Source organism: Rhea pennata, chromosome 14 (genome assembly GCF_028389875.1).
Source record: "Rhea pennata isolate bPtePen1 chromosome 14, bPtePen1.pri, whole genome shotgun sequence".
Taxonomy (NCBI): domain Eukaryota; kingdom Metazoa; phylum Chordata; class Aves; order Rheiformes; family Rheidae; genus Rhea; species Rhea pennata.
Window position 1 is genome coordinate 6823748 of NC_084676.1, and position 72089 is coordinate 6895836.

The window sequence follows — 72089 nt, forward strand, 5'->3', positions numbered from 1 at the left end:
GTGGATCTGCGGTAAAGTTAAGGCCTTAATCTCGTTAGATTGAATACTGATTACCACTCCCTAGCTATGGCAGTAGTAAGCTGGACCTGTAAAGCTCAGTTAAGTACTTGGAAGTATTTCCCCCCAGACTTTGTAATATGCACTGACATCTAGCCTATCACGATGACCTTAGGTATGACCACAGAAGTGTTGATTTTATTTCTTCTAATGGACTGGCTATTCTGCTCAATTCATGTCAGATTAGATCAGCAGCACATTATAGTTGATATCTGCCAGTTTACACAAGTCAGAAATCAGCCCATTTTACTTTTCCTCTTTCACATGTTCTCATCAAATGAGAAGCACCCTCTTGAAGATGGCCTTCAAGTCAAGTCAAGTCTACTATAAAAACTATGTTGTATAGTTGTTTAAACCTACTACAGTAGCAAAGGCATGGAAGATGATAAATAGATACAATTTTTAAAACGGATTCCAGGAGGAATTCAGAAAGTTATGTCAGACAGATTGGCAGAAACACTTAAAAACAGTAGAATTAGCAGATTCACAGAGATATAATATAATGGGAACAAATAAGCACTCTTGTAGGGTTAGTGATATTCTGCAGTACTAATAGGAATTTTACAAGAAGTTACTCATACAGAAAGGAGTGAACCAATTTATGATTGGATTGCATATTCAAAGAGTTTTCAGTACGATCTGTTATCAAGCACTCCTGAAGAAACTGAGCTGCCACAATATACAAAGAAGAGTCCTTGCATAGATCTATAAGTAATTAAAAAATCAGAAGTGACATTTAGGAAACAAATGGCCAGTTTTTACGGTCAAAATGCTGCGGAGACCTATACTAGGGACTGTGCTGCTCAACACGTTTATAAACTTGGGAAAGGGATGAAGTGGTAAAGCTTTCTAATGATACAAAGTTATTCATTGTAGTAAAAATGAAAGTTGCAAAGACTTACAAAATACGTAGTGAAATTTAGTGATAGATATTTATCAGTGATAAAATAGCAGATGAAGATCAGTGTTGATAAATGCAAAATAATGATTACAGGGAAAAGCAACTCTGACTTTACATATAAAATAATGGGATCTAAACTAGCTATTATGACTCCGGAAAGAAATCGTGGAGTTATAATGGATAGTTCTAGGAAAATATTTGTTTACTCTTTGGTAGTGATCAGAACAGTACCTAGAAAGCTACACTCTTTTCCTGGAAGTGGATAGCTGTAGGTATAAAAGAGAAGTAAGACAGTCAGGAGAACTGCATACAAGAATATCAGCCCATCTCTGATTATCCTTATCAAAATTAAAGATGGATTTGTGAATCTGAAATTCAGAGGAATCTGCACCTAGAGTTTTGTTACAGACCTGTGTCTAGGAGCCCAGAAAAACGAGAAAGGAAGGGGTCCAGCACTCCGCAGTTTTAGCTAGCCATGGAAAGCTGGATAGTTCACGATGGGCCACAGACTCTCATCCCACAGACCACACAGACTTTCTTAATAAGCTTACGACCTTAGGACAGAAAAGCAATAATCTAAAAATTATGCATGCGAAGGATGAAGAAAGTTATATTAAGGACATTATTCCTTCTCCCCATGATAAAAGGGAATTTCTTAAGGGAAAAAAAATGCAGGTCCCCAGCTGCACAAGAAGGAAAATTTTTCTTTCCTACCCAACCCAAATCCAGTGGACTACAAAGTGATATAGGGAAATAAATCCCGTGACCAAGGTCACTGAGAGGATACTGATCAGTCACTTATGAGATTTCTTAACATCTCTAGGCCTATTAGTTCATTCCTTCAGCACCTTTTTCTAGCCACATTTAGTGTTCAAGCAGAAACCTCCAAGCACAGATTTAAAAATATCAGTATAAATTCAGTACAGGCAACAATCGACAAATGACAACTAAGAGTCTTACAAGCTCCCTCTTAAGAATGCCAGTAAACTGAACACCCAAACACAGGGTCACAGGCTTTAGTTTTTAATTTATTAATTTCTCAATTCTATCACATCACACTATCTCTTTCATATGCTACCTTGTCTGGAAATCTGTTCCAGTACTTCCCACTTGGATACAGCTTAGAAAACTTTCTTTATTTTCCAATCTCTGTTTATTATTGACCAATCTGCATACATATCATCTTGTACCACTATTATCATACTAACAAAATTCTTTATCTCATCTTATCATCATGAGGCATAGATTTGATCAAGATCCAATCTCACTCATACGATGTTTTCATTTTAAAATTTACTCTAACGATGCCCCTTCAACAAAAAGCACTGTCTACAAAGAAACTCTGTATGTCTTCTGAAAACTAAGTACAGCTTGAGAGTATCACACACCTCATTAAGATGACATAAGTTGGCTCTGGTTCTTTAATCAACTTTCAAAGCCACTTGTTGATACCCTTGTGTCCAGAGTCTGCAGAATCTCATTCCCAAATAACTGGTTGCATCGAGAATTGTAATCAGAAGAAATTTGTGTAAGGCTGCATTTTTCAGTCTATCAGACATGTAGGTCAATCTGCCTTATGATTAAGATTTTTGCCTAATCATGTTAAAGAGCATTAAATTTTAATTACTTGCAAATTGGATGAAAGTTCAGAGAGGAAAAATCTCTACTGACAAGAGAGAGCTGTTTCCAATCTGCTACTGCCATTTCTGCCCATGTGTCTAACTTTAACAATATTATATACGCTTACTTTGTGCCCTTATCATTTGACAGATCTAAAAACTGACAGTTGAGGCAGATTCTTTCTTTAGCTGTGGTAAGTATAACATGACATGGAACAATTACATGCCTAAATCAAAGGACTTTCTTTTGACAAGCCTGGAACATAATATCTTTATTTAAACCAAATAGAAAAATAATTAAAAAAATCATATATATTAATATGAATCTATCTAACAGAATTTGGCTACACAAAAATATTGCTTACATTTCAAGCAAAAAGGAGTACTTACATCTCATGAAGATGCATCTGAGCCAGCTATAGGTGAGCTTAGCAAGGGCTGTTACAGATGCATAGCTACAGAAAGCTCAGGGAAGGCTTGCTGCCCGATCATTTATCTGGGGTTCTGGACGGTTTTTGAAATCTGGGTCAAGCCACAGACTGCTGAAGCTTCTCTTGCTATTTGCATCTCAGGTGCCTAAATTAATGCCTGTTTATGTAATTCAGGAGTTTTAGTGTTTGCATACTCAGTGAGATACCACCTGAAACTTGATCACATTTCGAAGTACAGTCTTCACAACATTGCTTGGGCACCTTACATTTTTTCTACTTATGACAATTTTTCATATAGAATATGCAACCTGCATCAAAAATAAGCATGCAGTTGATCTCTGCCTGAAAAAGAGATTCAGTGAATTCACGGGTATGCATGAATACTCATGTGGCAGACTGAAGGTATAAATACGTGTAGGTATATATAATTTAAGCAAAGTAACTTTGGTAGAAGAGAATCTGATATCATAGATGGAGACAGCTGAAGATGAAAGAGCTTAGAGATGCAGACCCCATTGATTTAGCAAAAAAAAAAAAAAAAAAAAGAGGAGTAAAAAAATTGTTCTTAACATAATTCACAGTCTAAGATTAAATGCAACAGCTGTACACAATCAAATCGTGGAGGACTGTATATGACAGAAAGTTGGACAGGTTAGCTGGCGTTTAGCAATTATACTGAGGGCAACTGTTGTCATGACTTTTCTAATTCCTGAGTCTCCACCATTGCATAAGCAATTAGAGTTTTTTGTAACATAAAACTATTAAGGTATGATGCTTGCAATCTATTTCTGTGCTCCTTTCTGAAGTTCACTAACCGTTTACTCTTTCTAAAAGTAGAACTGGACTAATACAGCATGTACTCTGCTCCGTTTGCTTTCCATGGTGTCCACAATTTGAATTAGCCTTGAAACTCTTCACTAGATTTTGTATTATTACAGTTCCTTTTTTCAGCAAATCAACCAAACAAACCACCAAAAATCAAAATAAAGGAAAGCAAAAACTAGTCAAAGGAGGAACATTACAGACATATCAGAAAATTTTATATCAATACAAGAGGAGATTTCTTCTTCTCCAATTGCATTTTTTATTATTTGAATATATACTCTGCCAATCCATCATTTTTGGAAAACAAATATTCTACAATTTACATAGCATTGGAAACATAATTATAATGGGTATGTCAGGTAATTAATGTCACTTTCACAGTTAAGGTTAAGTTAGCTTAGTTAACAAGCTAATGCATTTCTTCACCTTGAAGATTATGATTCACTTCTAACATAATTAGAAGTGAAATTATTCTCAAATAAGAAGTTTATGTAAGTTAGCATCAGCTCAGTTCTTTCTCCACGTAGTTCGCATTGTCAAAAAGTGTTCCCTTGGGTCCTTTTGCTTGGGAAGCCACTGAAATTATTCTCACTTTATTTCTCCCTCAGCCAGCATGGCCAGAAATAGGTAAAAACAATAAAGAAATCATGATGAAATTAAAGATTTCAGGATTACACTACCAAATAAAGGCCTAAGAAGTTGATACTTGAGACACCGAATGCTATAATAAACATATATGAACATTTTACATCTGGATTCAACTAAGGGAAGCTAATTATAACAGGTGCTTACTTCCTATGAACATCAGTAAATTGCATTTGAAAAATCTACACTGTTTATAATCTCTTGAACAGTTTTAATCTATGATTAATTAGACTGTACCCAAGCGCACAGAGGAAAACAGAGGTTGAAAAGGCCTCTGTCAGGAATGCTTCTAGGAGGACTATTTACACTGCCTGTCTTGTTCCATCTCAATATTTAAAAGAAGAAAAATGTTTAAAATCAGCTTTCTAAGTACCGTCATTAGTCCAGACCTCAGGTCTTCAGGTGCCAGATTCAAAATGATGAATGGTTTCCAGCGCTAGTAAAGAGTCCTAGAAAATAGCCATTCGGCCTTTCCAAAAGATGTAAAGATTTTCCATCTGACTGCTCTGTAATTTGCACGCATGGGCCACTGAGCATAATCACTAAACATGAGTAATCCCCGATAATGGAAAAACTAGAAATAGCAGTGGGACTCTATTAGCTCAAGTTTTACGCTGAAGAACTGTAATACCAGAAGACTTCATACAGGTCATGACAGGCTTTTGAACCTCGCCTAACTTTATCATAATCAGGGGCTGAAACAGGTTACGTTTTACTCATCGTGTAATTATATTTCGTGCAAGACACAAGCGAGTGAGCAGCCAGCCACTTGCTACCTCTGCCGCGCTGCACGGCAGGGAGCGCGCTCCTCCCCTTCCTGCCGCCTGGAAGGGCGGCGCGGAGGCGCGGAAACCAAAGCCACCCTCCGGATGGCCGGCCAGCACCGGGGCGGAGGCGCGCTCCCACGCGCCTTGCGGAGCCGTGGCACTCTGGGAAGCTCGTAATGAGGAGACGGCCGACGTTTCCTGGAGTGGGAATCAGTTTGTCACCTGCTCGCCGGAAGGTCATTGCCATCCGGCGGTACGGAGGTAACGGGGGGCGGTGCAGACACCTGCAGCGCGATGCGGGCTACCCGCGCTGCAGGAACAGGAGCGGGTGGGCAAAGGAGGCGCGAGGTGTAAGAGCCCGAAACCTTTCGCAGGTGCAGCAATTACAGAGCAGAGCCACCGAGCGGGTGAGTTAGCTCAGCAGGCTCCTGTCGTGACTTTTAGTAAGACTGCTTGTTACTGAAGAGTATCTCATTTCATATGTTTACAGTCAGTGATAGACTTGCTGTTTGCATTTCAGCTCATCAATGAAACTAAATCTTATTTATATGATTTAATAATTATATGCATTTAATTATTAATGCAAATATAATACCAGGAAAACCTAAATAATTAATGATACACTTATAAATAATTTCTATTAGTGAAACAGATTGAGAAAATGATTTGTTCTTAACAGTAGACTTATAAATATTTAAAAACAAGTACCAACAATGTAGTTTATAGACACTAAAAACCCTAATGCTCCTAAGCCATTTATACAGTGTAGAACACAGCTATTAAATCAGAAGATAAAAACAACTAACGATTTGTCAGGCCAGGAGCTTTGATTTATAGCCAGGAAGTTGGAAATTATTTTAAAACTGACTTTCCACATTGCTCAGTATTTTCTAAATAAGAGATAATTGATTTCTAAAAAATCCTTCTAAAAAATCTGAGCACTTTAACACAGACGAACTAGGCAATGCTTTAAGTCATAGCAACTGATTTTGAGTTTTGCTTGGTAGCAGATATGACATGCAACTGAACCTGAAGCTGGATCTTTACATTTAGCTAAGCTATGATTAATGTAATGTAAAGTGGGGAGAAACATGACTTTCTGGTATATTATAATCCCTGACCACCTGGAGTAAATGTCACCAGCATAAATTATTACAGCCTTGGGACTGCTCTGATTTACTCTTACTTGTAATGGCTACAGAGCCCATTCTGACAGCCTCCATCATTCATAGCCAGTGATGCATTTGGGTTTCTGACTTTGTATTGACTTAAATGGAAAAATAAATTGGAACCTGTGTAGGAGTAAAAAGCTTAAATAACTGTTGGAGCCGGTTGGACCTAGATCTACCAGTGTGTTCTAGCAACTACAAAGCAATGCAAAGGAGTTCAACCGCAACCAGTTAGTGGTCTTCCTGCACCTTTTGGGTTTCATAAGCAAAAAACATTACTTTAGAGAAGATCTTTATAATTTAATAGAAAAAGAAATCCTTTCAAAAGAATTTTCAAACAGCCTATAGTTCTATTTATTGTCACTCCTGCACTTGACAGCTTACTTGAAAGCTCTGTAGGAGACTAGTATTCTCCATTCAATTCTGTACTCTTTTAGAATGATTTTTACGCAATGCCGTTAAAATTCTGTAAAATTCTATTGGTTAAATCTCTCTCTTATTTCTATAGATCACATTCATTACAGATGGGTTTGTTTTAAGATCATTATATAATAAGCCAAAATATCACACTGATTACCTTGAGTTATTAACAATCATGAAAAGCATGGTTGGTCAACTAAGCAATTAGAAAAATCATTTCACTATTATGATTCCCATAAAGTTACATCCACATAGTTATCCTTGACGGCACCCGGCACAAACTTCAGCCTAAGGAAATTTTCTATGACTCCATATGAATCCATTCACTTACTTGTCGAAACCACTTCAGACCACTTTCACATGAGCAGTTCAAAGGAACTGCTGTTCAGAGTTTTCCAGCTGTTCAAAGCGATGTCCATCAGCATGGTTTGCAGACAGAAGAGATCCAAATTATATTTCTTGTCTCCAAGATTAAATGGCTTTGTTTATATAACACTCAGGTATTATTTCACTGAAGGGAGGGTGTTAAAATTTTTATTTCCTCCTATTCCCTGTTCCTTTGTCACAGTATCAAGGGTTGACCTGACACAACTACTCACTTGATGCTGGCACTGTACCACTTTTGGGGAACAGGTACCACTCCAGTCCCACCACTTTTCTTCCTTATGTGACTTTGTAAAGGACCCTTGTATGGGAGAGGCTGGAAGGAGGAACATCTACCCTGTCACACATGATAAATATCCTTGTGCTACGGCCTTGCAGAAGGGAAGGCCCCTTCCTTCTACATGTGGTGTGGCCCATTTACTCACACCGGGAGTGTATTCCTAGGTTACTGTTACTTTTTATGCAGAAGTGATTCAGCCACTGGTCACAGGATTACCACTGCTGTACGCAAAGCAAGGAAAAACCCAAGATATAACAGCTTAAATATTAGATGAAACACCAAGTATTTACTACTTAGTAGAAGACCTAAGAGATCTGGGAATAATACCAAGTGACACTGAATGAACAGCTCTGTACGAAGAGTTTGTGATTTTCCACTGCATGGTGAGTTGCTTCACTGGTTGTTTATCAGAATTATTGGGAGACTGGTACTTTTCATTTTGCATAATAGAAACTATACAAGAGATACAAATACACACTCACTTTCTGGCCCAACCCAGCTAATAAGCAGAAGATGAGTAATATCGGCCTTAGCTGCTCCTTTCTAACCCTAAATGTCAGGAACCTGGCCACGTATTCAGTTAGAAGTCACAAGGCAAACAGCCCCACAAAAAGGGCAGCGCTGGGGATTACCATGGGTGAAGCAGCAGATTCTCACTGCAGTTGTCAACAAATCATTTGTCAATGCTCTGCAGCACTGAAAGTCTTGCATCCTGCACAGATTTCCGGCACCTGAAGTGTGGAAGGACTGAATGTACTACCCAAGCAGAAATGTCTAAGTACTTTGCCTATGAACCTAACAAAAATTGAGTCCTTATCCCTATCAGACCATTTACCTGTTTCCATAGTTCATTCATGATGGGTTATTTTCTATTCGTGTGTTTAAATCTCAACATTTTTCATCTCCATAGAGAGGAAGGGTTCTGCCTGTATATTACTGAATGCAAGAATAGGTATTTCTGTATTTCAAGGTGTGACATAAACTGACACGAGGCAAGAAAATCAACTGGAACCTGACATTTTGCCCTGAACTCATGCTGTGCTTCACAAATAAGCCTGAGATATAGTAGGGATGGTATGTTGGCCCTACCTTTCACTTCCCTGACTTTCTGCCTTTTAATTATATATTACAGACAAACTAAAAACACCCCTTAGGAGGAATGTGAGATTGTGAGATGGACCTTTCAAAGACGGTCATTCCTCACTCTTACGTTTATTTTGCAGGATCTAGCCTGTGCAGCTACTGGTTCTGCCCATAACAAGCTTCTCAGCTCCAGCTGCCTCAGATATCACTTGCTGGCACTTGCAGGGACTGTGAATGAGTGTGGCCCTTGCTCTGCACTCTAGTTGGCAAAAATGTGCCCTTAGGAGAGCAATTACTATTGTGCAAAGTATCTTTCCAGTCCCAGTGACAATTCATGCCCATGCAGGTACTGAGCTGTCATCGGAAGTATTCTTCTGCAAAGACTGAGGAAGTTTCAGTCTAAAATCTTCCATCCCATTCCTTTCACCCTATGGCGCCTCCGCCACTACCCTCCCCAAGACTCTCACTATTCCTCCAAACAAGCTCTGTTCAAACAGATGGCCACACTGTTTGGACATTACTGCTTATTCCAGCAAAAGATTGTTCTCCGTTTCCATAGCTCACACTCTGTCAGTACTCAAAGAGCCCAAAGATATGAACAAAACCCTCTCATTAACAAGCAGAAAGAGAAAAAAATATATATATTGCATTCTAGCCCTTCATCATTTGTTCATTTATGGACAATATGACATTATTATCACAAGGTCTCCAAGTGATATGAAAGCTTACTGTTCTTGGTAAGCATATATGTCTAATAGGACACATTTGTGGTCCAGAAAAAGATTATTATCTCTAATTAACAATGGGAAATTAAGGCTTTTTAAAGATAGTTGACAAGATTTTTAAGAGTACTAGGCAAATAAGAGCTCCAATTAATGGTAAGATTTATAAGAAAATCCAGCAACTAAGAATTGCTTACATAATACATGTGTATGAGTGTCTGACTTGAGACAACTACCTCTGAACTTGTCACATAAGGATCCCTCTATAGACAACAAAGATCTAGTCACTATGGCCAGATGCATTAGGGATTCGCATCATCCTAAAGTCTAAAACAGGTTGAATATCTGAATATCTGGTATCTGAAAAGTTATCATTTCTTTACACTATAAAGGAAGCTCAGATAATCACATCAGTTGTAAATATACTGGATTTTTAAAGCTGTGGGAGGTAAGTCCCACCTTAACTCACTGGTCCATAATAATGCAAAAAAAAAAAAAATGTGGCAGGGCCTTCAATAGCTGGGTTTGATGCATTCTAGACAGATGACCTTGACAGATGTACTAATACCATCATTTCTGAAAGTGGTACGATGAGGAGCAGACTGCCAGAAATGCTTGTGCCTAAGCTGCTCTCTGTGCAAGAGAACTGAAATGTCTCCTAGCACGATTCTTTGGACCTCCGCACCAGTCAGGGTAGGCAGACAGGGACTGAGGCACTTATGATTAAAAACAAGGTTCATTACATTTCTTAAGGATTTTAAATGCATATAATTTATCCAGCAATGCACGCACAACACTTTGGTACAGTCAGTGCCATTAAGACCATTGGGCAAATTTAGGCACTTTTTGACCATTACAAAACTTAACTGATCTTAAAAACCTACGATACTTTTTCTTCTTCTTTCTTACTCCTTTAATTCTTTTTTCTCTCCTCAGACACTGACCAGATACAAATATGAACTTCACTGAAGCCATTATAATCTATCATGCTATGAACCAGAACTGCAATGACAGATTATCAACATATATGAAAAGGAACATAAAACAAAAGCAATAGGATCTTGAAACAACACTATTCACTGTCCCACTTCTCTCTGTCCTGAAAACGTCCATTAATCTATTCTGATTTATAAGAACACACAGAAAAAGTCATTCACTGATTTCTCATTTTTCCTCTCCTTTCTTATGTTTTCAGTACCATTTTCTTACTAAGGAGCTGAATATTCAGAATTGCACCTTAGTTAGAAATCTGTTACATATTCTTTGTCCTAGAGAAGTGCTTTCTGCCCAGTTTTGAAGCAGTACTTTACAATCTACCATGCTGCTGGGAAGTATCCTATATTTATAACAAATAGGTCCCTCTATTCAGAGACATACATCAGAGCAGTAGAAACATTTGATCCCATTTCTCTTTTCTTACACAGTCCATCTCTGTCACTGAGTGTCAGCATGGTAGGGCTCCCTCATGCCCAGACCTTCCTCATGCCTGACCTTCACTCCCCTTCCATCTCCCTGACTCAACGACTCTGTCAGGGGCTTGAGAACAACAGCCACCAGTCAAGCTACACAAGGCACAGGCAAACCACACAGCCCCCAGGTATCCGAATGACAGGAAAGCAAATGCTTCAGGATATAGCCAGTAATCTTGGACAACAGTGGTGGGACTCTGTGATGCTAGTTAACATTATTCTCTGACCCTTAAAGTGACTCCTCCTCACCATTGCGTAAGCATTACACAGCTCACGTATTTTTGTGACATTTCTTTTGGACCGAGGCAACAACTTGCAATGGTAACCTGTGACTGCTGAATGAGGTGCCCAGAACACACTGTGCCACTGCCCTGGTGGGGCAAAACAGTGGCTTTTAATTTCCAAACTGGATTTTTACACTCACAGATACGTGTGCACAGTGCAGTGGCATGGCACGTGGGCCTACGAAGCCACGTCTCTGAACAGAGGCTTTGAGTGCTAGAAGCAATATCCCACCTTACTTCTGCACTTTGCTTGGCGTAATCAGCCCCGGTGAGGAGGTGGTGGACCGCACGGCTCCAGCATGGCCTCACTGACACCAGCGCTGCATCACTCCGCATAGGTCTCCTTTCAACTACCTGAGAGGTCCAAAAGGCACCCAGCAAGCACAGGAGCTGTTCTTTTAACAACATTAGCTCAAACGATGAGTGCTGGGTTTGATCTTCAAAGCTTTGCAGGAGACTAAAATCACTCAGGTTATCTAACTCTTTCCCAAGAGTGTCAGTACTCTTGGGCCACAACATCTACCCATCTGCTCTAACCTCTTACAAATTCGACGTTGAGTTTTTATTTCACAGTATAACCTAACATACGCGTTTAAACAATATATTTGCAGCACAAAGGCTCTGCATTTGTCTTTAGGTTTTTCTTGGTTTGGGGGTACTTCTTTTTGAATACTTGGAAAAGCTTTGAGGTAAACCAAAGAAAAACACCATTATACCACAGTGAGTGTCCAAATGGGTGTTATTCTGCTAGAAACACATCAATATAGCTAGTAAAATTCTTCTGAGTAAACAAAATACCTGAATATTGTCAAAACCTTCCCATGACTTCTACTTTATGACTTCAGTGAAAGCAGAAAATTAAATGCCCCTGCATCCTTTCCTTTGCACATAAAATACTCTCTTTAAGCCTCAAGTAGGTACATGAACTCTTGAATCGTGGCAATCTCTTCTAGTTTTCAAATTCCTAGTGATTTGTTATGTAATCCAGGACACAACTTATAACTGAGAATTGTTCCTTTCAAATTGATCCCCCTTCCTGCAGCAGTCTGTGCTGTTGCTGTTTTACTGACCCTTTTTTCTCTCCCATATATTCACATCTTCAGGCTACGCTAAATCCTGTGAAGTTTTCAAATTTTTGAAAGCTGTAGGATTACATTTTGTCACACTGAATAAAGTGTTACTTTGTATTAATTGTACCAACTGCTGATCAGCTCTGATTACCGTGTTGTAAGAGACTCAAGCACAGTTCAGAAGGATTTTTTTTAAAATACCTTCTACTGATGAAATTATGTAAAAATAAAAAGCTTTGAAGTTAAAAGATGGTTAATAAAAATATTCCATTTTGTGAGTGCTTCTTTTACATAAATATTTAGGAATATATTTCAGAAAAGTCTTCTAATTGCTGGGAAAAACATCAGAACTATTTTATTAGCGTTGAGTCAAGCAGCGTAAGCAGTAAGGTTCAGGTTCTACTTGCTAATTCAGTCTTGATTTTCAGTCATTTAAATACCTGAGTTCCTGCATGTTTTTATTCACATTAAATAGCTATTTTCTGTGGTTAGCTTTAGAGCTGAGATAAAAAGGGAAGGATAGCGAACATGATGAACAACAATGGTAAGACCTTGTGTTCCCGTTCCCATGGTAGGAAGGGCCAGTTCTCTGAATCAAACATCGCTCTCAGTCCACAAGCACAGCTCTGAGTGCTCGGGACCAACGTCCGCTTCCTCGCATTATGAAACAATGCAAAAGCTTCATATCTATTCTGACTTTCAGATGCAACCAGTGTCATTGTAATATTTGAAATGAAGCAGAAGTGCTAGTATTTTCAGAGTAGCTCACGTGTTAAGTCTTTTGTGAGACTACCGTGCAAACAGAACATATAGCAAGGACCGCTGGTCAGCGGTGATCAAAGGCACACAACACAAAGGGCATTTGGTAAGTAACAGCTGCAAACCACGACTACTTATTTAAAGAATGAAAGAACTAAACCTCTCATTTTAATTTGTGGCAATGATAAAAAGAGTGAGAGAAAAATCCTGTTTATATGAACTAACTAAAAAGATAAACTGAACGAGAAAAGCGCTTAAGTTAAATCATATATTAAAATACTTTGTGAAACAGGTCTGAATTCATTAAGTACTTACTTTGAATAGACTTAGTGCTGCATTGTCACTATTGTCTATCTACCTTTCTATGAATTGGAATTTTATGAAGGTCAACTTTCCTTTCTCCCATCAGATGAACGGTGGAGGAGGAGACAAAAATATGAATGCAGAAGACTCTAAAACCATGTCATATGTAAGAGAAATGCTAAAACTATCACAGGATTTGTATTTTGGTAATTTAGGAATATGACTTCATTGATTTTGGAGCTCCTATAACAGGATGCCCGGAAACATTGAAAATTAGACACCTACTGAAAACTATAGTCTTGGGGTAAGGATTTTTGAATTTATAATCTAGATGTGCCTAAAAAGGTTTATTTTTAAGAAGTCTTACTTCTGGAGAAGAAGTCTGTAGCTGATGTAGATGAAATGGAAGACGCCTGCATTTTCTGAATCTCAGTTTTCAGTCTGTAGACAGAGCAAAAGGGAGTCTTCGGAGTTTAAAAAAAGGGTGTTAGAGCTTCCCCACTAATGTTCGGTTACAGAAATTAAACACAAGCTCATTAGCTCAACTAGTCATTTGTTTTTAATTCTAGCCAAATTACAGCTTAGTTGAGAAAGTTATTTTAAAAGGTATGAATTTAGACTACAGATGATTCACCTCCTTAGAAGTTTGTTTTGCACTAAAAGCTGAATACAACTATTTTTTAATTCAAAAGCATATTTAGTATTGTTTAATGTTCAGTGTACAAAGGGAATAAAAAATAGCATACATCAGTTTTAGAATGACATAAATGTCATTATGACCTTCGTGGATTTTCATACAGTAATCCCTGTAAACCAAACTGATTCAAATGCACATCTTCAATCATTTCACTGCTGTTTTGCCCTCTGCTGCAGTTTTATAAATCTCCTTCTAATACATCTGTTCCAAAAAAAAAAAAAAAAAAAAAAAAAAAGGTTGATGCTGTTAAAGCTATAATGCTAAAAAATCAGAGAACTTGTCAAGGAGACCTGCTTAGATACCGATATTCTGGACTTCTGTTGTTTTAATTATATTGTATCCTTGCCTTTTGTGCCACCTTAGTTAAGGTCGTGTCAGCATTTCCATTATAAAACCCTGTTCATTTGGGCTTTACAGCTCTCTGTTAAAAACTCCCTAAAGGCTACATCTTGGCATACAAGACTTCATCCAAGAAGTGGAAAGTTATCTATGCATCTATAGATATAATAGATATATAAGTAGAGCTTTGGGGAGATACAGACAAGGTTTTGACATGAGGGTTAAATTATACCATTTCAAAAACCAAAGGAACACATGAGAAGTTTTGTGCCTTTATATATTTTTCTCTTTTATGGACAGAATGCCAAAATAATTTCATTTAATTAAAGTTTTGCATTGGCAGATTGCTTTTGTTTATCTGACGAAAAAAAGGAATTAGAAGTAAACAGGTAAGTTGATTTAGAATGCAATTTTCTACACACATGGCCTCTTTAGCTATGAAAATGTCAAACACATGTTATATATCTATTCTGTGCACCATGCTAATAAAAGGAGGTTTTGATTACATTTATAGTGCCAAATTTTGGAGCTGGATAAGATACATGTCTGAGAGAAATTATGATTCTCAAAGTCTTAAGAAATACTCTGTACAAAACTATATCTAAACCGAAAAATGAGAAGATGAAGAAGAGATTGCTAGCAAATCTGAAAGCCAAACTGAAGGATGCAAAAAAAGACAAGACTGCACATACCAGCTTTTGGCTGGTTAACCACAGAGTAGAAAGTGCAGTGGGACTAGATTCTGCAAGTACTATCACTCAGAATGTATCCTGCAGTCATTGTCCAGATCCTTTCACCATGCATTTTCAGCTGCTGATTCTCCTGCTGGCAGGGAAGGGTGATTTAAAAATACGCTATCAACTGTGCTGCAAACCTACCCTTACGCTGCTGTTTAGGCCTACAAATAAATGTTACAAAATACGCTAAGTCAGCGATAGATTATAATCTAATAAATAGTTGTGGCAACACATGCTTAAAAATGTGTATCCAAACTTCATTTTAGTAATTGCCAAAGCTGTCAGAATTTTATTAGCTCATGAGCAGACGCATGAGAGCCCATGCTCATATGATATACAGGGAAGGGATACGCTGTCTCCAATGAAGTTCATGGTAGTCTTAAAATCTGTCACTTATCTCTGTTGTATTCTGCAGTATAATCCGAGAACATTCATGTTTTCCAGGTGAAATTAATACTTTTGGTAACAAAACTGAATCACTGGAAAAGAGTGATTTCACTCTTAACTAGGATAAACCATTACAGGGAGAGAACTCACTTCTCCAGTAGAGTGCTTGGGAACCCCTTCACCATGCTCCACTGAACAGATCAGACGTACCCTGCTTTGTATGCACCAAAATACTCATGTAACAAAACTGAGTTGAAAAAGTTTATCTGTTTGATTTCAATACCAGCTGGCAAGCTTGCTTTCTTGTCCCACCCCCCAGCCCCTTCTTTAAGTGATTCAGTTTGATCTAAATTAATTTCAAAGCTATACTTAGTCATAGCACTCAAACTCTATGTTCAGAACTCTCTGTTACGACTAAAGAAGGATTAAAATAAAAGCTCTACTCTCGTAGTCATAGTTCATGTTCTCTAGTTGTTACTTGACTGCATTTTACTGATCATGTCACAAGCTTACCTTTACTGAAGGAGAATTCAATTCAATTTTTGCACTTAAGAATACAACATTAATATATTGATCTTGGGTATTTTTTTCTGTCTTTGTGTTCTGAAGTCGGACAAGAGACTAGCACAAAATATTATTTTATCAGAGGAAAAAACTAATTCAAATAAAAAGCTGATGATAAGAATTATAACCACTATTCACTGCAGATGCAATTATAAGGAGATAACTTCCAATTACAGCAGCAGTGGTGAAATAGAAGAAGAACAACAATTAGTCCTTCTCTTTGCTGCCTGAAGACTGCTATTATTTAATATCCTATGGGGCAAGACACCATGGGTAGCCATAAAATCTGAAACAAGTATGAAAAAGGACAAATATACTAATTTTCTAGGAGTTTGAGACAAGTTTTTTCCTGGTGGCTGACTGTAGATCAGCCAGCATCACTCCAAATAACATCTGAAACTCACTTCCCAGATACACCTTTCAAATGCTCTTTCCAATTGCTGTTGACCTTACTTAAGTCTCGGTATTTTTAAGTATAAAATGGCAGAATGCTCACCTGGTTTTATGGAGCTTTTAAAATATGAAAGTCAGCCTGAATCTATAACAAAAGCATGGAAAAAGAAGAATGTCATCTTGAATACTACTTTGCAGAAACTCTTGAGGTCCTTCCAGAGCTTCAGAAATACACACGAAGATATGCTTTCCACTGTTAAACCTAACTAAGGATATTTTGGCATTAAGCAAAATTTTTGTAAGAGTAATATATTCCTGGAAAAGATATCACATATAGACTGCAATTTTTGACAAATGCTAAATTTACACTTTAAATGTCAACTCTGAGTGGTGTATTCCAGGCAACATTCAGCCTTCAAAGATCAATGAAATGGCCAACGGAGAGACAGCTCTCCTCCTTCAGCTTCAGGACATATAAGAGAGATGCTATTTTTTGCTGGTGAGCACTGAATTTTTAGCACATTTTCATATCCCTGTTTCTGGTGAAATAGGAAACGGATGGCATCATTTTTGCCTGGAGGATGTATGTACCTCCTGGTGGTGCATAAGCTAGTGAAGAAATAGATGTTTCTGGAGTTTGGCAAGTCTCAGAACCAAAACATACGGTGTGTGGACATGAATGTCTGAAAGGTTTTTAATGTCATCTGCCAGTGGAGAGGGTAAACTGCTGGCCTACCTCCACCTAACCTTTACTGTCCCTTTTCAGTCTGCAGGCAGAGGGTCCTGGTATCTTCTTTCATTCTATACTACAACTATGTGAGTACCATTCTCACACCACAGCCCTGCTGGAGATAATCCTCAACCTGCAGCTGGAAGTTTATGTTCAGAATCGATGTTTTTAAAACATGTTGAGCTGTTACATGCCAAAACATACGTGGAAATACAAAATATCAACAGCTTGTTATGGTATTCATATTTAATAAATAGGTTCATCAAGGAGGCTCAGAATATAGTAAGTATGGAAGATGCTCTGCAAATACACTGTACTGCTTATTGTTGAGCTATGCTTAAGTATTGCAACGGGTAGCTATACACCGACCAATGAGAGTGCCTGGTAATGTCATTATGTTTTTTTATTCATTGTCTGCATTTGTTTCCACTGTACTCATTCCAAGGATATGGACCAGCAAAGACAATATTTAAAGAGTTACAGTTTCAGATAAAGGAAAAACAACCATGAAACAATCTGGATCTCTCTGAATAGGAAAAAGACCCACAAAAACACGTTTTCAGGACACATGCTGATCTGTACCAAAATTCTAGTGTAGTAAGTATGGTTGCCTCCACAACCATAATTGTTCATGTAAACATGGAACTGTTTCAGTAAAGTAAACCTCAGAATGTACTTAGTTTTCTATATTTATAACATTCTGTCACTATATATCTTTTAAAAATGTCTATATTAGATAAGATTCCACTTAGTGTTCAGGGCTGTATATGCTAAAGGTGGTGCTGGAGATGTGTATACTCCCTGGGCCACACAAAGGCGAAATGCCAGCATAAGAATAAGAAACTTCAACATTTGTCCACAGGATACCTGAAGAATCACCAGAATTGCAATATTTGTTTTGCAGAAAGCTGTAGAGATGTTACTCACGGTGCTTTAGCACAACCCAGAGAAAGGGCAGCAAAATCACTGTTCCATCGTCCTCCTCTGTTCCTGATCTAAACTATTGGGAGGTATACCACGCTGATGAAGCTGTTATACATGTTGCCTTGCACTGAGGACACTGGTAAGGATCATGCTCCTTTAAACTTGAACACCGCCGATTCTCATTGCAGAGCATTGTGGTTTTGCACTAATCCCAGTACAGCATTACTGTAACATAATCAAGCCATAAATTAAACGAAATACATGATGTACCTACAATGGCTCTGTGTGTCTAGACACGACCTTACTCACTGAAAGTGAGCTGTGAAATCAAATTCCACAAATGGTCGAATCCTTACATCTCACCATGTGTTAAGTGTGTCCAGGTGGCAGATGAAACACTAGTATTAAAATCCTCTTTCCTTTTCCCACAGTATCTTTACAGCTATTGCTGATGTAACTGTACAGTTAGAAGAGATCCAAGATACAAAATATTACACAACAATCTTCATGAAAAAATGTATAAAACGGATTTATGTGTTTTACATACATATACACAGTGTCTTGCAGTGCTGCCCAGATAGTCATTGTACAGCTACAGGGGAAAAAAAAAGGAGATAAGCAGATACAAAATAGGAGCACGCTGGTTTAATTGGTTTGTACTGGCACTTCAACTTGCTCAAAGCCATTCATTTACCAGCCTGCAGAAACAGCACCTAGTCTTTCTGGCTAGCATTTGAGATGCTCTTCTCAGAAAAGTGGCGTACGTTGGAAGCAATTTGTCACACTAAATATCTGTTCAACATGAAGGCAGGTAGAAGTTACAGCCCTCATTGCATTTACACTGGGTAGCTCAGGTCAGGTCAGGACAGGTCAGTCTTTAAGGACCCTGTGATGGCTTTCGAACACTAAATCATCAGCACAAATATATTTAGAATAGGTGTTTCTACAACTGTGAAAGGCTGGGAAAAATCTGTAGAGTTCAGTGGCCTTTAAACTCACACTTCTACATGATGTGCTGTAGTGGTCTAATGTTAACATGCTGGGCTGTAATATAAAAGATTACAGGGTCATGGTGTCTTTGGAGTTCTTTTCTTACTCTCTGTCTTCATCCACGTGTATTTCTTCATTTCTTCTTTTATAAAAGAAATGTATTTAGAAGAACAACAAGATAATAGTATTTTTAAAGGATGTAACCAAGGTGCTTAGTCTCAGTACTGTTAAAACAAACTAACAAAATAAATAGGAAAATAATTGGCAGATGAGTAGTAGATTTCAGTACAGAACAAAAATACAGGTAGGATGGCAGCCTTCATCCCCAAGTGACAACAGTGGGCAGAGATTGCTAGGGAAGAGCCATGGGTTCATGAGTGCCACAGCGATCTTTTGTGTGTCTGCGTGTGTGTGACTCTCTGAAAAGCACATTAAAATATATTTTTTGTGGTATTGGGAAGGAAAAGAGAAAATCCAAGGATGTCCCGTGAGCTGGCCACTGAGAAACATCTGTGGGCCACAGAGAAAGGGATTGGAGGTCCTTCTGCCAAAAGTTGAAGCAATGCAGAAGATCAGCATTTCTTTCCTTAAAAATATGGAAAACAGCTTCACAGAAAGAAAAGCAGTAAAGAAGTGCATACAATTGTTGCCTTCCAAGAAGACAGCCTATCTGTTAAACTGATTCAGTCAGAGAAGAAAAAAGCCATGGCCTGATAAGAAGAAACCCGGCAGCTGAGACCCAGAAAATATGGCAAGAAAGGATCCTAGTTTTTTAATCTGAGCTCAGGTACTGACACTTCTGTTTTTGTAATCTTCAGTAAATGACATATTGCAAGAGGTGCTTTTTTTTTTTAAAAAAAAAAATCAAGCAGTAGTTGACAATATGAGACAAGGGTTACTATCTATTTATTAGCACATATTTATCATTTGCTTAACACAAGCAATGAGATGTTTCCATTATGTTTTAAAATCTCCCATAAACAAATGTGTTAAACCTAAACAAAATTCTCTCCTTTTTTTTTTTTTTTTTTTTTTGGGGTGGGGGGAGGAATTTCCCTGGCTGTGATTAATGAAAGAAATGCCTGAGAAGAGTTATTTTTTGAGGTTTGTTCATGAACAAAGGTCGTGTGTCTGAGCATCACTGGTGTATACAAGCTGAAATATTTCACTGAAATATTTGCACTGGATTTGTCATGCAGGAAATGATGAATGCAGCGATGATTCAAAGAGGGGCAGTAGACTCTTCTCCATGTAGCAAATCTGTAACAGAACTGTTTTTACTGGGCAACTCTTGAACAGAAATTACAAGTTTTTTTAAGGGATGAAGGAATTTTGAAATATAACAAATGTGGGACCAGTATGAAAACACAGTATCAGAGTGATAATTTCTATGGAATGAACACGTTAAGTACTGTTAAAAGTGATGGCTTCCCTGCCTCCCATGTTGTGGTTAACCTGCTTTTAGATAGTAATGCTCTAAAACAACATCGTATTTTGCATTTCATTTTGCTTTCCTTTTCAGACCTTCTATGCCCTTCTATACACATATTAACCTATTATGCCTCACAACATCTCTTTGGGGTTTCTAGGTATTATTATAACCACAGTACTGGTATTTTTATAATGTATACGTAGCAGTTAATTATATGAATTAGAACTACATACCAGAACTGTCCTACATGTAGAACTTCAGTTGCTTCTCCAGAGACCAGGAGTAAACAGAGCTCTTTTGCAAGTCACTTCCTGCAAATGCAGGTAAGTCGATTCGTCTTTCCTGCCGCTCAGCTGTCACCTCCCATCGAGCCGCGCTCCCTGCGCATCACAGCACAAACGTCTGAAGAAGGTGAATCGGGAAGCATGTTCTACTGTTTTGTCTGATACAGGAGCAAGGGGGGCTGCCCCGGGGGCCTAGGCAGAAGCTGCCTTCCCCTTGCACGCTTAAGCCATGGAGCTCCTTGTCGGAGGCAGGAGCTTGCGAGGGCATCCAGCTCCCAGACAGGTGAGGTACCTAATTAAAGAGTATGCCCATTATGGGCAACTTCAAACCTCAACTAATGACTGATCAAAACTGAGTAAATATACCTGTGAAAAAATCGTTCTATGTCCACCCTGTTTCCAATAGTCTTTCCCTAGCCACCTGCTATTGACTTCTGCTAAATAACTAAAATTCTGTTGAAAATCTATGTTGCAAATTCTTCTAACTTTTTTCAAAGAAGCAACTACAGCTATCCAATCCTCCCTCTCCATTTGCTACTTATCCCAAGTTCATGCTATGTGTTTATTATTCTTTCTCTTCTTGCCACCATCCATCCTCCCCAAACCCCAACCCTCTTCCCTGTCCCAACACCAACAGAGCCTCTCTTCCCAGTTCAGTCTGGCAGCTTTTATTGGAACTTTCAGTGTGGCACAAAGGAGAACAACACAGGAAAATAAATAGTTTCTAAAACGAGCATAAAAAAAGAAACCTCCTGAGGCTTATTGTGCAGTATCTTTTCTACTCGCAAAACTCTAGTAAAGAACTTTATGCAATCACTTGTACTACAGAAGAGCAATTAAATAGCACTGAACCTACCAAATCAATGCCATTTCACAATTACCTATTTTGAACATCATATACATCTGATTCATGGAACAAGGTTTAAAATTAGGCTTGAATGGTCTTGTTTTGATACGAACTAGGGATTTTTTTTCTTACTAGAATAAAAAGATTCAGAACCATGCTTGTATCAAAAACAAAAATTCAAATAAAACCCTCTCTCCCTCCCCCCTATCCTAGCAGAGAATCACACTTCTCTAAGGGTGCAATTTCCTCCATATGTCAGCAGAAGACACAGAGTTTATCAATGAAAGAAGTAGGAAAAACTTGAACTGTAAAAATAGAACTAAATATGTCTCTAAATCATTCCTTCACTCCCCAGTGTGGAAGTGTGGCTGTTTAGAAGTGCTTTTCATGCCCAGTTACTGTAAATCAAATCATGTTGCAATGCATAAAACATAGCACACTAGCTGAGGACATACAAGTGACTGACAAGGCTTTTTAATGGCGCACCTTATTTTTCCAGATCAGCTGCATATGGCTTCTAATGCCAATTGAGACAATTTGAACCAGTCTTCTTGGAAGAAAATTCAGTCTTAGTTATCATGAATTGAAGACCACCTAACAATATAAAAAGGCCAGTGACCTTAAGCAAAGATATTTTTGTTACTTTTTCCTTTCCAGAGCATGAATATCATTCCCTAGGTAAACTACATTACGTACATGCAGTTTTAGAGCAGAAAGTATTTTTAAAATTAGATTACAGTGTCACAATGACAAAACATAATATTCCTAAAGTAAGAAAACCTACTTCTTCTACGTGCTATTATTTATTTTATTTGAAACTGGATAATATTCAACAATACAGATGACCAGGGAGGGATATATCCTTTTCCTAATGGAAAGGTTGAGTGAAACAGGTTCTCTCTAGCCTTGCCAATATCTAGCAATACAAATAAGCTGCATATTACGCTGATTGTCATCTGATTAATCGCTCTGCTGGTAGATGGACTGATACAACTTGCAGCAATATCAGCTTCCCTTAGTGAAGAGCATAAATTATTGCTGCACTTTCTTCTTACCCACCAAAATCCAAGGCAGGGAACAGGAAGACAGGATCCATAAAGCCGTACATTTACCTATCATTTGTTTACTTTAAACATTTACAAGCCAGCAATTTCTCCTCTCTGCTGAAGAGTAACTTTCTCCTTCCTTCCCAGGTCTTGCTAAGGAGCACTGACAAAAGCTCATTAGCTGCCTTGGGGAGGACAACACACCAGGTTAATTTCTGCATCTCACCCACATCTTGGCTTTCTAACATCTAGCAGTTTGACTTTCCAGGAAAAAGGAAAAAACAGCCAGGTGCTAGAGGCTGGTGGAAAGAATAGATGAAAAATGTGGCTTTTCTTTTTTCTTTCTTTTCTTTTTTTTTATAACTTTGTGTATCAGTATATGACAGGAAACCTCACAAAACTGTATATAATACATTAAAAATTAAGCAAAACCTACGGTATTATTTTGCTGGTTAAAGGAATTTCTATCCTCGAACTGCTGACAGTGCAGCTCCTCCGGCCTGAAGAGCGATGCGTGTGCGCACCGCGCCGGGCGGCCCCGAGGCGGCAGACGAGAGGAGCCTAACCCCAGGGCCGAGCGTAACCCCGGGGATCCCCGCAAGCCGCCCCAGGGCCGAGCGTAACCCCGGGGATCCCCGCAAGCCGCCGCCGCCGCCGCCGCCTTGGGCCGAGGCGCGCCACTCGCGAGATTAATGCACCCTTCGGTTTGTTCTATGCGACAGCAACACATTAGCAAAACGCTTCCTCTATGAGGAAAAGAGGACTCATAGCAAAATACTTGCAGAAGCTTCCCAAGAATATAGGTCAGAAGTATCATAGCAGCAAGAACAGTATCCTGAACAGCAAAAATGAAGGGTAGCATCAACACAGTCTTTTCAATGACCATTTTAATCTTTCCTGTAACACCTCTATAATGCATCAGTATTCCTTAGTAATCGTTAAGGAAGAAAGAAGAGGAAGGAAAAAGAAAATTGGGGTTGCACACTTTAACTGAAAACTGCATCTGTACGTACAAAAAACAAAAAAAAAAAAGCACTTTTCAGAAAAAAAAGGTAAACATTCCTTTACGTATCGCTTCCAAATTAAAATATGCTTGAGAATATTATTCAAAGATAGATATGGAAGCTAACACAGTAAAGCTGATTTAAAAAATAACTACTAATAGGTATTTCACTAAAAAGGCAGTTAATTAGAATTATAGCAATATGAAATTTGCATGGAGAAAAAAAAGAAATAGTAAGCCAGTATGAGAACTCTACACAGAGCATGAAAATTAACTATGAGCAACAAAGAATAAATTTTCTATACAATCTTTCCTGTGATGACAAGTGTACTTCCCTTGCTTTGCTATTTGCTTTCTTCTACTTCGTTGTATGCTTGCGAAGCAGAAAGGACCTTTGAAGTCAACTAGATTCTCTGTCTGGTCAAGCAAGTGAAATATGTGAGAGAGGACTGCGTGACAGAATCATCACCAAAATGATATTTCCACAAAAAAGCTATAAAAAGGTTTCTTCTATAATTTTAAATTAGTTTCCCTTTGTAAGCACACAGATAATTGAGGTATATAAATATTCTTGCATTATTGCCAAACATGTACATTTTAATGCATTTTCCTCTCTATTTTATTGCCTTTAATAGCAAAAGAAAAGCAATTTCTTTGCTCCTATTCCCTCAGCCTGCTGAAACCTGTGCTGGGAAACCTTCCTTAGTGTCCAGAATAAGCTGAGCTGGAAGGCACTGTTTCTATGCCCAGATCCACACTTAACAAGAGTCTTCCTGCTCCTTTTGAGGTCAAAACATTTGAGGTCCAAGATAGACAGGGAACAGTGCACTTCCTCTTCAAAACTTAATTTGCAGTGGATGTCGATGATATTGAGCCAGCAGCTGATAGGCATTTGCCTGCTGGTGCCTCCTAAAATATTTTCACAGCCTTTGCAGCTTATATATTCTACAGATCTTTTTCTTCTCCCCTGAGAAGTAAGAGTCCTACATTTAAAGTCTGGCTGTTGGCAGAGAAAGGGGAACGGCATACCACTATAATTATGGTCACCTTCTCCAGGATGGTATTTCTGCTTGTTTGTTCTTGTGCACAGTGCTGTGAGCCTACATGACAAACAACACTCTGTTCCAGGAGTAAGATGGCTACCCTGTAGCAAAGTCTATTTAAAGAAGATTTTTGTCATTGAACTGCAAGAGAAAGATTGGCTTGTCATTTTTCCTCATTTTGGTAGAGAGGAGGAATATGTTAAAAAGAAAGGTTTCAAATAGTGATGTGCTTAGACAACTTCAGTTTCACATGAAAGCACGTTTCTGCCTCCTCTGCATCTCCTACAGTGATAGGGCTTCAGTTGTGCCTACTATGATGGTGAAAATTAGCTTCTTTTCATTTGGTTCCACTTTGAAACACTGCCTGGCAGGACCACCTTCTGTCTTTCCTAAATATATTTAAATTAGAGAGCACCATAGAGAAAAAGCCTGGTAAAGGTATGAATAAAGTGCAAGGTTTCAGGGGAGAAGAAAACTAAATATACTTTGCACATGGATATTTATGCACATATATGTACCTATATCACACATATATATGTGTAAGTATACATATGTGTGGAGTGTATATAGATATATACATATACACACAGATACACATAATTAAATTTGTAACTAAACATACATATCTCAATGCAACACAGAGATATCTAATCGAGCTTTCAGGTAACTTGGTTGACTACCACATGTATGTTTACACACACACATGCGCACACTTACTTTTCGGCCTAAAATCAGAATGATTTTAGGTGTTGTGTTCATAGGAAAGTCTGTAAGAGTAAGAAAATCAAAAATTAAACAGTTAATAGTATCATCATCAAATGTAAAGCTGGAAAGATCAGTATGCTGCATGTGCACTGAAAACTTGCTCTCCTTTGCCACCAAGGGCAGCTCAGCTCTTTAACCAAACGTCAGTGGTCTGAGCCAGCGTAAGAAACTGCACAAGATGCTTCTTCGTGTTGAACTAAGTATTTCCTGCACGGCAAGTCCCAATGGTCAAAACCACAGTGATTCCATGATTTATTAGCATTCAAATAAACTCTGCACAGATTCTCATATTCCTAGTACTGTCCTTAATATTCTGTACCGACTCCTGCACGCTTTTCTATCTGCACTCAGATTCATGTGCAAAGCTTGCAGAATGTGTAGTCTGCTAAAATGTACATCTGGTATGTATATCTACATGCCCAACTCTTAATTTCATTAAATAAAGCTGACAGAAGACTAGCCAAACAAATGTAGAAATATGAAAGAAAATAGAAAATTTCATGGAATTCTATTTCTGGAAATGACTTTCTACTCATCACTTAGGTATACAAAATCTCTAGAAAAGGAGAACTTTCACATGTGGAAAAGTAAAACATGAATTAATGTAATTAATAATTTTTTTCTAATATAATATTTGTGGGGCAGTAACATTTGAAAGCTTGAATCTGCCTAAGGCACCATCATATTACATAACACAAATGAACACAGATGAAAGATTTTTTCTGAACATCAGCAACAATTAATCTATCACACTCAAACTTTCAGATGGCGAAATTAGACTTCAGTTTTAGCTAAGATTTGTAGCTTGCTTTCCAATGCAGCGTTCTGCCCTGCAAGGCACCACACACAGTCCTTAGAATTTAACTCTCCGACTACATTTTCAGCAAGCTAGTTCAACTCTGGATTGAATCAAAACACTCAAAAATTCTGACAATGAAATCCCTATAATGAATTTTGCTTCTGAATAGTCCCTTTCAAGCAATGAAACCACATAATTGTTAGAGCTTTGTCTACTAAATTTCACAGTTTGCCACTCTTTCACTGTTAATGTCAGCACTGAAAAGAATCCCAGTACAGGTAGACTTGTAGGTCGCTTCTGGATTTCCAGTGATTAACTCACTAATCTCTGTTTCAATAATCCAAGTGTGTTAAATTGTCCCTAATTGCTATGTACCGTTGTAAAGCATATGGATGAATAAGCAGTAAGGTACACTAGACAAGCTTCTGAAAGCATTCTGAATTGCCGTGAGAAAAATTTTTCATGGCTGGATTTAGCTGTTTGACTAACAGAATCTGGCAGTACTGCTATTATTTGGGAATAATTTGGATAATTCTACTGAAAATACCTTGGACTCGTATGGGGAAAAAGTAATTTTTAGAAGAAGAGAGAGAAAAAAAAAAGAATGTATCTGAGACAAGAAGATAACCCACTAACAGTTTCTTCCACTGCTTTCCATGGAAAACCAGTCACAGAGTATATTAATTTGACCACAATGGTTCCAAAGTTACCCAGAACTCCATAGGAAAATGAAATAGCTGAAGGATCTTGCCTGATTCTTTCTCCCTGAACTCATATGACAGTTCTTTTTATCTTGTTCATAAGAACAAGAATTGCTATAGTACCACAACTAGATCCACTTATGCTACCTCTCTGCATTCTTTTCTTTAAAAGTCTTTTTTATGCTGTTACTGCCTTAGGAACACTACAATTATTTAGTTAGTAGTACCTGCTTCTTCATGTGGCCCTGCCAGATACTTAGCTGGTTCAGGACTGGGTGGGACTGAATCTGCTGTAGGCAGCATGCATGCTGCCTACAGAAAGCTGGGATGGAATTTATATCACATTATCCAATTGCTCTGTGTGCCAAAGCGGGGTTTCTTCCAGCTTCCATTACGCAAATTCTGTAATAAATAATTGCATACATACAGTGGCTCTCATCCCAACACACTCACAAAGCGATAGTGACTGAAAAGCAACTTGGGTCCAACACAGGCTGACACCAACTAATGGACACTAGAGGTTTTGCAAGGGATACAAAAGAGAGAAGACAAGATTTTACTAAGTACAGAAAGACAAACCTCTATTCTAATGAAATTAGGTAACCTAAAAATGTGGAGAGGTTGGCTCAGCATATTCTTTTATCTACTTTCACTTTTTTTTTTTTTTTTTTTTTGGTCGTCTCTCAGGCATCTGATTTACTTTGTGTCTCACAGTCAGTTAAGTTGCACTAATCTTATCTTCTATCCCACTTTAAAACAGCATTGTTCACTTTCCTTCTATTATTTTACTTGTAAATCATTCCATAAGGTCCTTAAAATTTTAGGAAGCACAGAGACTTTGTAGGTAGCCTGGAGTCAGGCTGAGGCAACCAAGAAGCAAGGTACTCACGCAGGACACCCTTGCGTCTGCCCTGGCAGGTATAGTACAGACATACTCCAGAAGAGGTGCTATATGGTAACTAACACACTATCACAGGGGAATGGAAGTTTTAATTTCATCACTGTATATACTATAGACTAGATTTTCATGAATAAAAATACATTAGTACCTGTAAATTGGCAAATGGAGTTCCAGTGGTCAAATACAAGTACCAAAGTTTGTGCACATAAAGTGTTATGGATGTGCCTCAAAAGGTGTCTGACAACCCAGATGAATAAATATTGTAGATGATTACTACATATTTTTCACTCAGCAAAGTGAAAAATGACACATGTAACTACAAATCCAGATTTTCTTGGTATAGAAGTTCAACCAGGGCAATGCAAGTACAAAAGTAAGTGGAGAAGTTAAACAACTTTGAAAAGAATTAAAGGAAAATGTGTCCTGAGGACTGGATTTCACTACTGTAGCAGAACACTGCAACAACAGAACGTGGCCAGAAGCCCCTGCCTTTGAGATCACCTCATTTCTATTCATTTTTGGCTGTCATAAAGGCCACTTTTCCAAGTTGCATGAATAGGTTCTTTAGGTATCTATAGACTTGGTTGGAGACATAGTTACTAGAAAACAGCAGGCCAACAAGAGGAACAGTACCTGCTGAGAAGACAGTGGGGAGACTGGGGGCCCTGCTCCATCAGGCAACTAAGAGCCTACTGAGCCCAGGCCAGGCTCCTGGCACGGCACGGCACGGCACGGCACGGCACGGCACGGCCCCGCCAGTGGGCTGGGGGCCTCGGGCCGCATCCGAGACGGCAGCAGCTGCTGTGTGCAGATGCAGACTACGGCAATATGTATTTACACCTGACAAAGCACAGAGTGCTCTGAGGGGCTTCCAACCTCCTACCTGGAAGCCACGGAGATATCCGTGCAGCCCTCTGCCAGGGCCACACCAAGGGGACAGCTGGGGCCAAGCAAGCAATGTGCACAGACAAAGGCATGTGTTGTGCAAATGGTTATCTGCTATTAATTACAGCAGCTTGATTGTATTAGTAATAACAGCTGTGTCTCCTCCCAGCTTGCCTCCCTGCTAGGGAACAGTTATTCACAACATGCCTACCTCTGACCAGTTCAGGACCTGACTTACAAATTTCAGAAGGCTGTTCATAAATAAGGAAAAATAACTGGTTACAATAAAAATAATGAAGCAGTAAAGAATACTCCATCCCTCCTCCCCGGCCTTTGGGTAAGGGCAGACAAAAGGTATGAGGGAAGTTGCTTTTGCTTTTGCTTTTGCAGCGACTTCTGAACTTCCTGAAATTTAAACCAATTTGAAGTGAAAATTATTTAATTTAGATTTTGACAAAATGGAAGCTACCTATTTAAGAACTTCAGGGTTAGTAATGGAAGTTTGTGTGCTGGAAACCTTCTTTGAAATAAACCTGAAACAAGTTAGCTGGCAGGTAGGTTTGCACGGCAAGAGATGCTGACAGCCTGTCAAAGTTCCACTTTTCTCACATTCAATCAATCTCTCTCTTCTAAAGAAAGCATAAAATATGTCAAAATGACAGCTGCCGAAGCATAGCAGGAGCAGCAGCCAGCTAGCTGCTAGGCCTATTACCCAAGGAAAGAAATCATGGAAAAGTTGTGTAAATGGCACACATTGAGTGGGGATATAATCTGCCTGGTCAAGTAGTGACTCAATTAAGGTCTTATTAACCCTTCAGCTTCTGTTACCAATGCCTCCACAATTACTTTTGTTATTTTGAGGCTTTGGCTGGTATAGCAGGAAGGAATTGTTTTAAATTGCAAGTACCTTGATGATTCTAATGGCCTTCCAAAATTAATTTGCCACAACATTGAGTGCAATTAATTTGAAAACAAATCCAGCAGAGACAATACTATAATTACATGGGATTTTAAACTAGTTAGTTGGGTCAATATAATCACAACGATCTTAAAAACTAGAAGAAGAAATAACAGTGTTCGTTTGTCTAAGTCTCAGTCACCGCTTCTGCTCTGGCTGAACTGCACAAGCTGAAGGAGTTACGCTGCAACTGAACGTACTATTAGAGTGGGCGATCCAGTTCAGGTCTCTGCCACGTTTCTTCCTGTTCACTCCTGGCTGTCCCATCACTATGGTCCTTTAGTAATGAGAGGAACCTGGTCTCAGACTGGAAAGCTTAAATGCACTTGCTGTGGGGGCTGACTGCAAACACTTCTCGCACAATGCCGTCTTTGTGGCTCACCTAAACCTGCATGGGGTCTGAGGACAAAGAAAAGCAGTTCTCCCACTCCACGGCTCAATTTCAAAAGTCTTCTGCAAACAGCAGAGTTCCTACAGCTCCTCATCAAAAGGTCATAAAAATCTTTCATTTAGGAAAGTCTTAAGCAACATAAATATACAAGTGGCTACTGACTGCAAGGGTGTGTGCGCAGCTGAAAATTGTGAGACGGAGACCCAGCATCTGAACTGATAGCTCTCAAAGATATAATTGCAGAGCAGATTTGTCCTTAAATCTTTTAAGTTTATCCTTGACATCTTGTATTTATAAGTTTAAAAATGAAATGGTATTAGGCTTTTGTTAGGGACACTGGAAGCTTCAGACAAGCTAGATATAAACACTGTATAATAATACATCTGAAAAGCAGTAAAATGGTAATGAGAATGAAAGGATTATTTTTCAGGGCTGGAAACAATACCCCCTATCCTTCTACTATGTGCAGATATGAATATTACCTCTCCAGAGCTGCTGCAACTGAATTTGGAAGCCTACATTAGCTGCTTTGAAAAGTTTTCTAAAAATTGAGTCTCAGACCGGTATCATTTTCAATCCCCCATCTACTAGCTTTTAGTGCTTCTAATTGCATATTATTATGCATAGTAAAGTGGGCTAAGTCAAAATACAAAAATTGGCTCACACAAAATCCAGCCACTTCAATTTATATGGCTTAATCTTTACTCAGCAGATCTTGGCTTAAGTTTCCCAGTTTAAACTGAAGCAAATCTCCTTTTAAAGACTGTTGTCATTCAGTCACTCACAATGTCTGGGAAACAGTAATAACCTTCCGTGTGGGATGGGGAATCTCTCTGTTGCAATGAGCTCTTTAAAAAGGCTCTGCAAAGTAAATTCCCTCCAACTAATTTCTAAAGGAGAGATTTCCAGCTGTGAGGCAAGTTTGCTTGTGCTACATGAGCCCCCAATTACTTCACAAAGAACATTATGTTCTTACACTCAATCTTTCAGAAAAATTACAACATACTGCGGTAACAAAAATGGGAGTGAGCAACAGAATCAAGAAAATCAACCTCATGAAGCTAATCTTGCAATAACTACTCTACATAGGCTCACTCATATTCTTTATTTTCATATGCCTCATTTACAGACAACAAAAGCTAGTTTCCCTATATATTCTTGGAAAATGTCCCCACGCAAGACTTAAACTTGCTTTTCCTTACAACTTCCAATCTGCCTTCTAATTTGCCTTCACTTGGTGAAGCAGCAAAAAGTTTGAACCAGCATGACACATCTTTCTGTCTCACTTGTGTTATTAAGGATGCTTGACAAGCTTAAATTCTGACATCAAAATAATAGTTAGCAAAGAAATGGCAAGGTAAAGCACAACTATTCTGTTATTTGGGTTTAGAAAGCTTACTTTCCAAAGAACTTGAAGTTACTTGGCGGCATTGCAAAAAAAAAAGTTCTCACTCAAGGTCTCTGCAGAATAGTCATAGCAGACCTGGAGGATTTACCTGCAAGTGTTCAGTGTTGCTCATTATTTCCAATTCTCTAGCTATTATGTTCAGCTAAACTCAGTGCAGGATTACAAACTTAGGCAGGAAGAGAAAGACAGCTCCCTATTTTTCACAAGTGCCCATATTTTTATTTATTTTTAACACATTTCACTGTATAGACAATAATTCATGAGCTGTTTCAATTTCTATGAATCAATCACTCTATCAGTCTCTAGCTAAGTATTTCACATACAAAATTCTTCACAGGAGATTAATTCCTAATGTGGTGAAAAGACACCAAAGACATTTTGTAAATACTTACCTACCACAGTTTGCAATTAACACATCTCTTATTAAAACAAGATAATTCTCATTCTTTTCAAAATGGATACTCCAGATGGAGCACGACCAGCCTGCCTAGAGACTGACGACTTCTATATACGGAAAAGATACAGCAGGACAGCAACAAAACCAGGTTTACCCCCTGTGTAGCCCCTCTCCGAAACAGCACCCTTCAATAGCCCGCCCTACAGCCACACACCGGGGCAGAGGAGCAGGGGCAGAAAGGAGAGAATTTTTAGGCAATCAAAAAGCATCCAGAGATCGAAAGCTATCTGCTTACAACATACAATGCACCAGGAACAGAAACTGAACTGAAATTTGTATATGACAAAATCAGCTTCTAAGTTATGTTATAGGACATTATTTCCTTATCATCTGAAAGGAAATTGGAAATATTGCTTCTGTGCTAGGCTCTTGATGACAGCTGGTGCCCTCAGGTGAGAAAATGAAAATCAGAGGTGTGATTCTTTCATTTATCTTAAGAATATATCAATATGCAGTTTTCAGTCTCCTAAAACATAGGAGTGCTCTCTGTCACCCTCACTTTTAATTCAGTCACTACGGCTGCAGAGACCTAGCTTGATGCACAGAGCTTGATTATAAAGCAGTTTGTCTCAGCAGATGCTGGAAGCGGCACGCTTTTCGCCTAAGGGATTAACCAAAAAGGGAAGTTGATCTAAATAAAATGGGGTCGCGCATGCACGACTGACTCTCTAGCAGCTATTTCCTATTCACCAAAGGCAGTGGTAGACATAAGCAGCACTGCAAGGCTCTTTAGGGCTTGCCTCTGTTCAACATTTGTCTTCATTGAAAAATGATATTGTACTTTAGGGTACCTGTATACAGTCTAGACAACTGAAAAAAAAAGCTGAACATTGCTATGCTGCCAGGGCAGGGAAAAGCCACAGGCAGCCCCTGGGTGGTTCGAGGGTAGGCCAGCCCAGCTGGGCTGAACTGACAGCGCAGCCACCAGAACGGGCGCTGGCCTGGCCTGCTGGCAGCTTCACACAGCCCCACTCGCATTCAGGCCTGCACCCGCATTCGGGTAACGTCCTGAGGCACTTCCAGCTAATGAGAGGGCTAGGTCACGGGTAAATGTTGAGAGACTGTGATGCTGAGGACTGCCTGGATAACGTGGAGTGATGGGTGCACCGCTCAAGGTAGGCAGTTCAAGACACCAAGGTATCCAAAAGTATTTTGCAGATACCTGAAATGCACAGTTTATACGGATCAGCTATGCCGGTGCTAAGCCACCTTTAGTTTTGATTAAGAGTCAGATCATCATTTCATATGGATCACTGACAGCCAGAGTGGAGGTTAAAAGGAGGTGATACGACGCGGAATGGAACATACTAATCACTCGCTAAACTCACAGTCTCATCAGTCGTGCTTTTTTTAAATCTCAATTCAAGTGCATATTTTCTACGCCTTTCTAAATTAACAACATGTGATCCTCACCAAACACATATTTAGGCTTAATTGTGCTCCTTATGATTTGTCTAATAAGTAAGAGACATATAATATGCAGCCAAAATCAAATTTAGTTAAGAAAAACTCTGAAATTATGATTGAAATCAGCTACATCAGCACCCTACTACCGGACCTTCACATACCGCTTGTATTGATGTTTGGATAGTCAGGGAATGTGAAGCAAGAGTCAATACTTCAATCTAACAAACCCTCTAAGGATCTGCATTTCTAACACTGCCGTAATGAGAACTGGTATTGTTTAACACACAGCCTGCAACACCTAGAAGTGACTTCATGTGAACAAGGCAGTGGCAACAGTTATCTTCAATGAGTGGTTTGAAACCAGCATTGGGGAATTCAGCATAAAAAATGAAGTGGAAATGACTAAAACTTTTTAGAACTGAACTTGCTGAACGTAAGTCTGGTACAAATTCTCTTTAGCTGAAAACTGAAGTATCATTCTCTCTCATTAGGTATCAATGGGGCTCTGACAGTTTGCACTTTCAGATGGAAAAGGACCCACATATCTGAATGTTTATTCTTAGTGGAACTTCTCAGACTCACGAAGACACCCAGCTGTGACCTACATTCTTGCAGCAAATCCAAGAGGACTTCAGTAGGATCACCCCGTGGCAAACCCCATCGGAAATGGGGCGCATGTTTGTCGCAGAGAGGTCAGCAGGAATTGTGCACGCAACGATGGGTCCGCTCCACCTGCGCCTCACTTTCCATCCAGTGAACCTAAGAATTACTCATACAGCAGAACAGGCGTTTCAGAAAGCAGTAAAACGAGATCAGGATTTCCCAAGGGACGCTGGAAGCTCCTGCCCCTCATCTGAGCATAAAGCCACGATAAGCAACACGTTCTAAGTTTCTGTGCCTTGACTAAAACCAGAAAAATGCAAAAATATGTAATTATAGTTATATAAATCTATACATGTTTATGAAATGAGACATTCTGATCAGAGCTAAGTGAAAAAAAGAAAAGAAAAAAGCCAAAGCCAACCTTAAAATCAGTGGCTGAAACATATCATTTTATTCTCTGACTTTTTTTTTTTTCCCCCAGGATTAACCAGCTAAAATTTAGGTCATTTTTAGAACAAGCTAGCAAAAGAAAACATTTTTTTTTGAATAGAAACTATCAGAACAATATGTTTCATTTGAAATTAATGAAACAATATATATGTTTACGTATTTCATTACTCTCTTCCCAAATGTGATCCAAAGTAACCCAAACTTTTAGCCTCACATGCTATGTCACTTTTCAAGGAGTTAAATATACTGTTAAATATCTTTCTCCAAACCTTTATTTGCCTTTATGGCATTTAATTTAGTGGTTATCTAAAAATGCTGGTTATTTTTTCAGAAAGGAAGATGCAAAGATGCGATTTTTACTTTATCTGTTCCACCCTTTCTTTCAAAAGACATATACTTCTGAGATTCCTGGTGGAAAGGAAAAAATATTTTATGGCTAAAAGAAAATAAATTTAAATGAACTAACTTATATTTGTGAGGTGTTTTCAACAATGATCAGAAGTGCAGTCTAATCTGTTACGTATCTCGTTCATTGTAACTACAGATATGCTGTCAGTATGAACCTTAGAAAGCTCACACCAAGAAACTTTCCAAGTGCTCAGCCACCATAGAATTTAATTTGCACCTCAATTATGCAAACAATATACATAAACATACATACATAAATATGTATATTATATATATTTATACATACACACACACACACACACATATATACATAAAAACTGTGTTCTATAAGGAGCAGCAGACTGAATGACCCTTACGATTTGTTAAGAAAAAAATGTCTTCTCTTGCCTCTCTTTCTGGCACACACTGGGAATTCAATGGTATGCTGCCAAGATTTCCTCTTGTATGTGATTGCTAGTTTGCTAGCTACAGCTTAAGAAAATGTGTTGTGGTTCATAAGATGATTGGATCTGGGTTTTAATTCTAAAATCCCTCATCTTCATATACTGCTGTATTTATTTTCCTTTTGGTGAATTAGTTAGGCTTTCATTTTATCAGTATGATAGCTGGTGATTCATGAGGAGGTTCTTCTTACACCAAGAGAAAACCAATCCCATTTGAGAAGGGGAAAAAAATCTGTTAACAGACCTCTAGTGCTTTCAGGGGATTGATTCTTTTATAGAGAGCTGGCATTTTTGGATGACCTGGCAGCAACAAAATCAAGGTGGTCTGTGGTGTTTGACAGCTAGACAATCATTTATTCACACCCGTCTGGTAAACTCTCTTTGAAATCCTGCAGAAAGGGGAACTTCCATTAAGAGTGAAGTTCAGATGTCCCTGATGTTATTAACGTCAGAATAAAAGCCGCTTGCACATCTTTCCCGTAATCTCCTCATGTTTGAAAAATATACCTCCCAGCCCTCTTTTCTCCTGCCCTGCCAGGAGCCACCTACCACGTGCTTCCACAAAACTCCGCTTCCTTCCTCCACGCTGCCGAGTAACTGCCCCCAAACCTTCCCGGTGAGTGCTTAAGCCCTCTCTGCAAGCACAAGTCTTTGCAATAGGAAAAAAAAAGTCTTTGTTTTTCACAATGATTCGAGTTCAATGAAGAGGGAAAAAAAATCTCACTAACTAGCTACTTTGTTTAAAGAAACAGGAACCATAGAAGACATACGTCTTACTGCAGTGCTCGCAGCCCTCTGTTGCGGTGCAATGAGCCGACCATCCCGAGAAGGCGGACAAGACAGCGAACCCTCATCGGTGCACATGGGCGACATTTGAAAATCCCACTCTCGTTAGCTAGGACTGATGTCAGATGTTTTTTAGCATTAGAAATGCTGTGAGAAGTGCATAGACGGCATGCTCCACAGGGACTTTCAATGCCCCAAACACTTGCTATTTTAGTAGGCCGCGTGACACTGTTGCAGCTACAATGTTAGCACATGAAAATGGCTTTTTGGCAAACGAGGAAATCAGAGACAAAGCATGCTATGCACAGACTGTAATTATGGCAGTATACTTTTTTTCATCACTGAGTGAAAAAAATTTAGAACAGTTTTTACTGTTGTAATTAAACTGATTCCCCCAAGAACTACAGTGAACTTTGGGAGGTGATAAATAAAAGCTGCAGCAAGCTGTTCATTTGAGATTTACACTCTGACGATAAGATCTTCTGAGTTCCTAGAGGGAGAAGAAGAAGGTAGGTTCATAATTTATCTTTTTCGGGCCTGGTCCAAAACCCATTAGAAACAATGGAAGTCTCTCAACTGATCTAATCCGAAGTTCATTCTTAAGTCATCTAATTTTTAAAGAACAAGTTTAATTTTCTGACAGTAAAATTGAAACAGAAATTGCTTATCATTCTCCTTTCAAAGAAAGGTTTTATATTTATTTTAGATAAAAATGGTTGTTCTATTTTGCACACACACTTTCTACAGGGAGAAAAAGATTTCCTGACCAGTAACACAGACAATTTTATAGATCTGTGCAGTTAGCTTCAAAAAATATTTAAGAATATTTTAAGTGCATGCAACTACACACAAATAACAGTATTTCTCTCCTTTGTTAAAGTTGACATATAAGCACGAGGGCAACAGCTCTCCCCTCTGCATGCTTGCCTAAAAGGTCTCTTCGTCCACACAGGCACGGGGCTCTGGAGCAGGAGAGGACAGGGCATCAGAGTGTCCCACGGGTGTAAGCTAACCCTTCGGCTCCTCTGCCCAAAATGACAGGGTTTATCCCACTTTCTGCCCATATGGGGAACCCTTCTACAAGAGGAAAAATTACCTGTCAACTTTAAGATTGAAGTGGAACCAAATGTGCTGTATGCATCATCCTGGCTGGAAAGTGGGGAAGAATTTCTATCATATTATAAAACTGATTTTGATTGCCAGGGTTCCAATTTCTCTTCCTACCATTTTAAAAGTTCTGTCCTCAGTGGCTATGTTTTTGACATCAATTTTCTTTGCAGCTTTCTCCAACATAATTAATCAAATTGAATAATTCTTTTCCAATAATCTGCAGTTGGAAGTAATACTTCCTCATTAAAAAGACAAAGAACATGACAGGGGACTCCAGAAGCAAACTGCTTCTTCATCATTGCTCCAGCATCTCGGGGGCATCTTACTTTTACAGCATGGCAGTAGGATGAGCAGCACTGCACAGCTCTTTAACATATGGAAGAGGTTACAAGAAGATGCAGGAGTTGCACAGTATGACTTATGGCCTCGTGTTTCCTAGATGTGTTTGTACAGTTGCAGTTTATTTCTTTTTATTACTTTCCCCGTGTTTTTCTTCCGTTAGTACTTGTAGTTACTTGCATCTGTTTATAGAGAGAAGATAGAAGACAAGCTATAAAGAAACTGATTTATGTGTATAGCTCCCTATGGAACGCTTATTACAGAAAAAAAAATGTTTGTCTTAGGGGAGGAAAAGAAGGACACCAGAGTGAGTGCAGGAATGCTGGATTTTCAGCTGTTTTTTGTCCCAACCTCTTCCATAGCAATACGCACTGAAAAAGCTGTCCCTCACACACAGGCTTTACTGCTATACATTCCCCACATGGGCATGCCAAAATAGATCCTGTTCTGTACGTCAAGTAACTTCTCAATCCAGAAAATTAGGTCCGAGTATCTATTTTTTTCCTTTCGCCAACAAAGGTATGTCAATATACGACTTACATTATATGTATCAATTATATGATCAATGACATCATTCCTTAACTTAATAGAATGTTAACTGACAACACTATTAAGCAATAGCCATTTAAGAAAATAAAACATCGATGAAGTAATACACTTCAATAAAGAAATGCTGAGACAAACTAGTCTTTGTGACTGATGGAGTTAGGGCATACCAGAAATGGACTTGGCCCTTTCTCTTTAAGAAATTTTTCCACCTCTTTTCTCTTGGGTTCTCTCCTGCCTTTTCACTCTGAAATGTTAATAGTCTTACTGACTCACAGGCCATTTTTATTGATTTATGATTGTATTTGTTGAACCACAATGTACTTTTTATTTAAAAAACTAGTTAGTCATTAAAAGCTAGCCAGTGACCTTGACTCACACTGACAAGCAGCTGCTCCCCCATACAAGCCTGCTAGCCGGAATGGACTCGATGGACGAGGCTGTGGCTAACACGGCACTGACGCTGCTTGTTTTCTAAGGCTACAGTGTGGAGAGAATCCCCCCTGACAGACTTACGGACTAAATGTTTTAGATAAACGGACAGAGTTCTTGTGATCAAAGTCTGAATCTCTAGTGAACAGACTGCTGCAGTTTTTACAATAGTAACAATAACACGGGATTAATTAACAGAATGTTAGCTTTTTCAGTTCTATAGAAATCATATTTTCTTCCTAATCGCAATGTGGCAATTTCAATAGAGCAGAAATAAGAATTTGCAGGATTTGGTCTTAAGTATATTGGTTTTGCTCATTCTGAAGCAACTCACACCTCCCCCAGGGATGTACACTGCTGTTTTATTTAGTTATCCTACCTATTTTTACTTTAAAAGAAAAAAGAACATCTTTGACAAAGAACTCTGGCAACAAACCCAAGGCATCTCACTGTTAGATGCAGTCTGATCACAAAGTTTCCTTCTATCTTGGTGGTGAGTAAAATAAATAAGATATCCCCCTTGTGGTGTAAATTACAGCTACTGGAACAAAACCAGAAAACTGAGATGACAAAAAACATGTTGAAAGCTGCTGTCTGCTGTACATGACATAAAATCTTAAAATGAAGAAAAAAATTCAAAAACTGTGTGGACACTGCTTGCTGTGTCTTGTAAAGATTCTTGCTTACTGATTCAAGCTGTTTTTGTGTAGAAAGGATATATTTTTGTGGAAACTCAGGAATCTTAGGAACAGTGTAGTGAAAAATATTCAACAGTTTGCATTTTCCTTCTTCTTCCAACTAGCCCTTCTTCTTCTCAGAGTATTTGGTTCTACTTCTGAGAACATGTAGCAATATTAACTTAGGATCTTTTCCAAACAGTAGAGACGTTCTAAACATGATCTTACCGTTACCTCCAGAAGAGAATTTGCACCCATTCTGACATCAAATCATGGAAAAAATTTAGAATCCCCTCTCAGGCTCATTTTTTTGCTGCTTTGTAAGGTATGATAATAAAAAAAAATGGATCACACCAGAAAAGTGTGAGGCCACAAGCAATATTATTCTTTCCTCCCTGTATCCTTTCCACCCCTTTTAATAGCAAGAAATGAAGAGAAGAAAATTTAAGATAGGGTGAGCAGTTAGGTGGGAAGTATGATAGCCTCACCCAGTCATCAGCTAGGAGATGTCAGAAGAGGGAAATACTGATCAGCGTAGGTCAAAAGAACCTGAAGAGTTTGCAAATCTCTTGCAATTCAGTTGCATGGACCGTTTAACAACAAGAGACAGTCTTTTGTTAAAACTCAGGGGAAAGAGGCAAACCTGGGAGAAGGGAAACCGGAGGGTTGGAGTCTACAGAAGCATCTCGGGGACCTTTCCCAGCAGCAGACATTGACCAAGTGATCATTCAGGATGTATTCCAGGTACAGCTTAGAATTACCAAGCCACTTAGAAGGATATAACATATTCCACTAGTCATTTTACATTCAGTGATGACTGAGGATAAAAACTCTCTAAAATAAACAAGCACGTTTAAAAACAATAGCATTCTTTAGAGCTTTAGGAAGGTAGGTAAAGTGTATTGGGCTGGTTTTAAAGCAGAACAGCAAAGGATAATCATTAGAGACATTGAACTTCTGCTCATGATGGACAGAAGGCAGGTCTCCTGACCACATAAGAACTACGCTACTTTCCAACAAAGATAAACTGTTTGATAAAGTCCTACTATTTTTAACATGTTTACTTTGACAGCTTCTCAAAACAACATCTTTAAGATACTTTTCTGCAATCACTACTGAATATTTTAACTTTAAGCATTCCCATTTTTTGTACACAAGAGACAACACCTCCCTCTCTTTTTGCACTGTGCTATGAACAAAGGATCTTCGACCTTTCTCACCACAGTCCCTCTGGCCCAAGGCGGTTATGTGTTGTGTAACAAAATTCAGAAAAAGTTTGTAAAAGGCTGTGTCTGACAGATGAGGTTTATTTTCTTTTTGTTTTTATCCTGTCAATCTTATATTCTTCTCATAGCTCTTTCCTGATAATGCAGTTCATGTTACATTCATCAATATGCCATATACACTATTATAAAGTGCTCACACTGTCATTAATAATATACGTACTCATAATGCTTTCCATTCCAAAGTGCCCTAAAACACTTTACCGAGAACAGTTCCAATCTGGAATTGAACCCAGCTCCTATTATGCAGCCAGTGATGACAACACTGAAAGATTTGCAAGGTCACTTAACATATAAAGTATATAAAAAATGCAGCTACCTGTGGGATGTGCCACAGTTCCTAAGCAGCACGTAGCTGTGCTGCTTTCACAGGCTGAAGGCTGCAGGGCGGCATGAGCCACCCAACCTGAGCGACCCGCGCGGAGGCAGCCTGGGCCGTCCCAGGGCTCTGCACGCCTCCTGCCCCGGGGAGCACTGCCCTCAGACTGCAGCTGGAACAGACGCTGAAGAGCTAACCACTTGGAAAGAGAAAAAGTACATCCACATATCACCGAATTGTCAAAATTCCCAACTTTTGGCTGATCACTCTCTAAATCTCACTCTAAACCCCACTCTCTAAACCTTGGTCTGTCTCCTAACCATGCAAACTGGACAAAAGCTATCGAGCTGATAATTCATTACTATCAATCAGGTGCACTGCAAACCAGGCACTGCAGTTAGGAAGGCTGGTGACCGTATTACAGGACTACATCCATATATGTGTGGGCTCCCAGTCAAGTACATATTCACCTATCAGCCAAAAGCAGTAAGAACTGCTTTGCCTTAATATATGGTGTCCTATGCACACAGCAGTGTATCAAGGCAAATGTTACCTCTCTGGGATGCTCTTCTTACCTAATTCAGCTTTGGATTTTTATTCCTGGAACGTCTGTGAAAATATCTGCAAGTATACTTTCATTATCTTTTTTATCTATGCTCATATGTCATGGAACACGTAAAGTTAAGTCCATTAGGATGAAATAAGATTGAAAACTGCAAAATGTTAGCAAAATGTTTCATTTCAGTTTATGTTTTCTTTTAATTTACATACACCTTTTCACTTATATACACTATGCCCAGAAATAATAAAACCACAACAAAGATACAAGTTGTATCTGAAGCAACCAACAATCTTTTGGATCTTACAAATAACTGTTTTCGTTTGTAAGATTTCTATCTTAGTATCTAAAATGTAAGTGCAAAAGAAGATTTTATACCAAAACAGAACTGTAACTGTAGGCAGCACTCCATGAAGAATGGCTGTCCTTACAGGAAGGCACCATAAAATAGAAAGCTTTTAAATAGTGTCATCAGTTTTTATTTAAGCATTTAATTGACTTAATTTAATAGTATGATGACTGAGACAAATTCCCACCGTGTAACTGGGAAAAGGAGTCAAAGGCAATGGCAAAAATGCTAGGCGGCGTACAGGGGTTAATGACAACAGCAAAGTTTCTGTCACATTCTAATTTGGGGCCCAAGTTTGCAAACGAGTATAATGAGCGCAGTCTGATTCAGTTTCGTCTTTATTCCAAACAAAGAAGGGTCTTTCGGAAGTAACTTCACATTTCCACGGATAGGTCATTCAAATGGACAGAATAGGCACAAATCAATTATTTATGGTAGCAGCTTAGTGTTCTAAAGGGAAGACTGTATCACTCTGTCTCTGTTTTGTTTAAACGGGGGAGTGGAAAACATTCACCATATTTTTTGAGAGTTTGTGGGAAGACAGAAAAATGACAAACTGTGAAAAGGGCATATTTTTCATTAATAATGAAGCTAGAGTCCATAATCCAGAGTTTTGAGCCTTTAATTTACAATTTAACTGGCAGCTCAAACATCCGGATAAGACAGCAACTGAAATAACATTTTATCTAAAGGCTTATCTCCTCCATCAGAAAGGGTATGAGGAATTAATTCTAAGTTTATCCTGTGAGATCACAGAGGGCAAAGCTAGAGAGATATGCTGGATTAATCCTCCAGCATCTTAAAAGCAAAACTCATTGGAGAGGCCAATAGAAAAGAGGAAAAAAACAGCAAATGCTAAATCTGAGCAAGGTTGCTTACATTGTGAATATCTTCTAATTTTATTTTTATTCTAGCAAACTGTCTTTATAAAAGTTCTCAATTACAAAAGGATGCATAAAGTAATAAAGGGCTCAAATAAAACCATTTTTTGCTGATTTGCAATAAAAAAATTACCATACATTCTGAACATCTCTCAACGTGTATATGAGAAAATCTGAATCAGCTCCCCGTCATACAGTATCTACACAAGGCCCTGAGCAACCTATCTGAGGCCGAAATTAGCCTGAAGTTAGCCCTCCTTTGAGCAGCACTGGGCCCGGATAGCCTCCTGAGGTCATCTCCAACCTAAATTAGTCTGGGAGTCTAATTGTTTACCTTATTTCTTAGTTTGAGCAATAATGTTTTTCCTGCTGGTTCCTTTCTTACTAAAATTAAATGAAGCCTACAGTTCCTTCCCTCAGACATGGAACCACACGCACCCAGCCCAGGTCAGGATCTTCTCTTTATGGATCTATTCACACGGAGTCTACAGGACGAAGCACAACCAAGTGCGGTCTAGTAGACCAGTTCCAAAATCTGTCTAGGAAGGCTGTTATTGTGGAGACAAGACTAGTGCATTGCATTTGGACAACATTTTCCACATATGTGCTTTAACTGAAAGAAATTAATTCAATATGGATTTATCCAAAATAATTTAAACAATAAGCCGTTATTATTGTGTCTCCTATGACTCCCTTAACTTCTTATGCCCACCTCACTTTCCAGAATCTGACAATACTTGGACTCTTTGCCATTAGCAAAAAATTTCACATACTATTCAAAAGACTACACCATCACAGGTTTTTCTTTTTTTAAAAAGCAACAGTTTTTCTGTATTAAATCATAGGAAATTCAAAGACTGAGCACTTTGGCCATTTTCACACCAGAACTGTTCAACACTGATTAACACAGGTGTTTCTGAAACTGATACACTGAGAAGACTCACAGCAGCATTCCCTGGCTCTCACACTTCTGCTTTTTCCCCTGGAAGTGTCTGTGAGCACATAGCTAGTTTGTGAAATACAAGATACAAGAAAATTGGCTACTGAAGAGCAGCCAAAAGGTGAATTCTGACTCTTAACTTTATGGGAATATTTCTCTGCTACGTGAAAGAAACTCAACAAAATACACGTAAATATTGCTAAATACTGATTTATCAATTTCAGGCAGATTCTCTTGGACTGCGCACATATGTTCGCAACACCTCAGAATTACTCAGGCAGACGAAGCGAAACCTCGGCGCAGCCTGAAACGCCTCCGTTTGTCCGCACCGCAGTTTGCCCCAGCCTGTCGTCCCGCCTGTTGCCCCCGTCGTTTTGTGGCAGTTAAAAACTTAAAGGGTAGATAAAGATATGGGGATTTTTGGTACATACGTTGTTGTAGAATACAGGGAATAACAAGTACTTACTCTAAATTTATGACAACTCCTTAATTACTTAATGCCCTGATTTTCTATTAAATCAGCGTGCTCTTTAAGTGCTCAGCACGTCCGTAAATCAGGCCATAAGTGCGTATAGAGCATTTACTTAATCCAAATTACAGAACAATTTACAACGCAGAAGTAGGACAGAGACCGTTTCCGCAGCCTGCCGAGGCCGGAGGGCTGCGCCGCGGTCGCGGGGCTCCTTGCAGCGCGGCGCGGGGGCCGCAGCGCTGCCCGCAGCCCCGCAGAGAGGCACCACGGGGCCGCTGCGGCGGCGGCCCGGCAACGCGTCCCCGCTGCGGCGGTCGGCCCCACCTCCCCCGCCGTTTCCAGTCCCACCACGGGACGGACGGCGAGGTGGGGAGGAACACGTGGCAGCGCTGGCCGCTGACAGCAGAGGAATGTCCGTGCAGGCGCCTGGATCTTTACACCATTGGATCTCCTTCCCCACAACTGCCACTAACAGGAAAAAAGGGAAACCTTCAGTAACCCAAACGTGTAACAGCTCCATGAACCAGTAACTTGTTCTGTCAACAATGAAAATTCAACCTGTACCGTACCAAAACCTTTATATATGAGCGTAAGCTTATTTCTTCCGTCTACCTAAACTTTACATCTTGTCTTCCTTAATGCGAAAGGAAAGGAAAGGAAAGGAAAGGAAAGGAAAGGAAAGGAAAGGAAAGGAAAGGAAAGGAAAGGAAAGGAAAGGAAAGGAAAGGAAAGGAAAGGAAAAAGGAGCTACTGGTACTAGTTTTCCTTTCTTCCAAAAATGAAACATATATGAAGTATGATATTACTCCCCTCTGAAAACAAAGCAAAATGAAGTATAAACGCAACGCATCCGGTCGGCCTGGCTGTCGCCGTCTCCCTCGCCACCTTTGGAGCCTGTCTGGTAGTTTCACCCAGACTTCCCGGAGAAGAAGAGTCTCCAGTGACCTGCAGTTCTAAAAGCTGCAAACGGGGCTGAAGCGGGGCCCGGCGAAGGGCAAGGCCCGCGCGGGCGCACGACGCGCCGCTGCCGCCGCCGCTGCCGGGCAGGCCGGGGCCGCGCAGCGCCCGTGCCCGGGCGCGCCGAGGTGGAGCAGGAGAGCAGAAGGTGCTCCCTGGGGGAAGGACTCCGGCGGACGAGGAAGCTGTCGTAAAGGACATGCCACAGTGCTGCGTGTACGTGGTACAACACACGTGCGCAACGCCGGCAATGTCAAAACTCTGCGGACAAAAACACTGCGTTGGAGCAGTGCCTCTGGTACGAGCCTTGTGCCCCTCTCGTGTGCCCGTGCACAGCATCCACCGCGCCGAGGGTCCCCTCCGCCCCCTCCCCGCGGGCTGCCCAGTGCTCAGCCGAGCCGCCAGCCAGCGCCGGGCAGCAGCCGGCGAGCAGGCGGGCGGCTCGCGCTGTGTCTGGCCTCTCCTCCCCTTCTCGGCGTGCTCCTCCCTCGTCCCTCGTCCTCGTCCCCTCAGAGTCCCCTCTCCTGGACAGGGACTAGGGGATGGAGGAAAGTTGTGTTCTGCAGCAGGGGAGGAGGTGAGAAAGCTCCTTGACGCCACGCGGAGCTGCAGCTTCTGCTACAACGTCCACTTGTCTGGATCCATGGCAAGAATCGAGTGAGAGGACAGAAGAAGACTGCCCACTCTCAAAACCTACTGAGCCCTTCTCCAGGAAGCTTCATCCTACCCCACCACTTGGTGGGTAACTGCATTTTTCACCCAGTACCAGACTGTGGAGTTAAATGATACTGCTCATTACTAACTAGTAATAGAGAAGGGCAAGCTATAAAAGACGTGAAGAGCGCTGAACACAACACAAATCTCGGGGAAAAACAAGGAGATTCATCAGTTCCACTGACCAAGGGATAATTTCTTTTCCTCTTTTAAAAGAAGTGCTGGCACAAACTCTGAAGACCTCTGTGCTGAGATGTGACTACCGTCAACAAATGAGCCCAACCTTGCCTCTGGGGAAGCTGACAGCAAAATTCCTGTTCGTCTTCACTGAACCAAATTCATTACTGATATCAGCCCATGAACATGCTGGCTGAACAAAAGAATGGCCATGGGGACTGTCAGGAGAAAGTAAGGCACCGGGCAGACAGCTGCTCTGCAACGAGAGGTAAAACAGAGTCAGCTGAAAGATGCCCATTTGGAGCACACCTACCCTCATCACTGTAAAAAATATTCAAATCTATGTAAAAGCAGGAAAAGCAGGAGTGCTCTGTGTGACGTGGAACTAATATTATCTTTTAGAGCTTTTCCCTTAAAAAATTAAGTTGACAGCTCCAGTGTCCCTTTTGCCAAAATTTATGATACAATTTACTGAATTGTATAAAGTCCCTGCAAAAAATGACACATATGGCATGACTTTTTATTTGAAATTGTGTTTCTTATACCAAGGTTCATCAAGCTGTTTCATATTTATTCCTCTGATTAATGGAATGTCAGAATTCTAATTCTAGCACCAATTTATGGCTTATTGGCAATTGGAGAATGAAACAGCTATGTAGGCAACATGCAATATTGATTTTTATCCATCTTCTTTGAGCTCCAGTAAATGTTTTTCAAACGTGCTTTGTTGTTGCAACGAAACTAAATATTACAGTCTTATTCCTATCATCCATTAATTATGTTACTTTTGAGGGTAGCGTATTTCTTAAAGAGCAACAGTTCGGTATGATTTGATGTCAGTCAGACTGAATTATAGGTTGCACATTTAAGAATTCTTACTATTCAGCTTGTTCAATCACAAAGACAGATCATATCTTCTAAAGGCTATTGCACGTTAGTACATTTTTTTAAGTCTGCAGACTAAAATAATAATAATTATGAAACATAAGGATGCTTTCAACGGTTATAATAGGAAATTCAGTGTGTCTGACAGTACTCCACATGGAAGAGCAGGAGGTGGAGATAATGCAAAATTTAGAAACATATTTCATGTATTTTAGAGCTGGATCCATCATTACACCTGTCTGACAAGAGGTATCTAATCAAGGCAGTGATACAGGAATAAAACAATTTCTTCAAAGGCAGCCTCAGAACGAAGTATTACACTCTTGTGTTTTCTGTGTTCTTTTCTGTAGATTCTGGGCATCAACTTTTCTGTGAGGAAATGGCTATTTGTATTTGAGATAAAATGATAAGAAAGAAGGCTTTACATCCTTATCAATATGAGGAAAGTTAGCTGATTATAAGCTTAATGCAGGAAGTGATGAAAATTTTAATTGGGAAAGATACAAAAGGTACAGACATATTTGCAGGAGACAAAGCACAAGCAACTAAAGGTAAAAGGTACGGTGTGCACATCTAAAATGCACATATGGTATACACTGAACAACACAAAGGTGCTGCTTCAGCAGGACTTGCTAGAAAACGTGTGCTTGCACAAAGATAAATGTTGGTCACAAAAGAGAAACTTTTTGACTCTATTCCCAGTGAGTGCTAACATTCAAAGGGTAGTTCAAACTAATATGAGTTCAGCCTTATGTATAAGATTGTAGCAGTTGCGCACTTCAGCCACAGACATTTCTGAAACACAGAATTATTATTTTTTTAAGTCCCTCTCTGGCCATTAGTGCCTCTTCCTTGGGTATTACTAGGAGCCCAATAGCTAATACCAGTCTCAGCATCCCATTTGGCGTTAATACTGAAAGAGATCTCGATGGAGCAAGAAACATCAAATCTAAATTTGACAAACTTGGAAACCATAAAGGTTGATAAAGGAAGTTATGTTGTTCTCAGTTATTTAAACTGAAACTTCCCAGGAAATTCACGGAAACTTCTTTCTTTCCATAAAGACATACAGTTTAGTTTGTAAATCTTTGTTACAAGTATAATTTAAATAGAAACTGAAGACAGAGACAAATTCCCATGTACTATATGTTGCCTTGAATCCCATTTTATTAAATTTTATCATTTCCTTTACACTTTTAATCTATTTCTAAAAACACACTGCTCCTGAAACTTTCTAACCGTAGCTTTGTAACTGAAGAAAAAATACATTCAATAAGGTGAGACCAGTACTGTTTTATTAACAGTTTCTGAAATATCAGCTTAAGCTGAGCTCCTCTGGCCATTAAATTGCACTTAGGATGCTTAAAGTGCATCCTTAAACAGCAAAAGAATCAAACCCTTCACCATTAGGCTAGCATGCCATCTTAAATTATATCATCGATCCATTATTTTTCAAACTGCAGCAAAAGCGGTTTACTGATTTTTTCCACATAAAGATCTAAGCTCCTTGTGTAACTCTAGAGCTACTAAGATATGGAAGAAGTAATTGGGAAGGAAAAGAGACAGATAAAGAATATATTCAGGACCCGTATGTTCTAAAGCTAGACTTTCAATGACCTTTAAGCAGGTAAAGAGTGCCTAAGGGGATTTTTTTAAAGCCCCTGTTACTGAGTTTATATGCTTGTAAGACTTTCAAAATCCTACTGCCTACCAATCTACCTTTGAAAATCTGGCTCTTAGCCTCAAGAAACTGCGAGATGTACCAATCTGAACCTTCAAAATCTTCATCATCTGGATGCTCTGAGGCTTTGTCATCTGGATGCTGTACATTTTCCAAAAAAACATTTTACTATTAAATTAAATATGGAGTGGAGAATATGGAGATATATTTCTGACTACAGAATATTAGCTATGACACACTATGGAACTGTTCATGTAACATGATCTCAACTTGTGGAGAAAGTAAGCTTAGCTTCTTCCGGGTTGACAGCTTAAAAATGCTGGAATATAAACTTGAAAGAAAATTTAGAAATTTGATAATTAAAAGTGATCATCTTTCAATTCTGTCATGGTCAATGTAAAATTTTTAGATAAAGCTAATCTTATCCTTGGGAAAGTGGTCCCAACATTGCTATCAGCCCTGCTTCTTGGGGTTCTGTGGAACGAAATGGTGGGAGAGGAGATATTCACAGTATTTAGCCGTCCATGTTACCAAAAATATTGTTACATATATTACTAGTCTTCAAAGCAGGCTTATTAGAGAATGTAATGTTTCAGGGCTGTATGAATGAAACCCAACGAACTGAATGAAAAACTTCACAATGATTTTAAAAGTCTGTCTTTCACTGTGATTCTTTTCAATAAGAAATGATCCATTTTTAATTGAAAGATGTTTCATCTAGGAATTTGGAAATATTAGTATAATAACATGTTCATACAGGGAATTTGTGTTTCTGCTGTGTTCTTTCTGTGGACAAACCATGCTGATGTTGATACATCTTTAGTAAGTATCAGATTGACTCCTTTTTTACACATTTGTTATATTAAATACTAAAATCTGAAACTTAGGTAATCACTAGGAGGAACTTGAAAACTGTCAACAGCTCATTCCTGTTTTTTTTTAAAAAAAAGCTATATAAGAAGTATTTTGCAGAATTAGAAAATACTGTTTTAGAGTTCAATAGCCTGCTCCTCCTCTTTTTTGCCAGTATTGCTTTGCCTCTCTCTGGTCACTTCTACACACCCTTGCCCCTCCTCCCCTGTCCTCCAAAATCTCTCTTTGGACCTGTGACTTTTGGGACAATATCAGTGTTCCATGGAAGAAGGAAAAAAATAAAAGAGGCATTTTTTCTTTCTATCTTATTGTCATATTGCACCATGTCATGCCACAAAAGAATGAAAATGAAATAATAGACAAGAAAATGACAATACTGGTGGCAGAATTATTTTTTCCTTAACTTTTGAGAAGAAAATACTGCAGAAAGTCTTATTATTACAGGAAGGATGAGTGATTTATTAAAAAGCTTGTTATCAACACAGGACAGCCTGTTACCGATGTGCTACACAGTCTGCACAGTTGAAGTGTGAACAAAATTGGTAGGGCCAATTATAGCAAAAGTCTGATACATACAGACGGTAGAAACATCCCTTGATCAAAGCAGAATTGGTGGAAAGTTTTAGTGCCTTAGACCTTTGCTCATCAGAAGTGGCACCAGAGATCACAAATGAAAGGTTGTAACACTGTATTAATACTTTTCATGTTGCTAATGCAACATATTGGGTAGTGCCCTGTTCTTCCACCCAGACAGGCAATTACCCTGGTTTCAGTCTACATAAATGCCCTTCCTGACAGTGTTACAATAGCAGAGCTTGCCTCTTTTGAGCTACTGCTTTGGCTGCCTGTGAGCTATGTACTGAGATAAAGCCTAACTCATATCACTCAAAATTATTTTTGTTTGTGAATTATTTTTGGTTATGAATGTTGTTTATTTCAAGGATTTTTTCCTAGTATAAGAAGTCAAATCTAGCTGGCCTATCAGTCTACCAACAAACACAGATGTTCCCTAGAGCTTACGGAAAGCTCAGCAGACCTTGAATACAGCATCCACCCTCCAAGCGTAAGAAGCTGGCCTCTCGCCCGCCCTCCGCTCCCTGTGTGGAGGCTGTCCTCTTTATCATCCCACTCGATTAATGCACTTGGTCCCTACAGGCTCATGAAACGTTACGCTTCTTGGGCAGAACACCTTGCCATCTCCTCATACTAACATCCCCTCTACTCCACAGTACCTTTCAACCAAATATTAAAATCAGGGCACTTGTTCTCACCTGTGGCGAGCTTTCAAGCTTACATCTTCTGTTTCAGGGTGGAAGAAGAATTTGTATACTTGACAAGTTTGTCTATTTTTTCCTCTGTTAATTGGCCTAATAAAGATTATCTCTAACCACTCATCCAAAATCACGTCTCCATTTGTTCCGCAAACACAAAGTCTCTGAATCTTTTCAATCTTTGTTATATATTCCACACCCTCTTTAAAACAGGCTTTTAATTAAAGTGTCAAATCTTCTGGAAGTGGTTGCTCACATAAAACAAATCCGGAACAGTGATTTGAGCTGTATTACTGCACACACAAATTAAATGCCAGTAGTTGGAAATGCTAGAATTCACAAACCTCTTTCCATGACTACATTTAATTTTTTAAAAGAAGCATTTTCAGGAAGTAATTAGCTGCACCCTGAGGAAATAAGAGGTGTTTACTTTTACATGAAGCACTAGGAAATACGGATTTCTGAAAGACAAAACTGTCAAAAACTTTATTTATTATTTTAAAATTACATAATTATTACCTGATATAAAGAAATTTCATATCTTTTGGTTTCCTTTGACAATGGGCTAATTTGCTCTATGCACATAGAATCTATGTTACTCTTCAGGCTTGTCTGCATGCCTGAAAACAGCCTATGCAGCAGAATAAGATGACAATAAAAATATTCCTTAAGGAAAGGAATGGCAACATTTTGTGAATGAGAGTAATCTTATTTTTCCCTGACAAGTTAAGTGTCTCAGTAATTTCCTTCCATCATCCGATTACTGGGAAAAATCTTATTATGTGACTGAGGCACACAATATCCCTATTAAATCTCACCAAGTTCTACCAGGCAATGAAGCCAACAGTCAAACTCCCAGCTATGATCCATCTTTAAAAAGTCCAAGAAACTGCACATGATCCTGATCAATGATGCTCTTACGCATCTGCTATAGGAGGGAATTTACCAGTCCCTCTTGGCTGCTCAGTGTTTCTGGGGGGCTACAGCCTTGTCTCTAATTCTTGCTCCTGAATCTTGGCCTCTGGCTCTGCCTCCAACCTCTCTCATCTTGATTTTGCCTCCTGCCTACTGAATCCTGGCCCACTTGTTCCTCTCCTGATTGCAGCTCCTTGGGGTCCATAATATCAAGTATTCAAGGAACATTAGCTATAATAAATTCTAAAAATCCACAGGTCTAAATGTTTTCCTATCTATTGAACAGTTACAGGCAGGAGAAAGGCCACGAATATTGTCTGGCCCAAAATGAATCTGAATGAGTGAATAAAGCATTTTAAAAAGAATGATGTTCTCCAATGTCTAGCATCCAACCTTTTCCAAAACAACAAAATAAATAAAGATTAGAATGGCAGATTTTTCCTACGAACAGAATATGAATGAATTGTTGGGGAAGATGAATGTTTTGCTTAAGCTTAAGAGGTAAATCCCTGGTATCCTCAGAAAACCCATAATGTCATCATCTGGTGGTTAATCTATCCCTTATTTCATTTATCTCCTGATGGGGACAGAGGAGAGAAAACAAAACAATCAAAACAACAACAAAAGCTTTATTAAATTGAGGACATGGAAAAGAAACAAAAGCAGGCCTTCTGGAAATAAAAGTAATCCAATCCTAAAGACAGAAAACCATTTCTAAATAGTTTCTATTTCCTAAATACTTTCCAAAATGAAATAGAAGCAAGGAATCACAGCCAAAATGTCATCCTTATTCATCTTCCACTATGCTACTTCATGTTTCCCCATAAAATCACCTATAAGCCACAGCTTATTGCAAAACATGATTCTTCTGATATGTGTGATATCACCAGATAATACATCCTAAGTAATCTTTACAACACACTGGGAGATACAAGTAGAAATGAAAAACATGCACGCACATATTTTTTTAAAGGCCTGTCAACCTGTACTCTGGGCTATAATCCTTATGTGGACACTGGGGATATAGTTAATCAAAATACTAGAGCCCAAACCTAGTTTAATTTTAGCTTTGCAATTCCCTTTTAAAGATATGGCCAAAAGCAGGTATAATTGTGAAGCTTGGAGACAATAGAAACCATTTAAAAAATTGGATACCATAAACCATTAAAAAAGTGAGTGAACCTGTCACTTTAAAATATTCCTCACTTCCTCTCTGATGTACTTCAAAAAAAGCCACCAGAATGAGGGTGGACATAATTTAAAGCTAGAGTAAGTATCTTTAATTAAGCTCTCTTTAGAATCTCTTTAGAATTATAGCTTAAAGGGCTTAATTCTTTATTGAAAAACAATAAGAGTGCTTACTCACCATGCAGGATTTTTGCAAGTTCTTGCAGCTCTAAAAGAAATCTATTATAGATAAAAAGGAGCTTAAATAGCATATATTACATCTTGCTTTTGTTTATGTATGGCGAAGAGTATTCAGAGTGGACTACATCTTAGACTTGCACTAATCCTTAAATAATTACTATTCATGTACTCAGTGCTGGAAAAACCTCATGGAATGTGACTTTGTTCTGCTGGCTTGTCTAATCCGATTCAATTACTTCAGTTTCCTCTCCCAGAGGTCTCATATTTAGAAACCGAGCTCTACATGTCCCCTTATACCCCTTCCATGCTTCCCAAAACTGAAGGGAAAAACAAGAAGGAGGAAAAAAAAAATCAGTTCCAGTGGAAATGAACAGTACATTTTTATTATTATTATTTTGGTCCGTTCACAAATATCAGTCCATCAATAAACATGAGAAACAGCTTGTAATTCACAAAGCCTTCGGCAACTCTGTTGTGATAAGGGCAAATTGGTCTGTCTCTACAAATGCTGGAGATGGGAATAGTTCAGTGGTTTGGACCAATTTGAATGGATGAAAATCACTAAAGTCCCTGAAGCTGCAGAAAATGATGCTGTACAGCTGGCAGCAGCTTGTCATCTGCATGCAGAAAGCGACAGGAATATTACAAATTTCCTGCATAGAGTGAACTATTTCAATCACCTGTAAAGAGTTCCCTTGTCAAATAGAACAGTGGCAAAAAACCTCTAACTACTGAAGATTTTTTCTGCCCCTTCTCTTTTCAAATTACAGCTACCTGCCCAGAATTAAAACTTTGATTTCAAAAGAGAATAAAATATCACAGTGCAGTGATTGTTGAACAGAAATTTCTTAAAAAAGAATGGTAATGCAATGGAGCAGTAAGAGGTATGCCACATACCATCTAATGCATACAAGTGCATAGGAGACGGTGGGATCTTAAGATAAAAAAAAAAAAAAAAAAAAAAAAAGTCAAGTCTTAATTAAGGAGCTAGATTTTTCCTGGAACTAAGTGGTATTCAGAATAATTTGTACTGTCATTCTGCACAAATTCCTGTTCTGATGTTGCATTACATATTTTGCAGCAAATAGGAACTTTCATTGGGAAACAGTCTTCATCATTCCCATAAACTGCCTGAATTCTGCCCACGAGGAATGCAATAAAGGAATAAAGGCAGTTGAGGCCTCCTCCTAGTTTTCAAGAGAGCATGCATCTTAGAACATATTTATTTTCAAAACAATTCCCCATCATTTTTGCATCTGTCTTATTTGTACTTATTTCAAAGAACTGATTCCTTAGATTAATTTTAGGCCACTCCCTTTCCTGCTACCAAAAGAGGAATTAATCCTTTACCACTAGAAAATTCCATTTATATGCACAATTTAATTCTATAAAACAAATTGCCATTTCTGAGAGTAAAGCTTACAGGCCCACCAGGGATGCCATACCTTTCATCAAAGTTCAGATTGCCATTGTACATTTGATCACTTCCAGAACAAAAATACAAAACACCTCTCTGCTGTCCTTTTCCCCTATGGTAACAACTCTGTGAAGCTTTTGTGATGGGTTTTCTCTCAAAATAAGTAACAACAAATCTTCAAATCACTTCAAATTACAAACATTCTGATATATACCTGGAGCACGATTCAAAGAAGGGGGCAAATACTGCTGTATGGGTAGAGGACACAAAATTTCCCACTAATACACTAACTTGGTTGCTTCAGTCAGGTCAAAATCTTCAGTCTTTCTCTTTATTAACAAAAACAGAGTTTTGACAAAACAAAAATATTCAAAGAAATGATATACCCTCTTAAAAATCTTCAGTTTCAGGTAACAAATGATTATTGGTTAGAAGCAGAAAAAGTGGAGTTTCTGGCCTGTTGTGGTGGAAATATTTCTTCCCTTCAATAAAGAGCCAAAACGAGCTATATTTTTTGTATAAACATATATATTTACCTTACATAATTTGCTTATATAAATGCATATATGGAATATCAGCTTGGTCTCTCATTTCTTGATGCTCTATAAAACTTTGCATGCTTTCATCTACAGACAGTTGGGGTATTACACATATATAGCAGGGGCCACTAGCCTTCAAAAAACATGCACACAGAGTTTCTGCGAATGAAGAGAATAAGAATGCACTGCATCTTACAGTCTGATTCCAGGGAGAACATAAATTGTCTTATGTTTTGAGGCGTAATATTTTACTTTTTAAGAAAGGCAGGAATGACATTTTCCCTGCATTTAGGTAGGTAGATAACAGAACTATTTCATTTCCTTCAGAAGCAAGCTTTGACAACTCAGGAAGAAAAACAGATCCCTCATGAGTGATTGGTGAATTTATTACTCATATTCAAAGTGTTGACTAAGAGCAGAGATTGCAGACGGTTCCTATATGTTCATACTCCGCCTCCTCACACACAAGCTCTAGTCCTAAGAGATGAAGAAGTGGTAATGTATAAGATGTTTGTTCTTACATAAGGTTTCCACCTGCTGCACTAGAAGATAACATGTCACCTCAGTACAAATCCTATTTAGTTGCAGCCTATCTAAGGAGCCATTTCCTGCAGTAACCATGTGGCATAGGACAATTAATCATTATAGCCTGAACTTGAGAGTGTTCTTGCAGGCTTGTTTATTTTTGGTGATCACATTTAGATAGCAGTAACCTTTATTTTTTTTCCTTCAAGGGTAGGGTTTGGGGGTTTTTTTGGTCTACTTGCATCTCACTCATTCATCTTGATTCATTAAGCTATGCATAATACTTGGTAAAACATCATAATGACAGATGCTTTAAGAAAAAAAATAAAGCTTCTGTTTAGGACAGTTGTCATTATAACCCAATGGGGAAGTTCTGCCAAGAAGAACTTTGCCTCTGTACAAGTATTTGGATACTCAAGAGAGAAAATGATTTTGAGACAAGATGCAATTTTTATGCACAGTTGGAACCGATGACAAACCTTTGACTTTAACTATTACTTCCACAGTAAATCTTCTTTTCTATTATCTCTTTCTCATATGTCCTTGCTCTCTTTGCTCCTTTGCCTCTCTGTTTTTTCCTATTTTCCTCTTTCTCTCTCTTTTCTGTTCCACTTTCATTTTTCTTCTTCTGCTGTTTTCCCTTATATTGCATCATCCTTTTTCTCCTTTTGAATACTGGCATCAGACTTCCCCAGAGATATATCAAAACTTTCCACTCATTCCATTTTTTTTTCTTTTTAACTGCTCAGTGCAACACTAGGAAAGGGGAGGATTACAATAAGTGCCAATTTGGCACTCGGAAGTAGGGAAGTTTGGCACCAGCACTACTTTATGTTCAAAGACTGTGCAGTGACATAGTCTCCTGCCTCTGGATTTTCTTTTCCTTCTCTTTGTATGACTCTATACACTTGAAAGCCTTTTTTGGCAACCCAACTGAAGATTTTTTTCATTTATAAGATTTGGAAGCTTATTCTTCCTAACAAAGCATTTGTAATTCACAATTAGAGAAAAATGATGGCATACAAAACCCCAAACTTTATACTGTACCTTAATCTGATTTAAACTTTTTGAGAGTGTATGATGCTTGCAAGCAGTTGTTAAAAAGAAATAAGCTCACGGCTTTGCACTCTCTGGGCAAGACAGCTGAGGCTCTATTATTTTTTTCATCTCACTCATGCCTAGATAATAATATAATGGCCTCTTTCTGCTAGGCATTAGACAAACACATACAGACAGGCAGTCCCAACATCAAAGAGTTCACAGTCTAAATTAATGGTGGGAGAAGGGAAAAATAGTTTAAAGTAATTAGACAAATAGCATTAGGCCAACAAGATATCAGCAAAGGTATGAGTAACACTCTCTTCTTCTCACAAGCACTGTAGTTCAGATGAACAAATCATCCATCCAATTTTGCTGCCGTCTAATGCCTTTGAAAAAACATTGCAAGAAAAGTGTCCCATATTCAAAACTGTCCATGGTTAAGAAGGAATGAAATATGTAAAGGAAAATTTTAAGAGACATCTGAAGTCTCAGATTTTTTGGTTTTTATTCAAAGTGATCTTCTGAACTCTTATGATGTTCTGCCATGCCGTGCTTTTGTTGAGACATTTGCTAGAGTTGTGCTGCTGTGCCTTCAAATGATGCTTTGTTTGGAGGAAATTTGTTACAAGATTGTCAGAAGCATTCTGCCTGATGAGGAAAGCAAAGGTTGCTCCAAAAACATCCCATGGGTAAGGAAAACTGCATCAACGGCAGGATTCATCCTTCGTTTTCACCAGTGGCTTGGGTGTCTGTCCAAAGACTGGGGCTGAGGAAACAAAAATATACCATCGCCAACGATCCACCTGAGAGACGAGAGGCCTAAGGGATGTCTGAGAAACTAAGTCGGCAGGATCCTCCTGGGGCTCCCCAAGGGAAGAGAAATAAAACTCATGGAGACTGCTATGCTCTCTGGAGAACAGACTTTGCACAGTGCTCAGTAACTCTTCCCAGCACAGGAAACAGCAAGGCAAGTCAGGATAAAACAAGCTCAGATAAAGCAAGGATGAAGAAAGGCATTATCACAAAAGAGATTCATTGAAGTGTTCATAAAAGAAGCTGCAGACCAATCTAAAGAAGGAAATAGAATAGTATCTTCAAAAATAACACAGGATGTCAAGCTAATTAGAAGGAAGTGATACTGGGAAACTTGCTTATCAGTGTTGTAAGTATTAAGTTGGTGAATCAATCAGCTACTGACATCTGGGAAAAGATGGATAAAACCTGTTGTAACTTCCTGTTACTGAAAACTTCCTGTAGCTAAGGGCTCAACGCAGAATTCCAAAATGAAATATATATTCTGCTTTCAATGACACAGATATACCACAGACATAGGACACAGTGCTATCCGCACTAATGTTTCAGTTCTATTTGTAAATCACTGTTTTCCTGCACAGACAGTTGGCAAAGTCCTGTAGATGAATGCACAATGAAAGCAGGAGAATGACTCATTTATTTTTCTAGAAGTTCTCATTGTTTGTGGAAGAAAAAATAAATCCATTTGTAAATTTTGGTGATATTTCTGTCAACCTTTGAACCTATGAAAATTTCACAGAACTTCATAACCTTCATAATATAAAGCCACACTCAATCTCCCCCACATATTGTCTTTTTTTTCCTGTAAACAGAGAGTTCTTTTTTATCACAACTTGAGCATATGAAGATCTTCCTGCCTCTAACAACTCTGTGCTTTATTTTTGCCAGGTGTGAATACGATGTTGAGTTTGGGTGAAAACTTCAGTCAGTGACTGTCTGCCAGGTTTGACTTCTGACAACTGCTTCTAATACTTGTAAGTGTGAAAAAAAAAGAAGGTATCTACGGTTTAAAGCATCAGGGGAGACAGAATAATAAAGAAAGATCAGGGTTTCTATGTGTACTGTAGAGCAGCTAGTAAAAATCCAAAAATGTAGCAGTAACTTGGTACCTTTTTAAAAGGAACTCAGGTACACGGGCAAGAACTTGAGAGTCCTGTCAAAGCCAGAGACAAATTCAGAGTGTATTTGCACAATTCCACTCGTGTCCTTCTCGAGCAAGGGCATGGCACTGAGGCATTCCCTGCTAAAAGAAGTACTATACAATAGCAGCAACATAACATAAAAGCAAATTTGGCTCTTAGGTAATGATTTTCAAGGTTTGAAATTGTTACTTTCTACAGCTGACATTATAGGATACAAATATGAAGAGATAGTGATTTATGTCCTGGATTTGACTAGCCATTTCACATTTGGGTGACAGTTTTACTTCCATATAATAGAAACATATATGATGTTGAAAACGTACTTTACTGAAGTAAAGGAGTTTCACACCAGATGATGCACTATCATCTTTAAATGATCTTTTCCTTCAGAAGAAAAGCTACTTTTACATAACACCAGCCAGCTCCTTCCAAAGAAAATTAAGGAAGCGTTACAATCCTCTTTATAAAAGAAACAAAGAAAGGAAGCTGTAATAAAGTAGATTAACATAGCTATAACCAGCAAATGATGCTTCACAAACCATCACTGCCAATTCTTATAATTCATTAATTTTCAGCTGGCACCTGCATTTTGCAGCACCCTCAGCCAGTCTTTTAGACTGACATGCAAAGAAAACAGCTTTAATGATCACTCGATTAGTTCACAACACTCAAACTCTTAAACATAGGCTAGAACAAAAGCAAAACCAAACACCTGGTGTGTTTTGACCTGTTGTTTGATGCTTTCTGAAGCAGAAGTACAATCACTTATCTTAAAGGGAAAGATGGAGCAAGATTAAAAAATAGTTTCTCATTTTTGATTATAGGCTTTTTTTCTTTTTTTTTTTTTTCTTTTTTTTTTTTTTTTTGGAATGGGGTGTTATACAATCAGACTAGCTATTAAGTTATACCCAGTTGTTTACTTTGGGCTGTAGCACACTTTGCTTATGGACCTATCTTTGATTTTCTTAACACTCTGCCTTTTTAATTTTACATGTTATCTCTTGAAAGAGAAATATAGAAGGCTAAGCCCAAAGGAAAACAAGCTGAAAGTGAAAAATGTTCTTATGTTCCATATGGATTTTTGCTAAGGATGCTCTGAGCACTCACATGCCTCCCAAAATGACAAAGAGAAGCTCTAGCAGCTATGTTCCTTTAGAAGTAATCTTGTTTGGGCTTCTTACAGGTTTTGCTGTTCAGCTTCCCCTCAGCACCAGGTATGATCCATCCTGATGCTGCAGACAGTTACCAGCCTATATGGGCCCTATTCCATTTTTAAATAATGGAGGAATTTTCACTGGTCTTGATCAGTTTATAGGAATAAAAGTTGAAGATAGAGAAGGTCTGATCTGCTTCCTCACTGCTGTGCAAGTGAGAGGAAATAAATCTTAAAAAAAAAAATCTGAAAACCTTGATAGAAACCAGTGATCTTCTAAGTCCCTGACTTAGTATTTTGGGAACAGCTCACAACATATTTTGAGGGACAGGTACTTCCACTTCCCTGCATGACAACAAACGAGACCACAAACCATTTTTTAAGAAGATACTAAATAACAGTCAGAAGGTGTGTGATGAACTAACTCCCAAACACATTCATGATCGTGGAATGGTATCTCATGACTGAGAATCTTTCAAAAGATTCAAAAAAAAAAAAAAATAGAGAACTGTATTGACTACGATGCAGTACACACACAGTCCTAGTTCAGAGCATCTAAAGATGTGCAATAGGATTATTGTTTTGCAATACAGCGGAGAGAAACAGGGAGCTTCCAGCTAAGGTTTCATCTCACCCTACCACAGGCACCTACAGCAGGTCTTGGTTTAGCTGCTGCCACAGCAATGCTCCAGACTCTCAGCTCATCAGCAGTCAACATAGAATGCTCTAAAACTTTAATCACTTTTCAGATAAAAGAATGTTTTTCCCCACTTAGAGTTCATTTGGGGAAGCCAATTAGAATGGTGACTTAATTTTCGCCAAGTAAAATGAAACGATATCACTAGTCTAGGTGATAAATGAAATATTCAGTTCTCAGATGTATGCAGAACATAGCTATCATCAGACACTGAGCTTATTGGTCCCTTGCTCTAATTCCTTGTGAGAAAATAATATGAGGCAGATATTCCTATTCTTGAAAGTGACTGGACTTATATCTTACATGCAGTCCTGCTTTGCTAAAAGGCTAGGGAAAAATGAGCATGTCTATTACTTTAGCTATATTTTGAGCTTTTCAAATGTAACAAAGCCATAAGATTAGCACATCTCCAGAAGCTTAGGCAAAGATAGGTAAATATTGTCCCTCCAGGCCAACGCAGAAGGCCTTGCAACAAAACAAGTGTTCCATTGAACCACTGCAACAATCTGACTACACACTATCTGCAATAATTAAGGCAAGAATACTCTTTTCACTATCTCTGTGCTCTCCTTGGAAAGCTATTGTTTGAAAAAGAAGTGCAATTATAGATAAAGAGCATCCTATTGGCTATAATCTAGTAGGCAGAATCCTAAACCATCTTATGCTCTTTTCAACAAAAGACTGTACAACAATGCTGCTGGGTGGTGAGAAATTCTTCCTTTTTGTTTGCCTAACTGACACTTTGGAGATGCTTTTTGCCTAACTGAATAATCTCATTTTTTCAGTGGAACTACTTGCAAGGAAAGACACTCATCACTGTGAATACAGGCAAAATGATCTGGCCCGTCATATCAAATAAAGTTTAAGAAAACAAATGCAGTGATTCCTGAAAATGTTTTACTGCCCCCTCACTAGGGTTCCAGGGGGAATGACTGTTCCTGCCAAATCCTCTCCTGACAAGAAACTATTTGTATGACATAGTTTCCCTCAAGTGTAGAAGTAATCTAATTCACTCAGTAAATTATTTTGTAATGGGTAAATAATTTTGTAACAATAGAAACACTCTTTTCCTTACATTCCAACATACATATATTCCACATCTATTACTCTTGTCGAACACTGCTGGAGCGAACAGGGCAGGTAGCAAGAGACGGAACAGCCTTATAGTCTGCCCAGGTCCTCATCCTGCGAAACACTGCCACTAATGTTACAGTTCCAGCGCTGCACTGAACAACAGGAACGTAGTCCCAATTTTCACACAAGAGCAGTTTGGGAACAACCAGTTTGCCAGTAAGTTTTTTGACTAGCTAGGAAATACTCTTTCATCATCAAAATAGGTTTTTATCAGTGTAGTGAGGTGGAAGGGCTTCTTTTAATGGTGAATTCTTGCCCTACGACTTTTCATTAGATACGTGGTTTATTTTTTATTAGTAATTCCATTAGTATTTTCCCAACTATGAGATTATAGATAATACATCCATAAAAGTCTGCTTCAAAAACAACAATTTGGTACTCATTGAAAAATCATCATATAGCAGGAAAGTGTCTTCCTCAGTGCAACCTACATGTATAAATTGATTCATAAGCTTCATGTAAAAATTTTATTTTCCTCTGGGTTTCAACTTTTCCTTTGGGTTTAAATCATTCTAAAGCTAAGATTAAGACTGTGCTCTGTAAGAAGATATTATATAGCTTTCACACAAAAAAAGCATGTAATACTAGTCAGGTTTTCAATGTATTATCATTTCATTTGAACTAGATTCATCAAAAACAAATGCCAAAAATGGCACATCTTTTGTTGCATCTGACTGTCACCTTTGTCATGGGAGCCCAAAACAAGCAGGAATATATATTTTTTTTTAACATAAAATATGCTGTTGCCCCTGGAAGACAAGCAAGCTCTGCTGTTACCAGATCTGTGGTCTCTGCTGACAGCACACTGAGAACTGCTTGACCGCTGGGCTAGGGATCTTCTTTCTGTCCATTTGTTAACATTAACTCAAGATAACATGCATCAAATGTTTCAATCAGTGCCTTCTTTCCCTGTGGTAATGGTTCTAATTACTACAAGAACTGTATCCAATTGTCGCGTTACTCAGTCATCGACAGGGGAGAGTAGCGATGCACAGCTGGGAAGAGGTAAGAAACGGCTGCGTCCTGCGTCGTATTCCGGGAAGGGGGTGAGCTCCTCCCTTGCCAGCGGAGGCAGATGTCTGCTACACTCCTGCACCTTCTAGTTTATCAACTAAGGTTTAAGCTCTCTTATCAAAGGTCGATTCTATTTTAACAGTAACCTTTTAGTGACAGTTGTTCGCAGTTTCTCTGTGTGTCAAGGCAGTAAAAATTACCAGTACACAAGAGTGTCTGAGAAAGGTTAGAACTAGGTACCTTCTCGACAGGTGCAGGGCGCTCCCTCACCGTCTCAATTCCTAGTGCAACGGGATCAGGGTTCGAAGGCACCACAGAAAGGACAGTTTGTGCTGCTGGGTTATACATATAGTACCTGAGGCAGAAGTGAGAACAGATAAGCCTTGGAACAGGTATAGAAAGAGAAAGGGAAGTCACAGTTACCCAGATCTTCTATTTTCTTTTTCTATATGCATCACAGAGTTACACTGTGCTGTGTATCGGGGAGGGGCGGAGGAATCATCCCTTATAGCTACTACAGGGCTGGTGAAAGCATAAGAAATAGCAATTTGAGTAACATGCTGCATGTTTTCACCTTCTTCCTTATGTAATCTTAACTCAAAAGTATGGTCAACTGATTTCTGTAACTGTAAGCAGTTCGATGCAAGACAAGAGAAAATATGCGGCATAGGTGGCAAACAAGAACCAAGGCATCTCAGATGTAGAATTATATTAGCAAAAAGGCTTGTAAGTGCACAAAAATCACTTTTGCCTGGATTTGTACATACCAGGAAAGATATTTAAATGTAGTCAGTTGCATAATGAGTGTAATGTAATTTCATAGAATTGGTAAGGTTGGGAGGGACCTCTGGAGATCATCTAGTCCAACCCTCAAACTAAGTGGCCCATACAGGGATCAAACCCACGACCTTGGCATTATTAGCACCACGCTCTAATCAACTGAGCTAAATCCATGATCATTTGAAATGTACGATCATATGAATTTGAAAGAAAAAAAGCACAATAAAAAGAAAAAAATCTGATCACAGGTAAGACCAGTCCTGAGGACTGAATAACTGTTGTGGAAGTCAGTGGATCCCCCCTTGTCTTTTACTGGAACCCGGTCATCAAGGTTGAAAAAAAAAAAAGCAATTCACTCCATGTAAAATGTATATTGTTTTGCTATCGGTGTTACCCATACAATTGGAATGGCCTTTTGCTGCCTGTACACCTGCAAAATTTGTTGTAACTAAATGGTGGGGTTTGGTCCAGATCATATTTTTTCAATTGCCCTTTCTTAGGTAGTATACACCTAGATGTTAAATTTACAGCTATATAATACAAGGTTCTTTTGGCAAATACACATGAACATGTGGCATTCTCAGTTATCTGTTTGCAGAGATAACATGGGTGAAATGTTTTGAAAATGTAGCCTTTCTTATATTTTCTATAATAAACCATCCACCAAAAGGGAGTAGCACATCTTAAAGGCAGCAGTTTCCCGAATGCTGAATAACCGAGCACTCCAGAGAACAGTGTTTTGTTTCTTCTGTGCATCTTAACCTTTGCTCTACGGGGAATATTCTCTAGGACGGCTTCTAAAGAAGGCATATTAGGCTCTATGCTAATCAGGCTGAGCCTTTCAAGTAACGGCTGCTGATTGTATCAAAAATGTGCCAAGAGAAACAAACCGAGAATGCAAAATCTATTTGAATTTTCTTTTGAAGCTAGAAGTAAAAACTCCTGGCAGCACCAGTCCTTTCAGTAGCATAAGATTTTCATACTTTATGCACTTCAAAGTGCAAATGAGGATTACAACCTTATATAGTGAATATGCACCTATATTTTATTTATACTGCGTCTGTGCAATCAGGAGAGAAGATATTATTTCCGTGACCTTCTACCAGCAAGAAGCCTACCAACACTATTCAGATCTATTGAAAATTCACAGTTAATTAAAGGTTAAAAGGAACTTGCCAATTAGTATGAAAGATAATTGTCCTCCTTTGGCTACCTGATTATGTTTTCCATTGAATACACTGAAGTGTATGTTGTCATGCTGTCAGTAAATGTAATCATAAAGCACTCACAGTACCTTCTAGCTCTCAAAATGCTTGGCCCTAAAATACAAAACTCTTTGTGAATTTTTAATTACCCTTTCGTTATGCATGTGAACATATTTGTATAGTTGTAGGGAAAGAAAATAAACCTGTAACACACTACTGGCGAGTAAGGCTTGGCACCCACAGAAGTGGGAGTTGTAGTAAGTATCAATGCATTTTATCCTTAAAATCACAGAGAAAAGGAAAGAAATCACCAAGGCTGCAGCTGTGGAATTCAACCCTCACAAAAGATAAGAAAAATAAAATACCCAGTAGATCCTTTCCAACAGTAACTGTGATCTTTCCTTCCTGAACTGCTGATGTGTACCAAAAACAATGCAGGGTGTTGTACTCAGATTCAGAATGCAAACAGGATGGAGCGGCTTTCCCTCCTGCTCCTTTGATTTAGCTGGTCTCTGGCTATACTGCTAAGACGTGCTTGCTCTCTGTCTCAAACACAAAACAGAGCAGACAAACCTGAAACACACACCCAAATTCCAAATAGCAAATGAATTAATGTGTTTGGCTACAACAAGAGCTCAGCCAATATTCCAGTCAATGGCAACCTCACTAAATTATTTCACCTGTGGTTGCAGTCATAAGCTATCCACAAATGATGTAAATTTTCAGGACCGTGTTACTACTCAAAATGAATTGATGTATGACTTATGGAATCTAATTTAATCTATGATAAATAATGTTAATGTTTACATGTTTTTGACATTCTGTGGCCAGTTATTTATGGTGATGGAAGAAATGCATATTCTTGTTTCTATTCAATGATTACAGGTCAATAATTTTCACAAAAAAGAAAAACACATAATTCACTTGTGACATAACCACCGTTCTACATGGACCATTCTTTGCGGACAAGTACTTCTATATGTAAATGTATCTTCTTACCATTTTAAAAATATTTTCTCTTGCACAAATCTTTATAGAAAGCAGGTAACAGGTATGTGCAAAATTAATTGAAATCAATGTTTGGAATACTTTATGCAAGCATCTATTCATACTTTTAACTGATTCTGACTACATGTTTTATGTCTAGAGCCAATAGGTAGATCAGATAATTTTGCATATTCTGAAACTTTCAGAACTAATATATTTTTGCTTTAATTACTGGTTTTGATTGACATAATGCTGCAATTTTTGCATATTTGTACCTCCCAAGATGATATTTGGGAGAAAAACACTACTCTTAAAAAATCAAAGTATCAAAAGAGATTCTGGAGACACATATGTGAGACAAACATTTCCTGGTTCATTCAGACACAAAAAGTAGTATCAGCTGGCGAAGCTCCATACAGGGAGGGGCAAGATGAAAAACGCAGCCCAGGCTGTTCCTCAGGTACCTGCAGGTGTGGAGCTATAAGCAAATCCTTCCCTTTTTCTACAAATGCCAAGGAAATATCTTGGAGAGGCCCCTTTGGGACAAGAAAGATATTTGTCCTAGTTACAACCTTTCTTCCACCTGTGTCTCCTGCTCCTCCTGACTTCTCTGTTCGCACGGCAGGTGAGCTGGGCCCGGGGCAGTTTGTTACCCTACACGGTTCCTGCACTGCCCAGCCCATTAGCCAACTGGGATTACACTAACCCGACGACACAGACCAACTCTATCTGACTTCCCTTTAATGATACTGACTTTAGGCATGATGGTAAATTCGCTGTGTTTCTTTTCAAATCAGAAATGGTGGGGATTTGATTTTTTTTTCTTACAATTATGAGTCTCTTGATACTTAAGACAATTCTTCAATTTTTGCGACTACACTTCCGTTTCAATACTTAGGTATGTATGCCAATAATCTGACAAGGGTACTAGGAATTATTTGTCGACATATTCAGGGAGAACTGAGACTTAGTTTATGTTAATAAAATTGTGTACACTAGCCCAAATAACTTCTCAGCTATGTTCATCAGGAGAATTCACTTGGAATGGAATGAGAATGCAATGAGGACATAAGTGACAGCAAACAACTTTCACATGCTGTTTTAACCACTATTACATTAACCTCATTTAAATTACTCTCAAAGCTCATGCCGTTCTGCACAATGTACTTCCACTCAGTATACTACAGATTCCCCTTTTTTTTTTTTTTTGTATTTCCAGAACTTCAAAGTTTGTAAGAATTATTCAAAAACTTTGGAAGATAGATTTCTTTTTCTTCTTTAGTTGCCTTATTATCACACAGAAAGGGACATTTGATTTCTCAGTACTTCACACGTATAGCAAGGACAAAAAAGGTATTTCTCTCAAAGAGGGAAAATAAATTACAGTGAAGCAGACATTTTTGAAAGGCCTAAATACAACACACTGGCTGATTTGTAGTTAGAGTTAATTAACACTTTCAGGTACTGTATTTCTCACATTCTAAATATTTCAGAATGCTCAAACCTTTGATACACTAAATGATACACTATCTTATAAAAATATTGCCTATTGTCAGAATAATTTTAAGACTAACAACAAATACTGCGACAGATTACACCGGTCACTAATGAGTGATTCTCCTAAAAAAAAAATTACATCTGCTGCTTCCTAATAAAGTGTAACTGAGATTGAAACACTGAAGATTGACACTACCATTGAAATCACCATAAGAACTACTTACAAATGGCTGGTATAAATATTCAGTAGCATACTAATTCTAGACTTTTTTTGTTGTTGTTGTTCTGCTTCTGTTGCTTGCCAAACTGCCTTTTCCTCAAATTGTCCTATTTTCTAAGAGGATGAATGTCTTCTGCCATTCCCCTTCCTGCCAAAATGTAATAACTGCAGTAAGTGGCATTTCACTGGGTTGATCCGTAGTGGCAACCTGAGTTGATCCATAGTTCACCTTTTTAGTTTGCCACTTAAGCACTGTGAAGATGCTCAGCATCAGTTTAGTTGGAGCAGTGATCAGCTACAACATGGATCAAATATGGGCAACCACATTCAGAGTTAGACAAGCATCATCAGTGGCAGTAAACTGGCACACTCAAGCTAGCTATGGGACAGTGATGGGTAAACTTCAGCTGGAGATGAAAATTCAAGCTGCAGCCTTAGCTACATGTCTTCACACAGTACCGTTTTGCTCACACTTGAGCCATCCACCTTGACAACGGGACCTCGGTGTGGGTGAGGAGCATGGCGTACAGAAAGAAGGCCTCATTCTCCTTCTGCATATGAATACTTACTCTTTTATTCTGAACTCTATAAGCTCACTATCTACCATCTGTATATCAGTTATGTCAAGGAGTTTATAATACTAAGTTATAATCATCTTCATATTTTAGACAACTTATCCTCCAGAACTTTGGAATTCAGACAGGTTTGCTGCAGGCATAAATCCAAAATTCCAGCTGTTTCTTTTTTTGCTTTTAAGAACTACATTGTCCAACAAAATATTAAAGCTAATATTCTTAATCCATACACAATTATATTTCTCCAGAGCAGGCTGAAAATGTTAACAGGACCTTTGAAAGAGAGATATAGGCGGAAAATTAAGGAAACTTTTGTAGCTTATTTATAAAGGCTAGATATGTCAGGGGTTTTATGTGTTTTTACTGTATATAGCTGAACAACAGAGCCGATTTAAGTACTGGAGACAGGATTATACAGCTCATACCACCAGATTTCCACATAATAAATGAAAACAATAGATTTGTAGGTACATTCCACTAAGCAAAGATCTCAATGAACAAAGTCAGCAAAACATATAATGAAGAAATAGATCTATTGTTTAAAAACTTAAACAAGCACTGCTACAAAATTTCTGAGTTGTGTAGGAATTGTGAAAATACTGTGAATAATTAACTAAAAACAATTCACGTTTCTGCAAAATCTCTATTACAAGAACAGAGTTCAGAAGCTAAAAGGGGAATGAACAAATGAGATGTCAAGATATTAAAATCGTCTCTCAAACCTACATCAAATTCTGTAGCAGGAGAAAATGTCAATAAACTTATTCACTCATTTCATTTTCATTCCTCCTTTAAGCTGAAACAGTCTGAAAACTAAAGAACCATCCAAAATTTTGTAAGAAATTATGGGAACAGAATAAAAAACACATGATAGGAAAACCTCTTACCAAAACTTTTTTCCTAACTGAACTTTTATGGTTCTTCAAATTAAATGTCTCTCCAGAGCTGGGGTAAAGCTGTTTTTATAAAGGTAAAATCACAGATATTTTGCAAGTCAAAATCAAGTCTGAACAACCAGTTTACCCTTCGATGATGGTTAACTTTGCAGAATACATGGACGGAAACTGAAAGTTTCTGAAAGCAATCTTTGTAGTATCAAGGATATATATTTTATTCCCAACCAATGAAGAAAAATGAAAGGCTTTCCTATATATCATCATCAAGTTGAAAAGAACAAGTGATATTTTGAAACAAAATTCAATTCCTAAGCATCAGTTGAAAAATCCAACAATGAGCTGACCGTCCTAGGGCTACTGAGCCATTTACACCTAAAGACAAGACCCAGAGAGACCAGATGACATACATCTCTGTGCCTTTTTTGCACTATCATAACATATATGACCTTATAATAAACATTCTGTCTTTTGCAGATCACATACAACAAAGGTAGCTATGATTCCATCTGATATACTCAAAACTAAACTACATCTAGAGATATTGGTATTTTTTCCATTATTTTTTGATTAGAAATAGTCCACTTGTAAGATACCCATATGCTAACCACATAAATATCTATGCATGAATGTATGCATATATTTTGTATTCAACAAGAAACATTTTGAGAATTAGGAAAGAGTTCATAAACAGAAGTTATTATTTGGACTGCTATTAGGTTGCAAGATAGAATTTTACTTCAAAATTAGGACAGGATCTGGACACTGCTCTGACTGTACCAATTTCTTGTGAGCTATTATAGGATTTTATCCTACAAATCCACACAGGCTGGATTCTTGTTTGGATTTTACTTTATTCTGATTATTATATCATGTAATACAACTGGTTGAGCAGACAGTAACTATATTCCAAACAGACCTCAAGCACATTTAACAGGAGGAGGCAGAAAGGAAAGGAAGAAGCTGAAATCAGTAAAAGCAGAAAATGCTTTCATCAAACTAGTTATCATAAAATAGTTAGTATTTTGTTCCTAGAAAAAAAGTATATTTGTGTAGTTCCACATACAAATGACAAGAATAGGTTCATATGTCTACCTTGGGTAACTTCTAATGAGCAGCAAGAGGTTACTGCGAGAGCAATAGTTCATGCTGCAAGTACTTGGCTCAGCCGCCCACTCTAATTTTGATTAGGTCTTTTACAGTAGGTGCTGGTGTCAGTGGATTTCACTTCTTCCCCTATGCTAAAGCATCCATCTTCCCCAAACATGTTGAGGTTTGCTCAAAGCCAGTAGAGTTATCCTAGCTCCTAAGGAGGGAGTCTACAGCCCCATCACACACAGCAGCCAAAGTTCCCACACTTTCACGATGTGCAAGTAATGGCATATTTCTAGGAAGAACAGAGATGAGCAAACAGAAGACTTTGCTATAAATGGTCACAGAGGAAGAGCTCCAGGTTCTTACCTTACTGCTAAAGAAAGAGTTGTTTGTATAAGCTGTCTGTTCCTATGGCATTTCATTTTCAACAGATACACAAAGTTACACCTATCATCTGAAATGAAAACCCTGATACTTACTTATACTCCCCTGTGTTTCTGATGCATATATGATTTTTGTTCTCCCACGAGAAGAAACTGGCGAGGGGAATCATTTGCTACCAAAATTATATTCAGTATTTAGGTTAGCCAAGACTACACTAAATGTAAATGTAGTAGTCTAAAGTGTATTTTTATACTCTATAAAGTATATCTAAAATGGTATCTGTATAAAGCTACTCAAAATTCCTACAGAACATATCAATGGGTGTAACTAAATGAAGTGACATTTTTTCTTTTGCTATTTGAATTCTGAAACTCCAGTTAAGTGAAATAGAAGTCTTAATGGAATTTTTCAACGATCAACAAATAATTGCATGGAGCTCAATATTCGATTTTACTTAGAAAAACAGAAACTGGTTTTACTGGGCCTAAATTTAAAGGTATTTTTGGAGGAAAAAAACCCATTCAGCTGCTTCTTAGTCAAAAAGATTTCAAATCACACTCAAAATTTTAGTTCAGGAAGCAAGTATCTACAAGAAAACTGCAGCGATGAACACAGAGACCACTGAAAGTACACCAAGGGATGACACTGCTGAAGTCAGTTAATAAATAAGTAATATTGGGTCTCACCTATCTTTCTGTGCACTGTTAATGAAGCATAGGAGTAAAGTTGTTAATGACATAAGCCTAAGTTTTTGTATATCATGTGTCTCACTATCATATGTTTCATACTTCATCAAACCACAAATAATACCTAATTATCACAAAGGTTGTCAGGGAATAAAAATTTAGTAAAAAAATATAACAAGCTGAAATTATCACTAGTGAGTAATGTCAGCTGGGCACGTTACCATTCTTGCTTTTATCATGTTGAAAGAGGATTCCAGAGATCAGTTTCTTATAAGCTAGTGTTAATCTTTTCAGTCAGCAAGTGGAAAATGAACACGTCACTACTCACCCCAAATGCAAATGATTGGAAAATACTTTGCACTTCTGTTAATAATAATCCTGATAAACCCTACAATCAACTGGCTAGGCACAATCATGCCGGGAGCACTTCTAGCTGTATTCGAAGGATGTATCCTTCTACTTAAAGTGCTTATGATTTTAAGACTGCCATCCAAAGTTATAAATGGTGGTATAAGAAGTCAAGGCAGATCACATATTGCTATTGCTTTAAAAAAACTATGCTGATAAGGTTACCAGAAAACAGAAGAAAACAGGGTGCCATGAAATGAGGCACACTGTAAAAGAGGAAGAGCTCAGCACTGAGGCATATCTCTACCCAAATTTTCACAATACATTTACCTGTCAGCATCAGTGGGGTAGCTCCAAGATGGCAGAAAGCAGCTCTAATACTCTCAGTAAAAAGGACTGAGTCAAGCTTACAGGTGCCACCAAGTACGTGCCCGTCGAGAGCACATGAGCCTCTCCTAAATAAGAGTCGACTCGGCAATAATTAGCCACCACGCTGCTACGCAGCACTGGAGTCTCCAGAGGCTTAAGCACTTGCGCTACCTACGTGTGACTTACACAGAACGTTTTTACAGAAAATATGCAGTAAAAGTTTTCACTTTATGTCTCTTGTTTGTTTCCTTCATGCGTCTATGCCTTTCTAGAAGGGCACACAGCTTTTCCACGGCCGTTTCAGTATAGAGGGGGTTGTTAGTTCAGAAATGACACATGGGGGAAAAAATGGGCAAGTTCCTCAGCGGAGGAGAAAGCAGTAAGCATATTTAAAGGACCTGCTTAAGTAAATCATTAGAGCTAATTTCCTTCTGTGACAGAACAGCAGACTATCCGCATAGGGGAGATGTAGTAAATGTCATACATCCTGCTCAACTAAGGTTTGCAACTTTATCTCACATGCCATTCTCAGAAGCAAGCTCCAGAAATAGGAAATTCTGGAACAGTATTAAACTGGTTCAAATCCCACACTTTGAGCATAGGTATTAAAACAGAGGTACATGGAGTAGAATTCAGCAGATCAGTACCAGATTTTGTACTGTTCACGGTTTTTGTTAGCTACTGAACTAAAGCTTTCAGCAAACAAAAATATATTGGAAGACCAGTTTATAATTCAGAAGACTCTGACAAACTGCACAAATATGAAAAAATGGTATCCGATTAAGTAACTCTAAGATCCTGTACTTTAGCAGAACTAATCATCTGAACAAATACAAGTCGGTTCTGCAACAGTGTGAAAAT